At 46.4% G+C, this 70,272-nt stretch overlaps 4 protein-coding genes across 5 annotated transcripts in view; 2 read left to right on the top strand and 2 right to left on the bottom strand.

Moving 5' to 3' along the window:
* Positions 1 to 350: 350 nt before the first annotated feature.
* On the top strand, positions 351 to 17,307 carry CHURC1 (churchill domain containing 1). Its single transcript, XM_039242107.1, has 4 exons — positions 351 to 544; positions 6,723 to 6,858; positions 8,903 to 8,973; positions 14,811 to 17,307. Exons 1-4 carry the CDS (start codon positions 506 to 508, stop codon positions 14,901 to 14,903), a joined length of 339 nt encoding a protein of 112 aa, XP_039098038.1. The 5' UTR covers positions 351 to 505; the 3' UTR covers positions 14,904 to 17,307.
* Positions 17,308 to 20,707: 3,400 nt separating this feature from the next.
* GPX2 (glutathione peroxidase 2) lies at positions 20,708 to 24,268 on the bottom strand. The gene is made up of 2 exons (XM_039242106.1): positions 23,972 to 24,268; positions 20,708 to 21,393 (listed from the first exon to the last, which is right to left on the bottom strand). Exons 1-2 carry the CDS (start codon positions 24,191 to 24,193, stop codon positions 21,043 to 21,045), a joined length of 573 nt encoding a protein of 190 aa, XP_039098037.1. The 5' UTR covers positions 24,194 to 24,268; the 3' UTR covers positions 20,708 to 21,042.
* Positions 24,269 to 27,035: 2,767 nt separating this feature from the next.
* RAB15 (RAB15, member RAS oncogene family) lies at positions 27,036 to 50,597 on the bottom strand. 2 transcript variants are annotated; one of them, XM_039242104.1, is made up of 7 exons: positions 50,413 to 50,597; positions 33,439 to 33,499; positions 32,615 to 32,675; positions 32,036 to 32,113; positions 31,254 to 31,343; positions 29,977 to 30,042; positions 27,036 to 29,793 (listed from the first exon to the last, which is right to left on the bottom strand). In XM_039242104.1, the coding sequence occupies exons 1-7, from the start codon at positions 50,534 to 50,536 to the stop codon at positions 29,635 to 29,637; spliced, it is 639 nt and encodes a 212-aa protein (XP_039098035.1). In that variant the 5' UTR covers positions 50,537 to 50,597; the 3' UTR covers positions 27,036 to 29,634. The 2 variants fall into 2 exon arrangements, with proteins under 2 accessions (XP_039098035.1, XP_039098036.1); XM_039242105.1 differs by lacking the exon at positions 32,036 to 32,113.
* A 10,248-nt stretch (positions 50,598 to 60,845) lies between these two features.
* Positions 60,846 to 70,272, top strand: part of FNTB (farnesyltransferase, CAAX box, beta) — a 66,920-nt gene continuing 57,493 nt past the window's right edge. Inside the window, exon 1 of the mRNA XM_039242103.1 lies at positions 60,846 to 61,125. Within this exon, the coding sequence (XP_039098034.1) occupies positions 60,982 to 61,125 (144 nt within the window). The 5' untranslated portion in view covers positions 60,846 to 60,981. The remainder of the gene's footprint in view (positions 61,126 to 70,272) is intronic.

Here is a 70,272-nt window from a genome sequence, read left to right on the forward strand (position 1 = left end):
TTAGGAGAGTCTCTGCAGAGCTCTAAGTGCCTCTTGGCCAACACTTCGGATGCTGCTTATTCACCTGCTAAGAGCTGATTTATCACTCTCACTGGTAATAGAAAGGTGGTTAAATTACTATAATTTCAGCTTTATGTATGGGGTGAGCCGAGGCAGCGAGAAACAATTCCTTTTCGTGTGTACTGTGACTTGCCTTTCTCTCAGCCTAGGCTCAGGAAAGCGCCTGGATGAGAACTTCCCCTTCCGGGTTCCCGCCACAGGGTCCGTGGGCCCGCCCCTTTCTCCGAAGGTTTCCGAAGTCCCTCTCCCGGCCGGCCGTTGTTGCCTGGGAGACCAGGCTCTGCCCTCACAACAGTGGCTAAGGGGCGGAGACTTCGAGTAGATTCCCGAAAGCAAATACTCCAGGGTCGCGTATTTGGGGCGCATGCGGCAACCTTCCCTTTGCTCTCGCGAGGCTTCGTCTTCCCGGAAGCACTAGAGGACGGTCCTTGTGAACGGCGTCGGGATGTGTGGGGGCTGTGTGGAGAAGGAGTATCCCGACCGGGTGAGCGAGTGGGCGCCGGGAACTTCTCGCCCCCTTGAGCGGTGGCCAGCCCCTGAGGCTCCTCATGCCCCCGGCCGGCCTTCGCTGAGAGGCCGAGCGCGGGACGACCCAGCCGCTGTGCCCGTTCCGGTGACCCGGTAGCTGTATTTAGGCACTTGACGGCGGGGGCGGCCGGTGGCCGTCCATTCTGCCAGCCGATCCACGCCCTGACGGCTGACATCAGCCGTCACCCCACTTCTCTTAAGCTCCAGGGTACAACAAAGGAAACCCCACATCACCAGCAATCCAGTCGATGACAAAGGGACATCCTCCCCCCACCCCTGGTGTCATCCGACAGCTTGATTTGGTGAAATTCACTTTTCTTACTGAAATCTAGCGCTGGAAGGGACCTCTGAGGTCATCTGTCATAACACAGTTTTGCATATGAAACTAATGCCCAGAGAGCGGAAATCAAGTTCACATTCTGTTAACCTGAGAGCCAAGGCCAGAAATCAGATTTCCTGGGAGTTTGTAAAAATATCTGTTCTTTCAATCTCTGGAAGCCGAAGTTTATTTACTCTCATTTATTCAAGGTATACTTGAACATTTATGTGTGTAGCTAGACCAGAAGGGGATACCGAAGATGAAATAAAAGGCAGCTTCATTGCCTTCTGAGAGCTTACAGCTTAGAGTATGTGATTTAACAACAACAACAAAAAGTAGTACAGTTCATAAGTGATATTCAAGTTTAGAGCAATAGCCCTGTTCTCCCAAAAGAAAGGTGGACCTCATTTGGAACTTGGAGGCTAGTTGTGACTAGAGTAGAAAAAGCCTCTGGTAGAAAAGGAAGAGCCAGAGGCTTGTGGAATATAAGAACAGGGATTCTTGTAATGGTTGGGCGGTAGAAAATATATAGCTGCTTCTGCCTCTTAGTATTTTGAGTAATACTTAGGCTTTGGAGTGGGATGTATAACATGAACACTCATGGTACAACCTCCTGGGAGAAAGGTTGTATCAAAGTTAAAGATGTGCATACTGAATGACCCAGCAATTCTCATTCTAGAGAAATAAATGCATGTTCATATGTTCTTGGAAACTTGTATAAGAATATTCATAAGACTGACTTTCTCTTGGGTCATGATCTCGCGGTTCGTGGGTTCGAGCCCCGCGTTGGGCTCTGTGCTGACTGCCAGCTCAGAGCCTGGAGCCTGTTTCAGTCTGTGACTCCCTCTCTCTCTGACCCTCCCCTGCTCACGCTGTCTCTCTCTCTCTCCTAGAAGTTAAAAAAAAAAAAAAAAAAGAATGTTCATAAGAGCATCATTTGTAGTAGTAGACCGGAAAAAGTGTGATACGGTCATAGAACCATGAATGAATAATGAAAGTGAATTAATTAGAGCAGTGATTCTCAACTAGGTGTGATTTTGCCTCCCAGGGGACATTTGGTACTATCTGTAGACATTTTTAGTTGTCACAACTGGGGATACTACTGACATCTACTAGCTCGAGGCATTATGCTATCTCATATACTTTTCTGTGTTGTGTTCTATTTCATACTTTTAAAAGAAATTTTTATGAATCCAGTAATAAACACTGCACTTTTCAGGGACCATGTGAAGGAGGTGTTTGTAGTGAAGAGTATGAAAGAGCTTAGGTTGGATTCCTAAGAGTTGAGCTAATCAAAAGGCTTAAAAATTGTATTAAGAAGGTTGGGTTTTACACTTCAGGCGTTGAGCACCTATCGAAAAAAGTGAATAGGGAAATACTTCTGAAACCTGTTATTTAGGGAAATGAATCTACGGCTGTATGTTGAGGTAATGGGATGAGAAATGTAAAAGGGAGAGCCCTACAGAGTATTTGGGGAGTCATGAAAACACTAGGATAGGCATGAGATAATGAAATAATCATTTCAAAGAAAGAACTGATAGGACTCAGCCAATTTAATGAAAGGAAGACCTACAGATGATCATAAATTTTCAATCTAGGGAAATGGGGAGTATCCTTACAGAAATTGGTGGCATGTGGGAGAGAGAACCAAACTTGGGGGGCACGTGGTCAGATTGTTTTTATCATGTTTCATCCAAGATTGAGAATGTAACATTCAAGGAATCAAGTGAAAATATAAGATTGCAGTTTAGGTGTGGGATTCAAACAGATGAGCTAGCCAACTAAAAGTGTCAAAATAGAGATGATTTGTTTTGGGGCGCCTGGGTGACTCAGTCGGTTGAGCGTCCAACTTTGGCTCAGGTCTTGATCTCACAGTTTGTGAGTTTGAGCCCTGTGTTGGGTGCCGACTGCTCAGAGCCTGGAGCCTGCTTTGGATTCTGTGTCTCCTTCTGCTTCTCCCCTGTTTGCACTCTCTCTCTCTCAAAAATAAGAATAAAAGAAATGATTTGTTTTCTTAGGAAAAGACTGGAGAATCAAGGATTGAGCTTCAGGGAATAAATTAATTTCGAAAGTAAAAATAAAGTATAAGAAGAAGAGTAAAGGATTGAGGTGATTGGAAAACCAGTAAGGTGCCTTTCATAAGCACTTTTTTGTGACTTTTCTGTTCTAAAATAATTAAAGGTCTGTCATGAGGAAGAATTAAACTTTTTGGAATTTCAGGAAGCAGATTTAGAAAGAATTAGTGGGTGGATGTTATTGGGTTGTAGGCTTTGAATCAGAATAAAGAACTTTCTAACAGATTTTCATTTCTATTTTAAAGGTTTTTATTATTTATTTTTGAGAGACAGAGCATGAGTTGGGAGAGGGGCAGAGAGAGAAAGAGACACAGAATCCAAAGTAGGCTCCAGGCTCTGAGCAAGCTGTCAGCACAGAGCCTGACGCGGGGCTTGAACCCACGAACCGTGAGATCATGACCTGAGCTGAAGTAGGATGCTCAACTGACTGAGCCATCCAGACACCCTTCTAACAGATTTTCAAAAATGGAACGTGCAACCCTTAGAAGAATTGAACTCTCTTCTGTTGTTCAGGAGAGCCTAACTTGACCATTTGAAATCTCAAAGGTCCTTCCAACTCTGAGGGTTATCGAATTCATGAGATATTTCTGAAGGCAGTAAGAGAAGTCTCTGAGCTTAGCAAAGGAAAGGACAGTAAGATAGTGGTAGCAAGAATAGTCTATGCATGGCAGAGAAAAATAACGGATTAGCATGTTGAGAAGCTCTAAGTTCAGAATGAGTAAGCAATAAATATTTAATTATTTTTAAGTTTATTTATTTAGTTTGAGAGAATCCAAGAAGGCTTTGCACTGTCAGAGGGGAGTGCAACACAGGTCTTGATCTCAAGAACCCTGAGGTCATGACCTGAGCTGAAATCAAGAGTTAGACGCTTAACCGACTGAGCCATCCAGGCGCCCCTAAATATTTATTTATTTGGGTTTCATGAGTTTTTCTGGAGACTTGTAGATATTTTTCAGAATAAGAAATACTAGACTTAAAAGACAAATACAAATAGTGAAAGAAAAACTTTGATAAATTAGACTTCATAAAAATCAAAACTGTTCTTCAAAAGACATTATTTAAAAAACAGCACATCAGTAACAGGGAGAAAATATTTGTAATATCAATCTGAGAAGATTTGTATAAAGAACGCTTATGGGGTGCCTGGGTGGCTAAGTTGATTATCTGCCTCTTGATTTCAGCTCAAGTCATGAGATGAAGCCTTATGTTGGGCTCCACACTCACAGCACAGAGCCTGCTTGGGATTTTCTCCCTCTTTTTCTCTGCCCCATCCCTGCTTGTACTGTCTCTCACAATAAGTAAACTTAAAAAAAAAACAAAACTTATAACTCAATAACTGTTATAACTAAATAAAGATAAACAACCTAACTTTTAAAAAATGGGCAAGACTTAAATAGACACTCCACAAAAGAAGGTACGTGGGTAGGCACCATGAAAAGACGCTTAACTTTGTTAGTCATGAGGGAAATGCCAATTAGAAACTGCTATGAGGGGTGCCTTGGTGGCTCAGTTGGTTAAGCGTCCAACTTCAGCTCAGATCATGATTTCATGGTTTGTGAACTCAAGCCCCGCATCGGGCTCTGTGCTGACAGCTAGCTCAGAGTCTGAAGCCTGCTTCGGATTCTGTGTCTCCCTCTCTCTCTGACCCTCCCCTGCTCATGCTGTCTCTCTCTCTCCCTCAAAAATAAATAAAACATTAAAAAAAAACTGCTATGATATACTTCTTTACATGATTAGGATGGCTAAAATAAGAAATACATGGTACCTACGGTTGGTGAGGATATGAAGCAACTGGAACTTACACAGTTCTAGTGAGAATGGAAAATGGGAAACTGGAAAACTAACTGGCAGTTCTAAAATTTGTATGGACCATAATTTTACCATATGACTCAGCAGTTCTACTTCTAGATGTTTACTCAAGAGAAAGGCATATGTCTTCACAAGACTTGAATCTTTGTAGCTGCTTTATTCATAATAGCCCCAAACTGAAAAGGACCTAAAAGTCTATCAACAGATGAATCCATGCAATAGGTTTGGCAATAGAAAGCAATAAACTACCGGTACATACAACAACATACGTGATTAACATGGACTTTACGTGTAACAAAAGAAACTAGATGCAGAAGAGTATACTGCATGATTCTATTTATATAAAATTTCATAACAAGCAAAACTAATATCTAGAGATAGAAATCAGATCAAGGGGTACCTGAAATAGGGGTTGGAGATAGATTGCAAAACATTAAGGAACTTCTGGGAAAATAAAAGTTTTTATATCTTGATTTGGATAGTGATTATATTTATAGATTTATATATCTATATATATTGGTATATAAGTCATTCACCTATACCCTTACAATGTGTGGATTTTATTGTATATAAATTACACTTCAGTGAAGTTTATTTTTAAAAAAAACAAAGCAGCTGTTTTTTATAGCTGGAAATTTATATTTTAACCTCAAGGCCTTTTTTTCCACCTTTAGTAATTAAGTTGATGTGCCTATGATTTAGTATTTCCCAACTATGTAGTTAGATTGATTTCCTCACTTCCCCGCACCCCTGCCCCAACAGAGTAAATATCTTCCTTAGTACATAGCTTCAAGGAGCCACTCAGAAGGGAAAGGTTATGTGGTGCTGGGAATCCAGGAAGGCTTCACTGTGGCAACCCTTCAAGTTTGTCTTCCTGAGAGTTCATAAGCTTCTCAAAGGTGGAAAGATAAGACTCATTCTCTAATCCTTCCCTGTGCTTTGCACAGTATCGGGCACATAGCTGCATTGGAGAAATATTGATTTGATGGGTTTTTAGTCACATCAAGTGTTAAAAATACCCGATTGGTCAGAAATGAGGTTGAATTAGATTATTTATATAATGATTTTCTGAACAATTACTGGTAAGCCTTTAGCAAAGAACTCCCTTGAGCCAGGAGTGTAAGTTGTTAAGTTTCTTAGTGATGAAGCAAAACCCGGTCTCTCTTGAATGCCATAGTGTCAGGCTGATGAATTGCAGAGTTTATCTCCTCTGCATGAACCACACATGTCCTTAAGGATTGGCATCTACAGAGCTGAAGGTTTATTCTTGTTTGCTTATTTTGTGTTATTTTTTTTTTTTTCTCGAAGAGAGAGAGCGTGAGCAGGGGAGGGTCAGAGAGAGAGGGAGTCACAGACTGAAACAGGCTCCAGGCTCTGAGCAGGCAGTCAGCACAGAGCCCGACGCGGAGCTGGAACCCACGAACCACAAGACCATGACCTAAGTGAAAGTCGGACGCTTAACCGACTAAGCCACCCAGGCGCCCCTATTTTGTGTTATTTTTAAGGCATCAGAAAATGTTACTTCAACAATCAATTGAGCACCACATTGTATAAGATCACTTTTTATTAAATTTTAATTCTAGTTTTAGTATATGCCTCATTTAAATATTATTGGCAATTGGATTTTTCTAATTTTTCTTTTTCATATATTATTAAAGCTTCACTGTTTCTAAATATCCATTTGCATTTAGTCCTCTCAGATACAGTTGCTGTCCTCAGAGACTTAACAGCTTTCACACTGCTTCAGTTGTATTTGCCATAAATAGCCCTTCTAGAGGAAAGCTAGTAATTTGAAAAATTACTTGGTACAGACTTCAAGCAAGTAAATTCTGGCCATGTTTTTTTGCCTTTAGAAATTTTTAGTCTATTAATTATTTTCACCAAGGGTTTTGAAATAGAAGAAAATTAAATTCCTATTTTTAACATTTTAGGGTAACATCTGCCTGGAGAATGGATCTTTCTTGCTGAACTTTACAGGCTGTGCAGTGTGCAATAAGCGGGATTTTATGCTGATCACAAACAAATCTTTGAAAGAGGAAGATGGAGAAGAAATAGTTACCTATGATCGTAAGTAGATTTTTTATTTACATGCAAGTCTGATAGCAAATACTGGCTTTTAAAAGCTGGTGTGTTGTGCCTGTTGATATATTTTATATTATGAGGCCTATTTCAATATTGTATTGCAAGACAGAGTTGCTAGTTAGGTTTTTAAGAGGAAAATACAGATGATGGTAGCATCATCAGATACTCTGCATGAGTGATTTTTGGAGATAAATGAAGCTTCTGACTCAGGTACCATTTTTTGGTTTGTTTTTAAAGCCTTTATGCCTTCTGAAATAAGATAATAGAGACTTGTTTTAACCTTAGGGTCATTCGTGTGGGTTTTCTTTCTTTCTTTCTTTCTTTTTTTTTTTACCGTAGTCTAATTCAGTGATGTCCTCCAACAGCTACTAAAGTGTTTGGGGCTGTTTGCTGCTGTACTAAATGACCCTGGGAGGTAATGGGTTTTTTTTGTCTTGTTTCTTTCTCATGGCTTTTTTTGTCCCCTGTCTCATTGTCATTGTGTTGTTTCTTTTGCTGTGCTACCTTCATATGCTGCTCCTCATCCCCAGTACTCCAGTACTGAGAAACCAAATAAAGAAGCCATGTATAATGAAAGTGAATCAATTCTGAGGTTGGCACTAAGAATTTCTTTGAGTAAATTAAGTGCATATACATTTTAGGGCCCATTTAATTTAGTAAATGAAGCCCATATACATTTTAGGGTATCGGGACAAGAATTTAAACTGTTTACATCCCTGTTTTGCTTCTCTACTGGTCTTTGGTATGTGCTGAATATATGAGAAATAAATGTGCAAATAATGATATTTTGAAAGGAGGTTATGAAAAGACACTAAGCCCTTAGAATTGAGTCAGACTATCAAAAGTATTCTAAAGTAGAAAGATCTTTTTCTTTCTTTTACACATAACCCTTTAAACTCTATTTTGTTCCAGGTAGTAGGACATAGTGGGTAAGAGCAAGAGCCCTGCAACCAGAATGCATGGATTTGAATTCTCTTGCCAACACTTCCTAGCTCAGTAGTCTTGCTAATAGCTACTTAACCATGGTGTCCCTTTGTTTCCTTATCCTTAAAAAGGTGATAACAGGGGACGCCTGGTTATCAGGGGCTCAGTCGGTTAAGCATCCGACTTCGGCTCAGGTCATGATCTCATGGTTTGTGAGTTCAGGCTCCATGTCGGGCTCTCTGCTGACAGCTCAGAGCCTGGGGCCTGCTTTGGATTCTGTGTCGTCTTCTCTCTCTCTCCCCCTCCCCCACTCATGTGTGCTCTCTTTCTCTCGCTCTCAAAAAATGAATAAACATGAAAAAAAATTTTTTTATTATTTATTTATTTATTTATTATTATTATTTTTTAATGTTTTATTTATTTCTAGGAGAGAGAGAGAGAGAGACAGCACGAGCAGGGGAGGGTCAGAGAGAGAGAGGGAGTCACAGACTGAAACAGGCTCCAGGCTCTGAGCTGGCAGTCAGCACAGAGCCCGACGCGGGGCTCGAACCCACGAACCGCGAGATCACGACCCAAGCGAAAGTCGGACGCTTAACCGACTAAGCCACCCAGGCGCCCCAAAAAAAATTTTTTTAAAGGTGATAACAAGTATCTACCTCTTTGGGTTTTGAGAAGATTAAGTAAACAGATAAAAAGTATTTAGGACAGTATCTGGCACACAGTAAACACTCAATAAATCATAGTTATTATTATTATCATCGTGTTTTTTGTACAGTCTTTTGTTGCCATTAAATTCACTTTGTAATGTCTAGCATTGGCTTTTTTATTTATGATTGGTTTTAGTAGCACGGTTTTTATAAGTTCTGAGAATGGGAATTAACATATGCCTGTTAAGTCTCTGAGTTGAAGCCCTTCTTTTGTAGTATTGCCAGGTGACAGATTTTAGATTTCTTATCAGGGCAAATATTATAATCGGTTTCCTGCTGCTGTGTTAAATTTATCACTTAAGATTCTTTCAAAGCAATACTATGCAGAGAATAGAAATTTTACTGACTTAGGACATCTTACAAGACTTAATTATTTAAGTGTCTCTCTGTTTTGGCAGATCTGTGTAAGAATTGTCATCACGTAGTAGCCAGGCATGAGTACACATTCAGTATCATGGATGAATTTCAGGTAAATGTATAAATGTAGTGTGTTACTGTGGGGGAGGGGGTGATAAAAGTACTTTTGTAAATTAGTTTTAATACATGAAGGACTCGCAAATATTAAAGCAGACCGTCACCCTCTTCTACTTGTGTATGTTACAAGAGAAACTTTAGATATGTGTTTCTGTGTTCGAACCTGTCTTCGCAAGAGTCAAATCCAAATGCATGCCTTACAAATGATATCTCAGGCCTGTCAGTTTTGTTTATAAAAACAGCACATTGTGGCTTCTTCTGAGGTTCCTATTGTGCTGGGTTTTTTCTATCCAGTTATGTAATTGCATAATTGTTGGCTTTATAAGTGTTAGCCTGCCCACTGCCACTGTACTTGCTGAGCATGGAAATTCTGATAAGGAGGTTACCTTTGTCTTCCCCAGTAGGCATGTAGAGTTGAACAACTCTATAGTCTCAATTGTGGTAAGACATTGTAATATTATTCATTGTAAAATAATAGGATGGATAGCTCAAGGTTGTAGGATAGAAGCTGGGCCCCTGTAAGGGTAAAGAATAAGTATTTATAATAAAGATGAGGCCTTGTACAATTGTGAAAGCACATGAAGAGTTGTACAGAAGGTTCCTGAATGCCTGAATTGCTAAAGGTTCACAGATCAGAGAGAGGGTCAGGAAGAAAAGCTAGACACTGGGGCAGAACCGAGGGTAAACTGGAAACCAGAAGGACACTGTGGAACCTGTATCTGTCCTGTACTGCCTCCATTTTCAAGCCTTCAGATTGAGTTACTTATTTAAAGTGAACTACATATTCATCCATCAGATATAATTATCAGGTTAGAGCTTTTAACTGGCAAGGGAATTTTAAGTGCTTCAAATTTGGTAGTATTTTAATTAAAAAAAATAATAATCTTCCATAATAGAATCTTAGAGTATAACTACTCTCATTCATTCTTTTTTTTTTTTTTTTTTTAAATTCACTTATTCACCTGTCAGAATCTGTTCTGTTATGTTTGGTTAATCTATACAACATCTTGACCACATCTCCTCAGCATCCAAAAATTATGTCTCAAAAAATATTTATATGGTATATTTAACTTAGGACAAAATCAAGATCTCAGTGAATGCACAGTGGCCAAATAGGGGAAGGAGCATATTGTGGATTTAAAGGAGCAGCTCTGTCCTTTCATGGGAGGAAAAGGGGGCTCTCGAAGTTCCTGTGGGCATTTTAGAGCCCTAAATGGATATGAAGATTGCCCTGATTGAGACATTGTCTATCATAGCTAGACTTCGCTCTAGCTGATTTTCCTTTATGACTGAACACAGCCACTGTCAAAGCTGCCCCAGAAATTACTCTGGGGTAGGAAGAAGAAGATAAAGGAAGATGGCTTGTATTCACAATGCCTAGACAGTGTGAAATTCTCTTGGGAAAAAACCCAACTCAGACTAGGCTATGTCCTCTTCTCTCTCAACATCTGCTTCCTTCCACCTGTATTCTGTGCCCTACAGTCAGAGTAGTCTTCTGAAAGCTATGCTTTAGACCACCTCTTTGGCCTTCCCATAGCTCATTTTAGCTGCAGTGTAATATCTAAGCTCCTCGTCTCCTCATTTCAAGGTTCTCATGGGGCTGGCCCACACTCCCTTCTCTTATTTCCCCTGGTCTCTGGCTTATCACACACAGCGTTGTCCCAATTCAGACTCTTCCTTCTATCCCATTAGAGAGGAAGATTCTTATTCCCTCCTCTCTAAGGCTACCCTTTCCACATTTCTTCATCAGTCTCCTCTTTGTCCAGCATCTTCTTTGTCTCCCTGGGATTTAAAACATTTCTTACATTAAATGTACTTGATTCTTCACTTATTAAAAATAAATTTAAAATGTTTTCATTTCCCACAGCTACGTCTTTGACTCATCCTGTCATCATCTCTTTCCTTGCTTTTGCTTCTTTACTTGAGTAGGTCTTTACCCTGTTTTCCTAATTTCCCTGTGCTCCTCATAACCACCTACACATGGATTTTTATGTTCACTTCACTAAAACCATTCTCTCGGAGGCCTCCTATCACGTAGCCAAATCCCGTGACTGCCTCTTAGCGCTCTTAACATCTCCTGTGGGTCTGGTTTTGTCAGCTATTGTTTTTGAAGGATTTCTTCCCTTGAGGCCCATGGTGCCAGACTTTTTTCTTTCTTTTGAAATCATTTTGAGTCCCCTTTTGCTTTTTCCCTAGTTTCCTTTCCTGTTGTTCCCTGATTTTCCTCTGAATTTCAGTGTCTGATCTGGAACCTTCTCTTTACTTTTTCAAATAGTGAGCACACGTACACTCAGTCTCACTTGAAACCTATTCAGCTGTCTCCCAAATGTCTGTCTGTAACCCTAACACCCTGCCTGCCCTCCTTTCTTCCTTTGTTTCTCTTGCCTTTTTTGACCCTGCTGCCACGCCTCATGTCAAGGACCATCTGAAACCTAAGTTACTGCAGCAGCTCCCAAACTGTAGTTCTACACACTGACCTCAAGTTAATATATTTTTTTAACGTTTTATTTATTTCTGAGAGAGAGGGAGACAGCGTGAGCAGGGGAGGGTCAGAGAGAGAGGGAGATACAGAATCTGAAACGGGCTCCAGGCTCTGAGCTGGCTGTCAGCACAGAGCCTGACTCGGGGCTTGAACCCACGAACCGTGAAGTCATGGCCTGAGCCGAAGTCGGATGCTTAACCGACTGAGCCACCCAAGTGCCCCAAGTTAATCTTGCTTAAACATATCATCGTGTCACTCCCGCTGCTCCATACGGGAAATGTGTGCTCTTTCCCTGTCACTGTCCTTATTCATGCTTTTTCCTTGATTTGACTCAGTCCTTTCTCTACCATCAAATCAACTAAATCTTACCTCTTTCAAGCAGAACTTAAATTCTGTCTCCTCGTTGTTCATGATAGTCTAGCCCATACTGCTTTCTCCCTTTCCTTGTACAGCGGGTGCTGACTCATGTGAGTAGTCACTTGGGAGCTTCCTTCTCAGCCTGATGGGCACAAGAACTCTTTGTTCTCAGCTTCAGTAACCTACTTCCTTGTCCCCACCCTACTCCATCCCCCATTTTACCCCAGCGGTAGTTCAGGTTCAAGGTGGGATTCCTACCATTGGTAATGTTTTTTATTTGTTTTGTTTTGTTTTAAGTGTTTTATGAGCAAAAGTAGGCAGAATAGTGTTTTAACTTCCACTATCCAGCTTCAGTTTGTTTTGTTTGTACCTTACCATTCCTACATGTCCCTACAAGATTATTTTGAAATAATATATTTTATATATGTATATTATATATACATATATAATGTATCACTACTTGTGTAAATATTTCAGCACATATCTCTAAAAGGTAAGTAAGGATTCTGTTTTTAAAATAACCACAATATCATTGTGAAAGTGATTTCTGATGGCACAAGTAGCAGAGGAAAGTAGAGACAGAAGTACAGCGTTTAAAACAGAAACTACATTGTAAATGATTACAGGTATCTTTTATTATTTCACCCTCAAAGCGACTAAAAGGATGAGTTGTTTGTCTTAGGAAATGAAAGGGGATCCCCGAGACTGCCTTCTGTTTCTCTTTGGACCAGGGGAGGGGAGGACTTGGGGTCAGAAATAATAGGTACTAATGGAAGAAAAGGGCCATGGGACTCTCAGAATAAAACAAAGAATCTGATCTCACCTGAGGGTGATTCCCCACAATCCACCCTTCCTTCCAATTCTGTACCTCTGTACTTTGCCCAGATGGAGCCTTTGAGGCTCTCCATGAATGACTGGGAGGAATCCTTACTCCCCCAACTTGGCCAGTTTTGGTAAAAGGTGTCCCGACCCTGGCAGCACAGGGGGATGTGTTCCTGGCATTCCAAGTCAGAATTCTAGATGTATTTTCCCACAGAAGCACTGCTCTGTATGGTTAGATTCTGTAGTCTTGTGCAATGTGAATTTAAAAGACTCCTTGGAATTTCCTGGGAACCTAACTGCTATGTACAACATTACTTCTATGGGAAACTGCTTTTGAATTCCAAATAATTGACCTACCAGTGAAATTTGGATTCCAGACTACCTATAAATTAAAGATTACAGATGTTATCAGTATTACTTATTTAATAATCTTTCCAGATTATACCACCTGTTTGGTTTTTCCTTGCTCCCAAGGTAGATTATAAATTTTGGAAGCTGAGACCTTGTCCTTGTTTTCTCTCATGCCTAATTGCAAAGCATTTAGGCACTAAATAAAAACCTGTCGATGGATAGATTGGTTGAAAACTCAGATCTGTGTCTAGCTTCACCCATTTTCCCATTTTGACTTTATTATTGTTTTCTTCATTTCCAGTGAGAGGTTGACATCCTCCTAGTAATGTCTGGCAGGTGAAAGCAGAAGTATTTGAAAGCAGTAAAAGACCTTGTAGCGTGTGGATTTTTATTTCATTTTTTAATTTATGAGACTTGTATTTGTTCTCTAAGCCCTGGCCTCTATGTGTTGAGTAGACCTTAAAATTAAGTGTGGTCTTTAAGAAACAATCTTTCCATTGCCACAACTAAGCTCCCCTGCTGAACTCACTGGTAGGAATGGAGATACAGTTGTCTGGGTCTGAGTGTCTGAACCACCGTCATTGTTTATCTCTTTGACCCTCTAGTGACTGTCTAGACCCATGAAACACACACTGCTTTGACTGGTCAATTCCCAGACAGCTAACAATCTCAGTTTGAAGTGTGGAAATACGAATAGATTGAGCATTAATGTCTGTTTTCTTAAAGAAGATATAGACGTTTTTAAGCAAAAGTTTGAAAGGAAAAATGTTTGTATGGTTTATTCTAGAAAGAGATAGCTATAAAAACAGGAATTTGCCCTACGTGTTTTGCCTAAAACAAAATCCCTTCTGTCACCAGCCTGGATATTTCAAAAAATTTTAATCCAAGTGTAGTTAACATACAGTGTTACATTAGTTTCAGGTGTACGATATAGTGATTCAGCACTTCTGTACATCACCCACTGCTCATCACTCCTGCACTCCTTAATCCCTATTACCTATTTTACTCATCCCCCACCCCTCCCCTCTGGTGACCATCAGTTTATAGTTAAGAGTCTGTTTCTTGGTTTCTTTCTCTGTGTTTTTTCATTTGTTCCTTGTTTAGTTTCTTAAATTCCACATGTGAGTGAAATCATATAGTATTTGTCTTTCTGTGACTGACTCATTTCACTTGGCATTATACTCTCTAGCTCCATCCATGTTATTGCAATTGGCAAGATTTCATCCTTTTTTATCAGCCTGGACATTTGTTAAGCCCAAGAAACATAAACTTCTTAGATCAAATTCCAGACAGCTATCTAAATACGAGGCATGACATACTAGTGGATGTAACATAATTGTTTATTTTCTTAAAGTTGATAAAAATAGATTTTTCAGTTTGGGACCTCTCTTTCTTTCTTTCATTTTAAAAATCATTTTTGTTGCTTAGGAGTCTTAGCTAATTTAGAATGGAACAAATCTGAAAACAGGGATTTGTCTTTAGGGACCCACACTCAAATTGCTTCACTCCTACTTTAAAAAGCAGCACTAATAACCAAGCCCAATACGTGTTTTAAATCCAGGAAATAGCCATGCATTTCCAAGGTGACATTCTTGTATATATAGTAAATAGAGCCCTAGCTTGTATTCGGTTTATGTAAACAAAAGACTTCAGGACACCCAGAATAAGTCTAAGACATCCACAGTGGGTGTGGAAGAAACCGATATGATGTGCAGAAGGAATATCCACTCCAATGTGGAGAGAATAGCTTGACCAGAGTAAGTTATGGAGTGTCTTTCTCCCTGTTCCTCGAGGTAATTATGCACTTTATCTTGTTCTAGGAGTATACCATGCTGTGTCTGTTATGTGGCAAAGCTGAAGATACTATCAGTATTCTCCCTGATGACCCTCGACAAATGACTCTGTTATTCTAAGGATCCCTGCAGTTCTGTAGTAACTATGTTGTGTTGGTTTATAATACAGCAGTGGTTTGCCTTACTTAGTTTATAATGGAAATTATTTGCATTTTTTTTTCTGCTTAGACTTAACTACCCTTTGAAATAAAAAGTAATTTAGGGGATTATGCTGAGCTCCTCTGCTAAAGTTTGCAGTTCGCATCAGAATGAAGCCAGAATGAAGAATCTCTGTTAGAAGTTATGTGGCCGGAAGATACAACTAGAATGGAAGCATTCCTAATGTCCACATCTTCGTTCCAATAAAAGGAACCAGGGCTCCTTGGAAAAATGATTGATTCTAGGACTGGGGCAGTGAATATACAAGACGAGGTTGGAGCCATTTTGTGCCACAAAGAAAGTGCTCAAAAAACCCCCTCACAAAACACAATGATTGGGAGCATGTCAAAGGGACAAAAGAGCCAACTCAAGGAGCTCCCTGTGACCAAAGTTGGAACAGTTGGAGCAACAAAATAAAGTAGTATTGAGTTATAACCCAAACTATAAACATCTACGAGTCCTTACTGATATAAATAAATGATTGAATAAGTAAATACATAAATTGGAAGAACAGGCAAATCGCCCATGCAGAAGAATTTCGAATAATGTATATAGATATCCTCCACCCCTTAAGTGTGGGTTATGCATAGCAACTCCCTACTGTAGAGGAGAATAAGTTAGAGTAGAGTAGACTAGAGCATGCAAACGAAGAAAAGTAACTTTACAGTGGAAAAACCTGACAAACACTAGCTCAGCCAAGTGACCAAGACTAACATCCTCAGTGATCATCCTATGATAATAGCACGTACCTTGATATGATGTGATGGGAGGGCACTTTGCCTATGTGGTCTTCTTCCCCAAAACCCATAACTCCAGTCTATTCATGGAAAAAACATCAGAGATATACCACTTGAGAGCCAGTCTACAAAATACCTGGCCTGTACTCCTCAAAATTGTGAAGGCCATTAAAGACAAATCTGGGAAACTCTCACTAAAGAGACATGACAACTAAATGTAATGAGGTATCCTGGATGGGATCCTGGGACAGAAGAAGGGTATTTGGTTGAAACTAGCAAAATCTGAATGAAGTGTAGACTTTAATTAACATAAGTAAATAGAATGATTTCAGCTGCTCCAAAGAGATCTTAGAATATCTCACCTTGTGTAATTGAAAGAACACTGGCTTGGGTGATGTAAACCCTGAAATTTAGGCCTCTCTGCCATTTGGTAACAGTATAACCATTAAGCAAAGTGTTACTCTGGTCTTTATTGTCCCATTTGTATTAGACTGGACTAATAAAAATTGATGTTTTTCTTCCTTCACAGTATTGTTAGAAGATCAAATGACTAAAGAATATAAAATGCTTTGGAAAGCATATAAAGTACTAGACGCAATGAGATGGCTTTGGTTGGTTCTTCTCATTCTGAGACCAGAACTTAAAGAGTCAGTCATTAGAAACAAAATAGTTTCCTCTTCATATCCAAGAAATTTGGAAATTCTCATCTAAAGCTTTGCTAAAGTGAAATGAGCAAGATGAGCAAGGTGTTCATTATTGATGAACTAAAGTGAGCATGGTGTTCATTGCTGAGACCAGAGAAGTTTTGTTGTATAACATGAATGCTAATGCTGAGGTTTATTGAGCACTTACTATGTGCCAGAGCCTTTTTTAAACACTTAATTCATCCTCATTAACAATTCCATAATGTAGGTCCCAATTTTAAAATTTTAAAATTGCTGTCCCAATTTTAGAGCCAAAGAAACTAGAGCACAAAGAAGTTAAAGGAGCTTAAGGTCACACAGCTAGTACAGTGACTCCGTCTCAACACTACTGTTCAGTACACATGAAGTATAATGGTCTGGCAAGGTTAGGAAGAAGTTGAGACTGTCAGTGACAGTACTCTGAGGAATCTAGGCACATCAGAGCACGATTTGTTATTCAGAAAAGTTAAGTCATCTGCTCCTTAGGGATCAGTTGTGTTATTCCTGGAAAATGCTTTCCACTTTTCTGCAAATCTATATCTGACCTGCTGAGGAAATCGTTTGGTGAAATGGATCCAGAAAGCAGAGAAAATGCTTCATTACTTTAAATAGCAGCACTAAGCCCATTATAGCCTCCGAATTGTTCCTTCTTGGAGTTTGCTAATGCCTCCAACTTAGTCATTTGGGGTTCAAGGGTACAGTTTTATAAGCCCCTACTGATACCCTTGTCTATTACAGACTGTATAATTATCTATGTGTTTTGGACTATATATTACAAAATTTTAAACATAAGAACCTATCCACATACGTCATTATTGAACCAACTTTGTGCTGTGTTTTGTGAAACTTTCTTTATCTTCTAGAATTATTCTATAGGTCTAATCAAATAAAGACCTCTTCAACCTAGTTCTACTGAATCATTATTTTTCTGTTCAAATAAGGGGGAGCCAGGCAAAAACAACAGACTTCTTTACTTTCCTTCCTGAGATACAAGAAAGAAAAGAAGTCATCTATAGATGTAATTGGGAGAGTGGGCTTGTCCTGGTCCCTCATTCTTGGTCTACTTGTTCCATGATGTGTAGATCTGGAGTCTGCCTACTTAGGCTCTTGGAGTTCAAAGCTCAGCATGTTTGTTTTGTTGTTTTAGCTGGCTGAATCTTTCTTCAATGGTCTTGGGTTCTCACAATACTGATGAATTGATATATGATGTATTCTGGGCACAACCAGATATAGTTCATTACTTATAAGTAATTACTAAGAGAGATATGTTTACTGTTTTTTATAAAGGTATCAAGAATTCTTTCCATTTCATTCTTTTTTGTGAACAAGATTAAGTTACTTCACTGAATTTGAGACTCTCAATTTTAGGTTGTGTGTCTCTTGACTGTAAGATAGTCTCTATTGTGAGATACAGTATGGTTGGAAACCGAGAGACCTGGGTCTAAAATAACTGCCACCTGCTCATGTTGGGACACTAGGCAAGTCACTGAGTGTACATCAGTTCTTCGATGGAAAAATAGAAATAATCATGCTTTCTCCAGAGAGTTTTAAATCAAATGATATAGTATAAGTGAAAATGATGAAAATGATTTTAAGTTGTGCAATGCTGTGTACAGGCAACCGTCAGTGGTCTTTATGAAAGAACTTTGATATGGAGGGAAACACTATCATGTTGTGATTAAGAGTACAGGCTTTAGGGGCACCTGGGTGTCTCAGTCAGATGAGTGTCTGACTTCCATTCCGGTTATGATCTCACGGCTTATCAGTTTGAACCCTACGTCAGGTTCAGCTGTCTGTGCTGACAGCTCAGAGCTTGCTTGGGATTCTGTGTTTCCCTCTCTCTCTGCCCCTCCCCCACTCACACTCTGTTTCTGTCTCTCTCTCTCTGTCTCTCTCTGTCTCTCTCAAAAATAGAGTACAGGCTTTATAGTCAGACTGACCTGAGTTTAACATTCAAATCTACTTGGAGCCCTTTGTCCTTGGCAGGTGTCTTGCTCAATTACCTTCTCTTTAAATAGAGACACAAATTCTTCAAAGGGCCAGTATGGGAATTAAGTAACCTAAGATATATAAAGTACTCAGTGCAGTGTGTGAATGTAGTCAATATTCAATAAATGATGGTTTGGAGGACAGTTGTAATGGTGATTGTGAGAAATCAGATTTGAAATCACCATTAGAATTTGGCTTAGTGTTTCTTAAACCAAGGAGATACAGCTGTGGGAACTTAGTCATAGAAATAATAAATTTTAGTCTTTGTCCCTTGGTTCCCCAAAATCATTTAGTCCAAGCTTTATTTTTGTTTGAGCCCTCAGAGAAGTGATTGTCTCTATCCTTGCTCTAAAACGAGTGGCATTATCTCAGCTTTTCTGGGAACGCTTGTTTATGAGACACCTCCGTCCTTCCTGAGTGCCTCTAGGGAGATTTGATTAAAAGATTGAAAGTGGGTGATTATATTAAGCTTTGCCATGTCTGTTTATGACCATTAGCTGATACTGCTGAGGATGTAATAGGAGACAAACAAGATGAGAAATAAAGGAAACAATTTCTCACTTCTTTTCATTTTAACAACAGCACAACTAAAGATTTAGTAAAAATGAAATGTCCTTGTAAAACAAGTTTCCCCAGCCTGGCCTTCCCTGTTCCCTCCTGAGCCAAACTGGTCAGGTCCCCTTCTGAAGCAGAGAGCATTTCCCCTGCCCAAATGAGCCCTTTCCCTAGCATTATGGCCCTTAGTTACTCTCTCTGCAAAATCACTTCTGTAATTCCTAATCCTTTGGGAATCTTTAGATAATTCCTTCAACTTGAGCCCCAAAGGAAAGACCCAACACTTCGTACTGGCATATGAGGCCCTAAATTGCCTGTGGCATAGTGCCAACATCCAGGATAGCTGCTCTGTTACTAGACATAGCAATAGCCTATAGCACTATCGAGATGATGGACAAATCCTACGAGCCTCCGATATATATTCTGTATTTCTTCAGGGAAGTGATGTATCCCTGCAGTTATTCCTCTAAAATCAGTGCCTCATCCTGCCCTCAAAAAACCCCAGACGCCAGCTGTTGGCTTTAAGAACAGGAATCTTGACAGGCTTGGCGTTTCCAAGAGTCATTTTAAGGGTAGCCTTAATTTAGCAGAAGGCCCTGCAAAAGCATGCCGGGGGATTCCCACTGTAATGGTCAGGTTACCCCTTTTGAAATAAAGCACCACAGATGACGTAGCTTTAACTGAAGGTCACACAGGGAGGATCCTTAACCTCTATTCCACATTTACTTCTCAGATGATGCAGGTGCTTAGAAAATACTTAAGGGAACCTCACGGAGAAGGGATTTCCCCCTCAGCATTGGGGTTTTTAAGCAGTGTGTCCAGTTTGGAGAACTGTCCCTTCAGGGCTTCTGTGAAAAAAGCAAAATGTTCCATCTAGCGGTCAAAGAAGGAAAGGTAAAGTGAGAAGTTTCCAGGAAGAGGTTTGTGAGGCAAAATGACAGGGCAGTGGCCTTTCAGCAGGCATCTCTTCTAGAACATGATAGGACCTACCCCTGGAGGTGTTGGTGCCTTTTGAGTACGCCTGTACTAGCTGAGGAATCTGGGGCACCATCCTTACAAAGCCGTTTGGCAGAACCCTGTTCTCACAGAGAATGGCTCTCATGTTGGCAGGTTATGAACAGTCGGCCTAAAGGGAGGCCCTCTTCCATCTCACCCTCATGGGATTAAAAATGAAATCATTCATGTCTAAACTGGTTTGTCTTATGCCTGAATTTGTGAACATGTGCATTTGGGAAAGACAAGGGTGGCATGTGTGACTGAACTTTAAAAAGGAGCGAAGCATCAAAAATAAATGTTACTCAGCAAGGCAAGGAGAAGGGTAGGTACTCTTTGCGTTCCCAGTACCTGCACCCTCCATATCCTTGCTATCAGTTACAGTTCACCAAATTAATGTCCCAGCAACACCTCAAAGTGCAGGTCGTGCTTAGTTGGCCCAGTACCTATAGCGATAGTGACATCTTCCTGACTGGAGTCCTCTAACGGACCTCCCAGTGCTCCCTACTGAAGGGCCCTCTGACTTTTCCTTTCCTTTACCTCATCACCACCCTTTGCCCAGTTCTGGAGGGGCTGTAAAGTAATAATACAACTCAGATTTCGTTCAACTCCACCTGCCACTGCGGACCCTGACTAGACAGTTATTAGGGTGTCCCCCTGATGAGAGCATCCCTCCATCAAGCCTTTGTGTGCTGCCGGCTCTCTGGCCCACCTGTGGTTTTGCACCATCCCTCTACCCTCTGTCCGGGAAGAAGACACAGAAAGCCTGGCCATTTCCACACCTGCCCTTTATTGGACTCATCTAGCAGGCTGGCTCTGGGCCCTTCACACTCCTCAGACACCACCCATACAGTTTAGGAAGATGCCGTCATTCTGTGAAGGCCCAGAGCCCCCCAAGTCTTGAGCTCCAAGTAGAATCACCAACCAGAAGGTTGGGGGGAGGGAAGGGAGACAGGCAGACTGGAAAGGCAAGGCTCTTCAATGAAAGGGGCTGATCCCAAGGGAAAGCTTTGGTCCAGCAGCATCTCCTGAGGACATACCGAATCCTAAGGAAAGAGACCTAAGGGCTGGATGGAGGAGGTCTTTGTGCTGAGAAGCTTGTGTCTATATGGCAACTTTGAGGAGGCGCTTGATGTCAGGCTCAATGTTGATGGTAGGGAAGGTGCGACTGTAACGGCGGAAGGGCTCCCCTTCCGGCCCAATAAGGAACTTCTCAAAGTTCCAGGCCACATCTGAGCGGCGTACCGGGCTCCAAATGATGAACTTGGGATCAGTCATGAGGGAAAATGGGTCATCATACGGGTAGGGGAGCTTGTCCTTCAGGTAGGCGAAGACAGGATGTTCGTTCTGACCATTCACCTCACACTTTTGGACAAGGGTAAAGGTGGGCTGGAATCCACCCCCAGGGCGCACATACTTGAGACTGTTCAGGATCTCCTCATTCTGACAGTTCTCCTGGGGGAGGAAAAAGACAAAGAGCATGGAAGAGGGAAGGGGGAAATGAAGGATCCACAAAAAATCTTTCACCCTCCTATACACCCTTCCCAGGATTATTCTATGTAGCTTCCCCCCCCCCCCCCCCCCCCCCCCGTTGTTTCTCTTTCCTTCTTTTCTGGCTTCGTCCTACTCTTGACTTGGAGTTTTCCCACTCACAGCTGTTGTTGGATGGTTGGCTAGGCCATTCCTGAAAGTTTCTGCGGTTCCTAGCTTGGCTGTTCTTAAAGTGAATGATTTAGCACTTTGAACTATTCTTTCTCTAAACTACCCTGAACAGTTTATAGGGTATCTGTGTGAAACTTCAGGGAACCTTGAGTTCAGGGCAGTAGAAAGACAGGGAAAGAAGGCTCAAGTCCCATCACCTAGAACTCTCCCTTCCACTACCTACACACACGCACTCACACACGTCCTGCCGCCACCTCCCTTTCACCCTGCCCTGATTTTGCCTCCTTGCTTCCAGTTATATACGAGTGTTACAGCCTCTGCCTCCATCCTGCTCATTTCCTTAAGCTAAAGGGTGAAATTGAGGCCTAGAGGAATGGGATTTATAGCTTCTTGCTTTCATCTTGCCTTGTCCTAGATCTGAAGTGTAAGTAGGAGGAAGCTTTGGTGAAAATGCCACCCAAGGAAATCTGGCTTTCAGGTGCCATGAAGGTGAAGTGAGTTAGAGATAACAGTGAATGTACTCTAAATGGAATTGCTCAGTGACCAACGGGGATGAGTTAAATAGGATAGAGTGTTTAGGGTTCTGGAATGGGCCAGGGGAAGGAAAGTTAAGGAAAGAAGTGCTTGAGGGCTAAAGGCTGTGAATGTGTAGTTAGCATTCCTTTTGCTTCTAGACTGCTATCCCAAGACTCCCGCCCCCCACGCTCGCTCACTGTACTTGGCTGTGAATGCTTTAGCTCTGAACCTGCTACCCATCTTCCCCTCCCTGTTGCCCTCCCTGTCCTATTCCCACTGGGCATTCCCTCCCCTGACAACTCCAAAGGCCCATAGAAACCCTTGTTTTCCACCCCTCCCCCTGGGTCTGGAGTAGATATCTCCCTGTGGGAGAAAGTTCTTGCCTCTGACCTACTAGAACCAATCAGTACAGCGAGTTCCAGGCCATCTTGACATCTTGAGCCCAGAGGTGATCTCTATTAGACTTTTTATCTCTTAATGCAAATGGCCGACTGGCTACCGGGCAGGTTATGGATCCCCTCCAGCCACCAGCTAGCCTCAAGCGATGGTGTAAAGGGTGGAGGCACCTCTTAGGCCAAAGAGATACTCCTACAGAGGTTTTGCCCTTTCTCCTGCCCTGGCCAAGGCTAGAAACAGAGACCGGAAAGGGACAGTGAAAGCCATGATGGTTCGACCTCAGGTTTGTCACTAGCCAAAGATATTTCAGCCTTCCTGCTTGTATCTCTGCTAATCTCTTCCTTGCCTTCATGCTGCTGTGAATTGAACTAAGGGGGTTATAATTAGAGGGTTCACTTGAGGACATTCTGCCCGCTTGTGCTGTTAAAATAAGAAATGAAAATAGAAGAGAACTTGAGGTGTGTGGGCTGAAGGTCTATAACTTGACCCAGTAATCAGGGACAGAGAATCGATCCCAAATGGGACACACACACACACACACACACACACACACACACACACACATCAGAGCCAGAGAGGTGCATGTGATGCTGAGAGGAAACACATGCATGTTGTAAAACCTTAGCTTTCCACCAAAGTCACTTTCCATTAGGCCGATTTAAAACACAATCCTTCCAGGGCACCTGGGTGGCTCAGTCGGTTAAGCACCAGACTTCAGCTCAGGTCATGATCTCACGGGTTTGTGGGTTCAAGCCCCACGTCGGGCTCTGTGCTGATAGCTCAGAGCCTGGAGCCCGTTTCAGATTCTGTGTCTCCATCTCTCTCTGCCTCTCCCCTGCTCACACTCTGTCTCTCAAAAATAAATAAATGTAAAAAATTTTTTAAAATCCTTTCATCTAAATAATAGATTGCTTACACCCGCATATTACTTTGCATTTTTCAAGTTATTTTTGTGTATCTTATCCTCTGAACCTCACAATCATTCTGTGAGATAAATGGTATTATCCCCCACTTACAGATGAGGAAACTAAAACAGAAAAATCGAGTGACTCTTCATAGGGCACAGAGCCACTAAACAGCAAAACCATGTCTAGCTGGAACTAAGATCCCCTGGGTCAGTTCAGTCCTACTTTGATTGTTGATCTATGTCCTCCACTCATCCATTCAGCAGATATTTGATGAACGCCCTCTCTACAGTGGAGAGAAAAAACAGACCTGGTACCAGCCCTCATGGAAAGATAATGGAAAGACAATAAACAACAAAACCTCACCTCGGTGTTTAAGCATAGTTAGAACCACATATGCTTCCCCTTGGTCTTCACATGTACCTAAAGACCTAGATTAACAAAACATACCTACGATTCCAGACACTCCAACACACGGTCATCCTCCCCCTCCCCTTAGCCTACCAAAGCTTCAGCATCCCAACTCTTTGGGTTCAATACGAGGGACCCCTCACCTGATGTCCAAATTGGTTGCAAGGGAAGCCAAGAACCACCAGGCGCCTGGGAAAGCGGCATTGCAGCTCGTTGAGCTGGGTGAAGTCCCGAGTGGTTGTGCCTCAGAGTGAGGCCACATTCTCAATCAGCACTGCCCTGCCTCGGAACGTATTGAAATCTACCTTCTCTCCATCCAGGCTGATAGCGCTGAGGTCGTAGAAGGACTTGGCTATGTAAGCCATGGTGAAGGTGCAGACTGAGACCTGCAGAATGGCGTGAGCCCACTTAAGGGTCTATTAAAGGGGTGGGGAGGAAGGAGGAGCCTGGCAAGACAGGAAGAATTTCACAGTGGGGCTTTGAGCATCCCCACGATGACTTAGCAAAAACGGTCACCCACCTGTAAGTGCTGTTTCAACAGGGAGGTTGCTCCTCCTATTTACAGACTCTGAACAAAGCCACCTACCTGCCCCACCCTGCTGGCAACCTGGGAAGGGCCAATTTGATATCTATGTGCAAACATGAATAATTCACTACTTGCAGGAAACTAGAGCCCCAAAGGTCAAATGGGGAGGAAAAAAGGGAGGGAGGGATGCAGGATTGACTCTGACCTGCCCCAGCAAGTTGTTCTCACTTGGCACAGACATTTATTGTCTGCAGAGGGCCAGGCTCTGAACTGTGCGACTGAGAGGTCAGGGTCTGCCTAGATCTGAAAGATGAGGAAGAGAATTGGGGTACATGTCCCCTTAACTCAGACTACAACTGGAATCTATATATTACTGTGCATGTGTTTTTCTTTGGCTGTTGCCTTCCACAAGCACAAAATCAAAGGGACCCTTAGGAGGACAGAAAATCCCTTAGGATTTTCTAGAAATAATGGCTTTCAGTGGCTCAGCTTGCACCAGGCAGAAGAGATGAAGTTTGTTTTGGAAAGTCTTTCAGTGAGTGGTGTTACTTGTGCCGGAGACCACCTCTGCCCTAGACGCCCTGGATGGCACCGCCCCCTATACTATGCCTTCCACTCTGCTTCCACAGGGTCATGCGGCTGCCATCAGTCATGGTCAAGGTAATGGTGAGGAGTCACAAAGCAGGTGAGTAGCTCCGAGGGCACGAGCTGCACCTGCCTTTTCTCAGACAAAGACTCAGTCCCAAAGACTTTTCACAGAAGGCTTGTGCTTGTCATTTACCCCCAGAAGGAAGTGTGCAGAGAGCCAAATCTTCCATGGTTCTAGACTGAGTCGGGCCACCTATGATGTTTTCAGCCCCAGACATGCAATGTACTGAAGGACACGTGAGGGCCTAAGGGAAGACCTAGTGCTTCACTTCATTCTTCCAAGCACCCACCAGCTCAACGAATTTGTGGGGTTTTTTTTGTTTTTGTTTTTGTTTTTTAAATGTCTGGATTTCTCCATCAGTGAAACTGGCAATTAAGCTTTACTGGGCTTTGGGATTTTAGAGTGTTATTTCCATAACAATGCAAATGTTTACTAGAGAGTATTTTCACAGGTACTCGTCCACTGGGAAATGTCTTCTGGAACAAATAAGCAGGGCTTGGGAGCAGCTGGTATTGAGAATCTAACTTGCTGAGAAGATGGAGGAACTACTCACCAGGGAGTGTCCAACTTTTCTGTCTTTTGTGGCCTGTTCCATGGCTGTTTAGAGTACATGGGAACTCATGCCTCCACAGGCTGCCCCCTGAAAACAAGCCTCCATCACTTGAGTGGGGATGGAATCTTTGGCCCTAAAAGGAGGCAGGAAATGAAGTGTGAAGTGTGTCCCCTCCATGAGACTGGGTAGAGTTCCTAGAAACAGCCAATAAATGTTCCTACCAGGCCATGGAGTCAAAAGAACTTGGCCTTGACAGTGGGCTGAACTTCAACGTGAACTTGCCAGACTTATCTGCATGCCTGGAGCTTTCCCAGGATTCTCTGGGCATCTGGACATCTCTTATTGGCCGCCCTTCTGGGGCCTCTGTCCAGGAAGACCACGGAGGTTCCTGAGCTGAGTAGGGGCTCCCTCTTCCTTAGGGACATGCCATTCTTTTTCTGCAAGTACAACTTAGGACCCTTTGTCATGCAGGCTCTCACCTTTCATGATTGAAAAAAAACTGATGAGGCTCTCCTAAAATACTTTGTCTCCAACTTTACCTCAAACTGGCTCACTTTCTAGAAGCTTATGACTTTGGACATGCACTAACAAGTGTGTGATTCCCATGGCTTTCCACAGTAGTCGTTCTGGAAACTGCACTGGCTTAGCAGGCAAAAAGTCTAGGCAGGTGGTTCCTAACTCTGGCTACAAGTGAGAATTGCTTATCAGAATTTTTCAACGTAGAGATACTAAAGCTTTTCCCTCCAGAGATTTCAATTCTGATGCTTCTAGCCATGACTCTGCCACTGTTAAATGAGGCCCTTAGGCACCTGTTTCCTTATCAGCTGAATTTAGATAATCACTCTCCTTATCTCCCACAGAGATGATTGTTAGGATGGAAGAGATCAAGTATTGTAAGTTTTCTATACACTGTAAAGTGCAAGTAAAGATCTTAGGCTACCACTGCCCTGCCTTGCTGGACTCCTTCTTCATTGTATCCCGACTCCCATTTTCTAACTCTGCCATCAATTTCATGCCCCAAAGTATAGTATTTGGTACCCCCAGGTCCCGAAGATCACAGTCTGACTTGCTTTTCCTTGGAGTATCCAATCACAGGGCTAAGACAAACTTCTGAAAGATTACTTAATCCCTCCTCATGCCTTCAGGAAGACTTGTTCCTGTTCATCCTAGACAGAGAAACTTCTTGACTTTAAAGACTCCTTCAGACATAGATATTCAGCATCCTCCCAGTGACTCAATCCTATTTCCACACTATAAGCCCACTGGAGAGCACTGGGGGCTCTGCCTGGGCTCCCCTGCAGGCGGCATTGGGAAAGGTACAATAAGGAAGATGACGGGTTGCTGCTTCTGTCGTCATTTTAGTGCTGTTGCTTTACAGGGTTCTGGAGCCTCTTCTACCAGCACTGCCTCCCCCTCTTCCCCTTATCTGCCGAGGTCAAGCAAAAACTACTCCCAGGGACTTATACAGGCAGCCATACCTCTGGTTTGAAATATTCTTTATTTTGTAAACATCTGTGTTTAAAATAGATGAACCCTGCTCACAATTCATATATTGGATCTGAGACACAGTACACAAAGTTCACCCGTCACAGGGAGATGGTGGGGGCTCGGGAGCAGGTGGGATGCCTGGGGCTGGGCTGAATCTCAAGACAGCAGGTGCAGAGGTGGTAAGTAAACAGGCAGGAGTGCCTGCTCAAAAGTCTGGGCCTAATGCCAGATCCCAGGCCACCTCCTGGACTGGAGAAGTTTAGGGGTGAGATGCTGACTCCAATACCTCATGAGCATAGCTGCACCCTGAAAGTTCAACCCTCTGGCTCCCATACCTCTCCCCAGCTGTGATCCTTGGGGATGGGGCTAATCAGTTCATAGAATCTCCACTCTACGCTTTCCCTTCCAGAGCCCCTAGGGTACAGTAAAAATATAGTCCCTCTGTCCCAAGGGACAGAGAAAGGCAATGGTGCTCTGCCTGATCCTCGGGGAAAGCCACAATACTGGACCACAGGTTGGGGCCAGTGCCCAAAGCAACTGCTCCTTCCCGAAGTCCCTGGTGGAGGGCATGCAGAGGCTTGGCGTTACCATCTCCCCACCCCCAGTGTGATGCTGTGTCTGACACCTGAGGAATCAGTCCTCAAAGAAGCATCCCAGCCACAGTCATGACTTCATCCTAAAGTCTGCTACCTAAATTTCTCCTTAGCTAATAATTTATAACTCTTCCTGCCCTCCTTTTCCTTCCACTACAGTTAACCTATCCCTGTTCCTACATCCTGAGCTATCCTCTCCTACTCTGATAAGAGTCAAAAGGAAAGGTTTGATTTCTTCCCCACCTCTTTTTTTTTTTTTTTTTTTTTGAGGAATAAGGAAGTAGGGCTCTTAGTCCTTCACATGTGTGTGCCCTGGACTTTGGTCCTTAGTTGATGAATGATCAGTGTTGTCTTAGCTCCAGCCCTAGCCATGTGATGCCACTAATATATGTAGCTTAAGAGTGAGCCTCCGACCTTGGGAAGGTGGGGAGGAACCCTACTAGGGCTGCTACGGCTTGTTCCTTCTTTAAAGCGTCTCCTTCAAGCCACTCTTGGGCCATGTGGGGTTAAAGGAACTTCTTCCTGAATGAAGAGCTCTGGAGGAGGGAGTCCACTTCCCTCCTCCTGTAGCCACAGTGCCGTTGGCTCCTGTTCCAGGAGCTAGAGGGGCAAGATGAGCACTTTGTCTGGAAGGCTGACGAGAACAGCACCAAGCATTTCCACCCAGGGCCTTCTTTCTCTCTCCCCATGAAGTCACAGCTCTTCTCCCACAGACTTTGAGTCTCGGCAGAACCTTGAGAGCTGAAGGCTGGGTTCAGTGGTTATGTCCCCTCTCACTTGCCAGGGGGTTGTGGGGAAAGGCCCTTCTTACACAGAAAGGGAAGCCGGGGCCCAGGGAGCCCTGCTGCTGCCATCTTCCCCTCTGGTGTGCACAATGCCGTCTCTGGCCTCCTCCCCTCACTTTCACCTGATATAGAGGGGCTAGTCCTTCATTCCCAGACATTCCTCTTTCTGGGGGTGTGTGGTTTGCTTGTCAACATCGCTGGCCCCCGGGCTTTCCTTGCCCCTGCAGTGCCCTGAGGCCTTGGTGCACGTCTTTAAATTCAGGAGCCCAGGTGGGGAGAAATTGTGTACAAGCTGCATGGGAGGTAGAGAATGGAGGTGACTTTTTATCCTTGCCTCCCCTCAACATTTTTTTTCTTGTCTGAAGCACCTGCTTCTGAGCTCACTTTCCCCAAGAGGCAGGTGGGCAGGCAGCCAAGCAAGGCCCAAGCTGGGGGCGGGGGGGGGGGGGGGGGGGGGGGGGGGGGGGGCAGGCAGGGAAAGGTGGGACAGCCCCAGTCCTGAGGACCCCCAGGTTGGTGTCTCCTTCCTGCCTCGATGTGCCACTTTCCCAGACCACTGGTGAGGCAGCCCCATGGCACGAGAAGGGACGGTGGGGAGGGGAAGATTGGAAGAAGTACCCTGTAGGCTTTGGCCCCTTCGCAAAGCAGGGTGGGGGGTCCTCCCAGAAGAGTATGGAACATCCCCATGAGCCTGAGTCCATTCCCTTGGACAGGGTTAGGGAGAAAGGAAAGAGAGAAGCTGCACCAGCAGCCACACAGCAGGACGTGGAGGCAAAGAGGCGTGAGGGGCTTAGATCCAAAACACACTGGAGGGGAAGGGGACAAGGAGGGGAAGTGGGAGGAAGGGAGAAAAAGCACAGGAGGCAAGATGCACTGAGAAAGAAGGAGCCTTAAAGTGGCCTCACTCCAGACTGGGCTGCTGTCTGGGGAGCTCGGGGTGGTGAGACGGTGCCCATAGCATACTGGGGGCTCGTAGCAGGCCTGTGGCAGGGAAACAGGCTGAAGGGAGCCACTCCAGGCTGGAGGGGCTGGGGGCAGAGGCTGCTCAAAGATGACAGTGGGGCTGCTCTCAGGGCCAGGCAGGGGAGTAGCAGCTACTAGTATTCCACAGGGTCACCCGAGTGAGAGGAGAAGCAGGGCAGAGCCCGGACTCCCTGTCTGCCACAGGCCTCCTGAGGGGAGGGGGACCGGCGGGTGCTCCACGCAGGACCCTCAGCACCAGCAGGCTTTTGAAGAGTTCGCTGGGCCCTCAGGTTTGCCCTCATCCTCCTCCAGCTCGGCCAAGGCCAACTCATTGCTGGCACGTGTCCGGAGACCATCCAGCTCCTTCCTGTGGGCCTGCAGCACCAGCTCTGTCAACCGCGTGAAAGACTGGGAAACCAAGGGTCACACGTTAGTCGGGCTCCTCCTCCCCTTCCCCAGGCAGCCCTGTAACTGCCCCAGGGGTGGGGTCTCATCTAACCCGGCTCCCATCAGCTGCCTCCTCTCGCCTCCCCCCTCTGCTGGGTTCGGCCAAAGAGGCAGGGCAGCTGGGCTTCAGAGCAGAGCGCTCACCTCTTTAATGTTGAGGTTGGTGCAGGCACTTGTTTCATAGAAGTCCATGCCATACTCTTTAGCCAGCTGCAAGAAAAGAACATTCCTGAAAGGGAGTCGGTAGGGGAAGGGAGGTGCCCATGGCGCCCGGCACCTACTTCTACCATCGCCCTCACAGCCCAAGCTGTGTTGTGACAATTTCTCGCAGTAGGTCACTTCTCAGACCAAGCGGGAGCTCCTTCTAGGACACAGGCTAGCAGAGAATGGAGAGGCCCCGCACTCCCCACCCACCTCCATGCCGACACACCCCTACCCCCCCCCCACCCCCAACGCGGACACAGCTCACACATCAGGGGAAAAACACATCAAAATCTTGGGCAAGATGTCAAATTAATAAAAAAATAAACAAAACCCAGGCTTTGGGATCAAACAGACCCAGACTTGGACACCAGTGCTGCCACTCAGCAGCTGTACAACTGTGGACACATTACTCTAAGCCCAGCTCTGCCATCTGTTAAAGGGGAAAAGGGTGTCTTTCAACCAAAGTCATGGAATGCCTAAAAGGGGTCATGCATCTCAAAACACTTGCTCCGTGCCGGCCACACATACAGTACTGGACAAATACCGTTCTAGGAGGGCTTATTCTAGGAGGGTTTGCTTCTTTCAGATTTTTCAATGACCATGCATTATTGTTGCATACCAAAAGATCCATTTTATTTTAAGCGTTACGGACTAAAAGAGTGAGAGAAAAGCTCTGGAGGCCCTCGGAGTGGGTAGAGGACACTCGTCTCCGTGGTATCCATCCTTCTGTGCTCTGGGAGGGTGGTCTCCCTTGGCATCACCTTCCTACCCTCTCTGCCCCATGGCTTCTCTGACTGTGGGCCCTTCATTCCCTCATTTTCCTTCCTACCCCCTTCTGATACAATAAGGAGAGGGTGAGACGCCTGTCAATGGTAGCCATGCCTGGGTGCTGCCGGAGAAGCCAGCGACCCGAAGCCCTTCCTCGCGGTGAACACTGGGATGACATCTTTAGCAGAAGGTAATCCTGCTCTGGGGCACTTAGAGGTGGAGTCTTTGTTTTTGGATGGTCTTTGTTTCAGGGTGGACGCCAAAATCAGCCCTGAAGGGCAGAAAGCAAATTCTCAAGGATGGCAACTCCCCTAGTGCCTTAGGGAACCGTGGAAAGTGCCAGGGGGCCTGGTGACAGGGACAGAATCTTGGGTCCCAGCCCTCGGGACTGGCCCTGGAAGGCAACAGAAGACCCAAGGGATGGGGTTCGGCCAGCCCACTCCACTTACCTGTTGCCCTTGCTCTCTTCCCACCTGCCGCTTCTGCTCTTCATCAGCCTTATTCCCTATGAGGATCTTCTGGACACCTTCTGGTGCATACTAGGGACAAAGGACAAGCAGAGCTGCCAGTGAGTGCTGCCTTTCCCTCTTATCTCCCCACCATACATTCTCTTGGCTTCTATACCAGCACCAAGCTTAAGAGCTCTAGGGACAGAGCAGGCTGACTGGGTGCAGGTATGAGGCCCCCCCAAGCACCATGGCTGACCCCAGGGGTCCCAGAGGGCTGTCATGGGGACAGCTTAGAGTAGGAGGCACTCTGACTACTACTGCTGCTTCCTCGAGTGGGACAACTGGTGTCTGAACTGGCAAACTGCACTGGAGTCCAGCCCCTCATTCTGCAGATGGAGAACTGGGGACTCAGAGAGTTCAAATGGCCTGCCTGAGGCTCCAGAGCCAGGACTAGAACCCCATTCTCACGATCACTGCTGCTGGTCCTGAGATTTCAGGAAGGAAGCCGGTCACAGGGTAGGCTTTGGCCTAACTCACTTCCAAGGAAGAACCAGCTACGGAGGCCTGGCTGGGCACAGAGCATGGATGGCACGGCAGCTTGGGCTTCTTCCCCATGTCTTACTCACCCAGAGGTCTTCGTCCAGGGCTGTGGAAGGCAAGGTTTTCTGGGAGTGTTTGCTCACCAACCCCAAAAGCCTCGGCCCTTCCCATCTGGCCCTCGCTCTGCCTTCCCCTCTGAGGTGCCCCTCCCCCACCCCGAACGATGAGGCAGCATCTCCTACCTCATCCACATCACTGACCCACTTCATGATGTGCTGGTAAGAGCGCTCGCTGCTAATGTCGTAGACTAAAAATATCCCCTGAGAGAGAGAGAAGGAGAGAGAGATGGGGGAGGTAGATGCACACTGAGACCGTGCATAGTCATGGGGCCAGAAGCAGGTGTGGCACCTTAAATGCTGGGTCCCACTTTCCCTTCTCCCTGCTTAGGATACTGAGGACCCCTTAGCACCCAGAAATTTCTCCTTCTCTCTCATGCCCCCAAAGCGATTGCACCCTAGGCCTATCCTGGAACTCTCTGAGGTAGGAAGGCACCAAATGTTCTGACTGGGGCCTTTGGCCCAGGGTGGAAGGTGGAAGCTGGGGATGAGGATGGGGGACTTGCCTGTAGTGTGTGGTCAGAGAATAAGTGATCAATGAATGAATGATCAGTGAATAACCACAAGACTGCCTGAAGCTGCTCTCTTCAGCAGGCAATCTGAGGGCCCTATTTGGGGAGTCGGTGGCATAAATATCTCAAACACCCAGAGCGGGGAGTGTGGAGGGCAGCGTCCCACCTCCAAACCCTGAAAATGGTGGCTTACCTGGGCCCGTCGATAGTACTGCTTTGTGATGGTCTGATATCTCTCCTGCCCTGCTGTGTCCCTGCAGTAGAAAGCCGGTCCATCAGAGGAGCAGGGACCAATGGAACCAGAGAGGAAGGGATGAACAGGAGCTGGGAGACCCTGTGCCCTTGCAGGAAAAACTGGGGAGCGTAGGTCTCCAAGGGGGTCTGAGCATACCTGACTCTGCAGGAGAGAGGCCTGATTATCTGGTGCCGACAGGGCGTATGGGGCCTTGTCAGCTATAGCTACGCCAGGAGCCCCAAACATAAATGGGCCTTGGACAACCCTGGAATTTGGCCATTGTGTTCAGATGGGGTGGACGCTGTACCTCCAGTTCTTGTGCATGTACAATTCTCAGAGTTAGCTCCTCCAAAGGCTGGCAAAGGCCGGGCTTGCGGGAGCGTCAGACCAGAGAGCCACAGCAGCCCCCTGTGGCTACTGGTGGGAACTGCACCGTGCTGGATGGAGCTCTCTCCCCAGGGTCCCAGGTAACCCTCCCTCCTGCCACACTGCGGTGGCCCAAGGGTAAGCCTTTTCCTAAGACAAAGCCACACTGGTTACTTTACCAATTCCTTCGAATTCCTGCCTTTTGGTGACTTGTGGCCAAGCTCATAAAGTTTCTTAAGAAAAAGATTAAGGCTCCTAGGAGCAGGAGATGGGCTTTGAGACATCTGCTTCTCTCCATAGAAGAGGTGGCCAGTTAGCCCAGATGCAACCTCGGGATTTCTACACACGGGATTTCTACACACGGCAGTGGAAGCCTGGGTCTCTCCTCTCACACCCCCTCCTCCTACCCGACTCACCAAATCTGTATCCGCACTTTGATGCCATCTACCTCTATGGTCTTCATCTTAAAATCCACGCCTGGGGAAAGGAAGAGAGCAGGAAGTTAGGAAGGGTACTGCCCAGACCTGAATGGTAAAGGCCCAGGGCACTCACACTGCAAGGGATTTCCTGTGGCTTAATTTGGCAGAAAGATGGCATGAGTGAGGAGGACTTCTTGAACCAATTGACCCTGAGAAAGCATCCAGGGCTTTGAAGGGGGCTTCCCTTCCTCCTTGACCTGAGAGTTGACATGGGTAAAGGGCCGAGGCGGTACAGGAGGAAGCAGAGTGAGTATGGGGGAATCCATGCCATCACTGTCTCGCTCAGCCCCCAAATGTGTCTCGCTCTCCTCAGCATGAAGTCTTCCTATTTCTCCTTCTGGAGAGAACTGCGGGTATTTATTTATCCCCCCTGGAAGGGAGATAACTTTGTTATTTTTTTTCTCTCTGCCTAATTTTTTTTAATGTTTTATTTATTTCTAGGAGAGAGAGAGGGAGAGAGAGAGAGAGAGCGTGAGCAGGGGAGGGTCAGAGAGAGGGAGTCACAGACTCTGAAACAGGCTCCAGGCTCTGAGCTGGCAATCAGCACAGAGCCCGACACGGGGCTAAAACCCACGAACCGAGAGATCATGACCTAAGCAAAAGTCGGAAGCATAACCAACTAAGCCACCCAGGCGCCCCTCTCTGCCTAATTTTTAAAAAATTTTTATTTTTGAGAGAGAGAGAGAGAGAGAGAGAGAGAGAGAATGCATGGGGGAGGGGCAGAGAGAGAGAGGCAGACATAGAATCCAAAGCAGGATCAGGCTTTGAGCTGTCAGCACAGAGCTCTATGCGGGGCTTGAACCCACGAGCCGCGAGATCATGACCTGAGCTGAAGTCGGATGCCTAACCTACTGAGCCACCCAGGCGCCCCTCTCTGCCTTATTAATAACCAGGAGGGAGTGTGGTGCTGTCACAAATGTGGGCGGGGGCACACAGACCCTGGAGAGAGAGGACTGTGTACGCAGCCCTCAGCACCTAGCAGAGTCCCCAAGAAGGCCCGGTGGATCTGGTGGAGGAGGCACTGTTGTTTACTTCTTTATTTAGAAGGAACATGGGCTTTGAAGTCAGGCCTGAGCTGGAATCCTGACTCTGGCCATTTAACTCATAGCTATCACTTTGGGTACCTTTCCTCTCTGAGCCTCCATTTCCTCATCAGTAAAATGGGGACATTACCAATCATTTCAGAAGGTGGCTGAGAAGACCAGATGAGATACAGTGCCTGGCACCTGGGAGATAGTCAATTGACTGCAGTTCATCATAACCTGATACAGTCCTGGTCCATAGTGGGTGCTTGTAAATGACCACCAGTGACCAGGAGAAGAGGCAGTGGCACGCCATGTAGCTGGGGAGAGGGAAGGGAACACAAACAGGGACCTCGGGCTCATCTGCCCAAGGGCTCCAGGGGCTAAGCTGCCACAAGACACAGGAAACATAAGGCGTTTGGCAAACCAGCCCAAGGCAGAAACATTCGGAGAAACTTGCAGGAGTCAGCAGCACCGGCAGCACACAGGCTTGAATCTGAGAGACGACAGAGATAAGGGAGACATTTTTATCATGATGCCTCTTCCCAGCCCTAACTGTGCCCGGGCACTGTGCCCAGTGATTCAAGAGCTGTATCTAGTAGGTTAATTAAGCTTAAGTCTTTGTGTACTCTCTGGAGACAGGTCGGGAATGAGCATCATTAACCAGTTTTCTTGTGGAGAACACGGTAAAGGCACGGTTCCAGATGGACGTTAGTCACCAAACACACAGCCCCTAAGACCCCAAAGGTCCCAGAGTCTCCAACACCACCGCTATTCACCCTCGGCATGAGTTCTTTACCAATAGGAACTCTTCTCCCCTCCTCCAGCCTGTTCCCAGGCTTCCATAAACACAGGCAGATTAAACTCAGGCCCTTCCCTCTCACCATCGAGGCCAATCATCATTGAATTAGAGGGGAGGAAAAGATTCAGAATGGACAGCCCAAACTAAATCAAGTTGGTTAGACGTGAATCATTTTCCACCTGCCCAAGCTGATTCATTATCTATTGAGCTGTATTTTTCCAAATGGGCAATGTCTGGCGGCCATTCTTCCAAGTGTGCGGAGAAAGCGAGAGTGGAGGGCACCTGGCCTTGGTGGGGGCGGGGGGGGGGGGAAGGGTGGCGGCAGGGGCATGCTCACACCTCCCCAGACAGTTGTCAAGAATTTGCTTCTTGCCATCCCTGGCAAGGAAGGGAATCAGGAAATTCTTGTTCTTTCATGGTGTAGCGCCGGCTTCGCAGGAGAACCAGCAATTTTGTTCATTTTATAATCAAACCAGCTCACGCTAGCCCAGCGAACCTGGCCAAGGACAGTGCCTTGTGCAAAGTGGTCACAAGGTAGCAGGGAGGGAGAGAGAAGGGAACTTACTATGTGCCCTGCACAGTGCTAGGTGCAAGAGTGGTAAAAAAAAGAAAAAAAGACATATGGTCTCTGACCTTACAGAGCTTAATGGAAAGGAAACAAAGGCCCAAAGAGGGAAGATAAATAGCCCAAGGTCAGCACAGCAGGTGGTAGAGACTGGAACACAAGCCTGTTTGATGCCAGAGCCCTGGCCACCCCCAGCACTGCTTCTCAGGGGAACGAGAGTTGTGTACTAACTAGATACAGAGGACTTAACTATACTGTACTGGTTTCTCTGTAGGTCCTTGAACAGGGCGCAGCAGGGGAAGAGCTCCCAGCTCTAGGGGACACTGTGTGAGAATGTGAGGTGTTGGAAGAGGCAGCACTGACGAGAAGATGCAGCTGCCCTGGGAGTGAGCCCTGGGCTTGGATTCCTTCTCCTTCTTCTCTCACTTCTTAGCGGGGTGGCCAGGGACCAAGGCTGAGGAGAGCTGGGGGCCCACAGCATCCCTACCCCCAACCTCTCACAACCTAGGTCCTCCTGCCCACCAAGATTTGTGGAGCTCAGAGAAGTGAAATGCTTCCATTTTGGCTATTCATGTGCACTAAGGAAGAAACAGGAAATTAGTGCTTTTGAGGTATCTTCCTCACCACCACCACCCCTTTTTTTTAATTTAAAGATGAACTGCTCAGTGATCTTCTAGTGGAATCTATTCTTTCTACTCTCTCTGGTCCCATAGCCTGGACCTCCCACTGTGTCCACCCACCAATCATCCCCTGGCCTGCCAATCTGGCCCTCTGTGTGGCTGTTGGTTTTCTCTGCCACTGAGCACTGCAGGGGAGTCAAGACGCTGGCCTTGTTTAGTCACTCACAGACCCCTGCTTTCCCACCTTAGTGGGGCCCTCATAGCTGCTCAGCACACTTTATACAGAGGTGTGTTTACCCATCACTTTCCTGGCAGCCACTGTCCCTTTGCTGAAGGCTTCATTCCCCTCCTCCTCCCCCCTTCCCCTGCCCCCTTAGTGCCATGCACTCCACAGAACTTCTTCTCAACTCTCCAGGGGCAAGATGAATGCTGCCAGATGAAGCCATTCCTGAGGCCTACCTCATTTCTTCGGAGTGGGCCCCTGTTCTCTCTGCCTTCCTTGGGGGAAAGAGTCCTCTGTCCTTCCCAAGCCTCTCCTCTCAGCTCCTCATCACCTGCTCTGGGTGCTCATCCTAACAGTTTAGCCCCTCTTTGCTGCTCTCCACACTCTATGTGGAGCAGAAATACTCTCCATCCACCTCCATCCCCTGTGTGTTCTCATTCCGGGTCCTCTAGGGTAGATGTCTCACACTCTAAGGTGCACGCAGATCACGTGGGGATTGTGTTAAAATGCAGACTCTGATTCAGTAGCTGTGAGGTGAGGCCTGAGATGCTGGATTAAACTTCCAAGTGAGGCCCATGCTATCAGTCCATGGATCACACTTTGGAAAGCTGGCTTCTAGACAGTAGTTCTCAAAGTGTGGTCCCCAGGCCTGCAGCATCAGCATCAGCTGGGACTTGTTAGAAAATACAAACTCTTGAGTTCCACCTTGGATCTATGGAATCAGAAACTCTATGGGTGGGGCCCCTGAATCTGTAGTTCAACAAGCTCTCCAGTTTGAGATTTGGACTGGACTCACGCTGAAGTTTGAGGTTTGGACTAATCCTTTGCACCTGAAGGGTCAGGTGAGGCAGCACGGGTGGCCTCCCATTCTCCAGGTGTGCTTTGCAGGTGCTCTGCCTTAGAATCACCTGCGGTGATTTTTTTTTTTTTTTTTTTTTTTTTTAATGCTGCTACCTTCACTTGCCTAGACCCGCTGAGGGAGACTCAGAGAGCAAGGCCCAGGAACATATATTTTTAACAGGGCAATGGGTGATTTTTAGAGGAAAGTTTGAGTTACGATATAGTGAAAGAGCTATCCACCAGTGTTGAAATCAGAAAGACCTGGGTCTGAATCCTGATTGTGGCACTGGCTGTGTGACTTTGGGCAACTCTCCGCTTCTCTGAGCTTTACTTTTCTTATATGTAGAATGAGAATACCACTGGCCTCCTAAGGGCTGTAGTGGGATACAAATTAGGCAGTGGGTGTGAAGCGCGTGTGCATAGTAGGTGGTCGGGCACATAGTAAGAGTTCGTTCTCTCATCCCTCTGCTGAATAACAGCTTCCTGGAGAGCATCCAGGAAAACAAACCCAGAGAACCTCTGATGTACAAATGGTTACATGGTCTAGTCCCTTGCTACCCCACTGCCCTTGCTAATCCAGGGACCAGCAGCATCAACAGCATCAGGGAGCGTGTTAGAAATGGACGCTGCAGGTCCACCCAGACCTACTAACTGTTAGGCACACTGAAGTTTGAGAATCACTGTCTAGCCCATCTCTAGGCAGAGCCACACCCAAGGCTCCTAATGACACTTCTAGCACACCCATTTGCTAGGGAATCCAGAGCCCTCAGTTCTCGAGCAAGCCCTGAGAGGCAGGTAAGAGCGGTGATTACTACCGTAGGCACAGAGTGGCCACATGACATCTTCATGCTCCCACACCCTGTGGCTGGGCCAGAACCAGAAAACTGGCCTCCTGACACCCACCCACTGCTCTCTTGACCCACGGCTACAGACACCTTGGCACACCCCATATCTGTTCTATTGTGAGGCATCTGGAAGTGAGGCCCTGGGCACTTGTGGAGCAGGCCCGCCATAACCTATTTTCAGGGGACCCCTTGCTCCTTGAGACAGCTGAGGACTGCACTAAGCCCAGACGCGTCAGCCTGCACAGTGCCACACCGCTGTCCCTACAGGAGAGCCAGCCTCTTTTCCCAGGCCTAGGGAACACTGTGCTGTGAAGAAACAAGTACATCGCCTCCATGCAGCTCCAGCAGACATCCTTGGGGACGCTGGAAGCCCCGGACGGGAAAGTCAGGGAGATGGGGGCCCTCTGCCAACCAAGTGCCTAAAGCACGAGGCGCAGCTCATCCTTCTCTCTCAGCACCTCAGAGGTGCCAGTCATGGCAGCTGCCACACCCAGCGTCCCTTTCTGGCCGGAACTGCCCAGCCCCAAGCCTCTGCTCAGGGACGCAGGGCTGGGTGCAGTGTCCTCTCCGTGGATAAGCAGCTCCTAGATGGACCAGAGGGGGGTATCTCACCAAAGGAGGCCTTGTGGTGACCCCCAACAGTGACAAGGGAATCTGGCTAAGCCAATCAAACCAGCTCCCTCCAGATGGTGCAGACAGGATTGGTCGGTCGGTAACTAGAGGAACATGAGGCAGATGTGCAGAGAAGCAAGAGATGCCTCGAGACGGAACGCATTGGCCAGAGTGGGGGCAGGGGTGCTGGGTCCTGGTACAGACTCTGCCTTCCAGCCCACTCACATCCCCCTTTCTTAGGGGAGCCCGAAGATTCACAGCCTGTGGCTGTCCCCTGCCCCCAAGGCAGGCAGGCAAGGTGTTTCAACAATGGGGCTGCGAGGAAAATTCCCCCCAATTCCCTGCTCGTTGCTGCTTTTTTGTCTTCCAGCCCTAGCCAGACGTAACGTACCTAAGGGGAAGGGAGTATATTTTGCATTTGACAATACATTTTTTGTTTTTAAAATCTCTGCCTCCACTCCAGCAGAGTGCCGGGCGTAAGGTGGCAATTCCATTAGTGGCATCCCCCTGTCCCAGGGAGCATGAGGATGGGTGTCTGTGGCTCGAGAGCAGGGACGTGTGTCCTGCCATGTACCCGCGCCACAGACATCGGCAAGGAAAGTTCCTCAGCTAAGCGACTGCTGCCTAGGACTGTGGACAGTGCTGCCCTCGCTACATCGGTGGCCTCTGGCTCCTGCTGTGTCCCTGTCTGTACAGCCTCTGCTTCCCCGGCAGCAACTCTCAGAGACTGTCAGGCCACAACCAGAGCCCTGGAGCGCAGTGACGGGGCCACTGGCAGAGAACAGAAGGAGGGGCAAGGCTGGCCTCTGGGTCCTGAGAGCTGGGGCAGGACAGAGGGACAGGACAGGGGAGACGGTTCCCCGGGGGTGGTAAACTGTTAGACTGAGGGGGTGAGCTTACTGCCCCTCAGTCTAGAAGTGAAGTGCTGTGAAGACTGTGGAAGGAAGGAACAGGGCACATTCAGGGGAAAGAACACCCTTTCCCATCACCACCTGTCTCCAAAGAGAGCCCTGGGAAGCAAGGAGGAAGGGAGGAACAGGGGCGTGGTCGGTTGGAATACGACGGTGTGGTCAGTTTGGCTCCCATCCTGCCTTTCCCACTCATTACCTGTGTGTTCTCAGACAAGTTTTTTTTTTTTAAATTTTTTTAATGTTTATTTTATTTTTGAGACAGAGAGAGACAGAGCACGAGTGGGGGAGGGTCGGAGAGAGAGGGAGACACAGAATCTGAAACAGGCTCCAGGCTCTGAGCCGTCAGCACAGAGCCCGACACGGGGCTCGAACCCACGGACTGAGAGATCATGACCTGAGCCGAAGTCGGCCGCTTAACAACTGAGCCACCCAGGAGCCCCTCAGATAAGCTTCTTAACCTCTCTGCTGTTCTTCACTGCAAAATGGGAATGACAGCCCCTCGTGTCAGAGAGTTTGTGATTATTGTGGGGGAAGGTGTAGAGCCAGTAACACAGGGCCTGACACTTAGAGTTTTATGAAATGCTAGCTGAAGAGGCTGTCCATTCCCTTGGGAATGAGGACAGCAGGGAGCCCAGGGGCACAGTGTGGGGAACAGAAGGAGCTCGGGGAAGTAGGGGGGGCTCATGTTGGGAGAGGAAGGAGAGTGGGGCAGGAGGTGGGACGGGGGCAGCTCTAAGCCACAGTGTTCCAATGAAAAGAAAATGCCACCTGCCACAGAGCTCCCCCAAGTCTGCCTACCACCTAAATTCTGGCAAAGTCAGATGTGCCTATTGGCAGGCAGGCACCTCATGGGTTAACATCAGGTGCCAGCCTACCTGCCTGCCAAGTGCCACATGTTTCAAGTGGAAATAAGGTGCTTCTGGATGCCAAATGTTATCACTGTGATCAACCACAGCCCCAAGGACCAGCAGCGTGACTTGAGCCTTTTCATCAGCAATGAGACGCCACAACAGGAACAACTTAATACACCTGAAACCCAAGGCAGACACCCAATCCCTGCAGCCAGGGTGGCTCCAGTTACCAAGGCCAAGGCCCGGGAAGGCCTACAGCCCCTCCTTGGCAGGAAACCAGCATGTGCTGGACACGTGGAGCTCACGGGGGTTGTGGCAGAAGGTCACCTCCAAAGAGGTCACCCTGAATTGCCTCAATAGAAGCTTTAGGGAAAGGCAGACCCTGTGTGTGTGGGGGTGGGGGGTGGGGAGCACCTGACTTTGCCATCCCCAACAAGGCATCAGAATAATCCCCATTTCAAAATCCCCTTCTCTCAGCAAGAGAGAAGACGGGTAACACCAGGGGCAAATGATGCCATCTTCCCCCTGAATGACAAGTGAGGGGACAAACGGGAAGAATGATACAGAAGGTGACCTAAGAGACAAATCTCAAAGAGTCTCTTGGCACACAAATGTCACACCAGGTGGGTGAGGGGAGCGGGGTAGAGCATCTTTGCCCCAAACCTGCCACTTGCTGCGTTCTCCTTCCTTCCGTCTGGGGACACAGCCTCGCTGTCTGCTGGACCACACACCGCCACCTGACCTCCTCTTCCCCAACGGCAGATTGACTGTGCCTCATGCTGGCCTCATCCTGGGGAGAAGGTGCACCAGGCTCTCTGGGCAAAGGCATTACTCAGCATTCACACTGTCTTGCTCTGGCAGGGATGGGAAGCCGAAATAAAAGAGGCGACCCTGGTCTTTGGCAGACAGAATCCTGATCCTCTAACTCCAAGGCCACGTTTTAACCTCCAGGACACTGAGTCAGTGGCTCTGATTCAGATACCACCTGCAAAAAAGACTGCAGATTTTAGAATGATACTCTCTCCCTCCTTTCTTCTTAAGGACACAAACAAATGCGTGCATGCGTGCGCGCGCGTGCACATACACACACACTCCTTCAATGTGATCAGAGGTGATACAGGGACCAGAACAACTCTAAAGGCTACCACCTTCACATCAAATCTTGAAGGGCCAGTCTTTGGAAACCCAGGGCCCAGAACCCCAAGGGCTGTTATCATGTAGAAGTGTTTCCCGGTGAAACACAGGGTCCCATGAGACTGGGAGGAATGCATGTTCCCAGTACCTGAGCCCTAGGAGCTCCCTAGTCCAGAGCCCCCAGCAGTGAGATGGTCGTGGAAGGTCACTCCAGCAGCCATCTGACACCCCCAGTGACTGAGCGACGGGCAATACTGACCTCAGTCTAAGACCCCGATCCCTCGTCTCTGCATTCACCAAGGAGGACCCCGCTCACACTTCCTTATTCCCTGCTATGTCTGAGTTTCCCCTAGGACGCATCTGTGCAGAAAAGCTAGGCGCTGCTGGAAACTGCTCACCCCTCGCAGAAGCCTCCCCCTCTACTCTCAGTCCCAAACCCACGTGCAGCATAGTGAGTTTCTCATTGTCTAGGAGTCCTGAGACACCAACACTACTGGCAGCTTCCCTCTGGAAGAGCAAAAGTCCTCCAGGAAAACGCATGCGTGCATTCATTTATGCATTCACACAAACAAACTGTTATTGAATGCCTACTATGTGCCGGGAACTAGGTACTAGAAGACGGAGCAGTGAATTATACAGAAAGATCCTTGTCTTCAGAGAGCTTCTATTCTACAGAGGAAGGGCAGATAATAAGGAAAACAACTAACACATAATTTCAGAGTGATGTTAGGAGGCAGGAGCAGAATAAGGGAGTAGAGAGTGAGGAGATCCACATGCAAGCTGCTTTCAATTGGCTGGTCGGTGAAGACCTTTTTTTTAAAAAAAAATTTTTTTTAATGTTTATTTTTTGAGAGGAAGAGAAAAAGACAGTGTCAGTGGGGGAAGGGCAGAGAGAAAGGGAGACACAGAATTCCAAACAGGATCCAGGCTCCAAGCTATCAACACAGAGCCCGACGCGGGGCTCAAACTCACAGACTGTGAGATCATGACCTGAGCCGAAGTCGGATGCTTAACTGACTGAGCCACCCAGGCGCCCCTCAGTGAGGACCTTTTAAAGCAGGTGACATTTGACCTGAGACCTGGGTGACAAGAAGGTACTAGCACAGCAGAGACCTGAGGGACCAGGGCCCCAGGCATGAGCAACAGCAAATAACCCTCAGGCAGGAACACCCTTCAGTCAAAATGGAAGTTCCTCAGAAGGGAAAAGGCAGAGGGACCCGCATGATTCTTTCCCTTGTTATAAAGGGGGAAACACAGCAAGGCCTTTCCCTGCTCTGGGATCTCATGGGGACCCAGCCTCACATGTACACCTCAAATGTACATAAAAACTTGTTTGGAGGCTCTAACCTGAAGAATGTACCAAGAAACTTCTCAAACACTAGCAAGGCCAACTTGGGAACTCCTCACCCCCCACCCCCACTTTATGATGAGATCTCTATACTGAATTGCTCATGTGTATAAAGTACACTGCTCCCGTGCACACAATAGGTACACTAAGCAGGCGCTCGAGACACACCAGTTCCCTTCCCCTTGCCCTTTCCACTGCCACATGCATAAGCCTACATAGGGCCTCAGTGACATGAGCCGTGTGCTCCAGCCAGCCCTGTCCTGCTCTCCTCTGGCAGACCCCTGACCTGGGCCTTGCCTCCCAGAGCTGCTGAATGGTTGGTGGGCACCGCTGCCATGCTACTGACCACTCACCTCTCCACCCTCCTCCTGAGCCTCTTCCTAGACAGGGCCATGTTGACAGGCAACAGAAGGTTCCCAGAGGAAAAAACTGGAGCTGGGAGCAAACATCCGATAGGGGCCAAGGCCTCCAGATGTGTCTGCCTTCACACAGAGCCAACAAAGGAAACTCCTAGCAAGGATCTAGTAGAACCGAACTTGGTACAATCATGGCCTGGCTGCCACCAGCTGGCTCAGCCAGGCGGAAGAGTAGAAGCCCCACATCATGAGGTGTTTTCCACAGCACCTCCTCCCCGACCCCCTGCCCCTGGGGAACCCTACTTAGTCTTCAAGGAGCCACTCAGATGTCACTTCTCTGAAGCCTTTACCAACCAACCCAAGAGGAATTTATCACCTCTCTGTGACATTGCTTTTGCATACTATTCTGCTTGTCTGGATGCCTGACTTCACAACTGTCTGTACTCTGAGCTCCCAGAGGGCAAAGCAGCATCTTATTCATTTCATATTCTCATTGCCTGGCAGAAAGCAGATACAAGAATACATATTAGTCAACAAAACTGAATCAAGGAGAGAAAAAAAAAAGAATGTGTGGGTGAGTGAGTGAATGAATGAGTGAATGAATGACGTTCAGTACATTCCAGGAGATAAGATTGGTGAGAACAAATTTTAATCAGGGAAGAGCAATCAGAGAATGACCCATAGTTTGAAGCCAACTGTCAGCCTTCTCTATAGATTACAAGGCCGCAGTCACAGAGTTCTCAGGAGATCTATTATCAAAATAGTAATACGAGGGCAACACTCAGATCTCACCCTCCAAGGTCCCCAAGCCAGATGCCTCAATCCTCGTCCCTGACAGGTCCCCAGAGGGTCACGACTAGGAGGCAGACTTGGCCAACAGCAGGGGCAGGAACATGGCTCCATCCCGGAGCCCACGGTGAGTGGGGGAGACACACGTCTGGCTCACTGGAGAGACGTTCTCCTTGGTGGCCTGTGCAAGGGTCTTCTCAGATGAGCAAACTGCAGAAGAGGTGGTTCAAGTCTGGGGCGCCTACACTCAAGATGTGGGCCATCACTTTTCTCAGGGCCTCAGTTTCTCCTGTTGTGAAACCAGGCTGATGATTAATCCTCTCCTCCTCAGTGGGAGGAATTAAATATCCAGGAAGCTCTGTACCCACCACCCCCCTCCTCCGACAAAGCACACTGCCCAGGCAGGAGAGCCAACCAAGGAGAGGTCAGAGGCCTGTGCAGAAAATTGGCAGTTTTACAGGGAAACAGGCACAAATATTAGATTACAGAAGAAGGCACTCTGAGAAGAACTGGCAATCAGGGTAGAAGGGTAATGGCCAAATATCGACTTTCATGCTACACAGCTCATCACCAAGCTGTCTGGGAGCGGGAGAGGATGGTAGGAGAACAGGAGCAGGGGAGGGGGCCGGAACCAGGGACCTCAAAGCTGGGGGTGGTTCTGCAGAGCCGGCAAGGTGGCACAGGTATGCAGAGCAGCTGAAACGAAAGCCTCTGAGGGTTCCTGGAGCTGTTCTCACGGATCACATCCCTGGGGAACGGGAGAGGGTGTGGAATGGGGGCCTGAGGCTTAGGGTGATACCCAAGCCTCGAGGCAGAGCCCCTCTCCAGTCCTTTCAGGTCACCTGTCTCCTGACCTCCCCCCCTCCCCCCTCCCTCTTCCTTCTCAGAGTCTGGAGCTGCTGGGGCAGGGGTGGGGGGTGGGGGGCTGGCACAGAAACCGCGATGAAACCCAGAGCCTACTCCTGTGACCTCAGGGAAGTGAGCCAGTGCCCTGTCCCCTGTGTGTTCACTGCTGTCAGCTCCTCACAGGCACCTCTCACGGTGCATGTCCATCAACAGTGCCCAAACCACTGAATGCGTGAATGGCAAAGACGATGGCCTCAAAGCGCATTGCTGGCAGCATATTAATCTCGAAACTTTCTTTATGAGCTAGGAATAACAAATGATAAGAATAATAATGGCAATAATCAAATAATTGCGTCAGCCACCATTTTATGGAAGGCTCTGCCAAGTGCTTTAAATCCATTAGCCTCTGTAATCTTCACAATGACCTTTAGGAAAGATTCTGTTACTCTCTTCGATTCACAGACGTGGAGACTAAGGAAAGAGATGTTAAGTAAGTGTCTGAAGGCGGCAGGAGCTAGTAAGGCCATGGGGACTCTCGTGCACGTCAGTGCTCTTTCTGTTCTGCCCATGGCTGCTCTCCCCTGCCTGCCCTTCCTGCAGTGAGGCACACAGACGCACCTGGTCCTGTGTCCGTACAGGTCCAGGCTCCTCGTGGTGCGGGCACGCCCGAGTGCCCAGGCAATTGTGCCCTGGTAGGTTCCATGCCCCCCGTGATCCATGCCTTCCCTAGCCCTCTCCCTCCCTGTCACACAGGCTGCCCAAGCCAGTTCCAACAGAACTTCCAGAGAAAGAGATTCTGCAGCAGTAAAGCCAGCCTGAGGAATGAGCCCTGAGGCCATAGCGGTGGTTCAACCAGTCAAACTAGAAAATCACTGGACAGCCTCCTTGGCACCCAGATGGCCTTTAAAACAAAAAGGTCCAGAGACCATGTGCCACGTCCACTACGGGAAGACCAAGGGTGGGAGGGAGAAAACCAAACTGAAGACTGCCCCTTCAGCTTGATTGTGGCTTACATGTCACTCCCCGCCACCATGCAGAAAGGAAATCAAAGGCCCCACCGCACGTAGATGTCATGCAGGATAAGGGAGGCAGCACCGATCCCATGAGGCCCTTTCAGAAGTTTCCAGGTTGACTGGTTCAAATGACTCTCCTCTCCTGGAGGGAGAGGAGGGCAGGAGACAGGGTGCAGTTTGGTGTGGGTGCTACAGGAGGGGAGTGTGGCAGAGAGGAGCTGGGAGGGTCCCTCATGCCCACCAGCGCCCCTGACTGGTCTCCCTGCCACAGGTCTGAGCTCTCTCTCTCCCAGCCAGTATCCCAAGTGGCATTTCCACCATGTTATTCCCTGGCTCGGACACCTGCTCTGCCACTGCCAAGGCCCAAGGCCCACCTCCTCAGCCAGGCCCTCAGTGCTCTCTGCTCTCATTCATCCATTAATTCAACATTTATAAAGCTCCAGCCTGGCCCTATACTAGGATGATGAAAATAAAGAGTAATAAGATTTGGTTTCACCTTCAAGGCACTTAAAGTACGGTCTCGGAGACAGAGAGAGAAACAGAGGAATGTTCTCACTCTTCCCCTTAAAACTCCCTTCTGTTCCAGTCAGACTGCCCAGAATCCCATGAACACCCACTGAATTCCCACCGTTGTCGTCTCTACTCCATCTGCTCCTTCCTCTCCAGGAACTGAAAAGCAGCCCACGCTGCAAGGGCTGGCCTCAGCCTCCCCTCCTTCTAGAGCCTCCCTTGCAGCTTCTAGTCAAGCAGGGCCTCCTCGTCTGGCCTCCTCTGGCATTCTGTCACAGCAGTAGCACTCACCATCCCCTCACCAACCACTGCTTGTCTCCTGCACCCTCGCATTGATATTTAGCTGCTGATAATGCCTGCAAGGCCTTGGTTAACAGTAACAATGATCATAATTGATTCTTGACATTTGATGAGCACTTCACCAAGTGCTTCCAGATCTCATTGTGGCCACACCTCTTTCTGCCTGTGTTCTGGCTCCCCAACTAGGTTACAGGCTTCTGTGGGCAGGAAAAGGTGGATGGAATCGGTCTCTAAAATGCCTGGCACAGTGCTTTGTAGTGAATCCTTAATTAATTAGTTTAACAGGTGAGGACACAGTAAAGGACATTAAGGCATCAGCTGCACACCGGTACACGACCCCCATCCGGTGGGCACAGCTGCACGGGGAAAGGCTTGCTCCTGGCACGCATCCAGCTCAAGGCCACCTGCTGACTAGAAAGAAGAAGGGCAGTCAGTGCCTCGTCCTCCCCAGGAGGTTTCTTCACTGCTCCCTGGTGGGGGCCTTCTCTGGAATGTCACAGGCTCTTACAGTAAATGGCATAAAGAGTGAATCACAAAAGTGCCAGCCTAGGTGATATCAACATGATCCAAGAATCTGAACTCTGTCTTGGCAATAATTGGTGAAATGCCTCGTTTTCCCCATTCACAAAAGTAGCTCCGGGAAAGGTGCCTAGATCAACGTCCGGCACGGTATAAGAATGTGTCTCAGACAAGGAGCAGCTTGAGAGAAGTGATGACGTGGATTCTGCAGCCTGGAGTCTTCAGCACTGATCCCAGCTGCAGGACACACACATTTTTTCTGAATGGATAAATTAACGAATGTGACTTGGGAGCACCCATTTTCTTGGCTCCTTGATTTGCCTCCTGGCTGCCCTTTCCAGCTCCGTGGGAAACTTTCTATTAGCACTGAAGGGAAAGCTTTTCTTGACCATCCAACTCTGTCCCTAAGTCTTAGTTAATGCTGAAAAACATACCCAAGACAAATCACAAGTGCCTGAGTTAGCTTAAAAAAGAAGGCTCTGAAGAAGCCCAGTGGGCAGATTTTAAAAGGCTGGTGTGAAGAAAGACAAGTTTCTTCCTTTTCCATGGAATCCAAACTCCTAAACGGTCCTCTGCATCGTGGCACAAGGCGGACCCAGCCATCAGAAGCAGAGGACATGCTCAGGTTTTAGGTCCATACACCAAGGACCTTGAGGAAATGGCATGGGGAGTGTGTAACAGAGAGACTCCCACTCAGTTTGCTGATTCACCTCTGCCTCCAAAGTGGTGGGCCCTCAGGGGACTCAGAGGAAGTCCCTGTGACCTGTGAGGGGAAACTGCACATTTGTCTATTAGCCAGAAGGAGGTGTCTGAGAGGAGACGAGGTGGAAGAGACATAAGATTAACAATTTGGGAGCGAGGGACTTAAGGAAAGCATAAGCCTCAGAAGGGCCACCTTCTGAAACATCGGTTCCCTCATTTGTCTGTGGGAAAGTGGGACCCGTCTCCTAGAGGAGGCTGGCGTCCCTAACAACACTGAGAAGGAGCCCAAGAGCTTCTGAATGAGGTGGATGAATAAAGTGCTCCAGGGTAAAATAGGCCACTGCTAGAAGAAATGTGGCCAGGACACCAGGGTGCAAACTACTGCTCATCAGACAAAATCCGGGGACCACCCCCCAGCAGCCCACAGCCCTCTGTAATAGCTCAGCAGCTCCTGGCACCAAGCCCATCTAAAAAAATAGCCACGGAAAGTTTCCTTAAGTGCTAATCTGCTGCCCTTTGTCCACAAACCTGCAACCTGTCCCCATATCCCATCTGGTTCCTCAGCCCCTACCTTGCTCACTCCTAGGCCTTTTCTCAATGCCTCTTCTGCCCTGAGCCTCCCCTAGAGGCATGCAGCCTTCCCTTGGCTTCTAGTACCCTGCCCATCCCTCTGAGATATCTCTCATCCAAGCTGTGGCCCAGCCCAAGCTCCAGAATTCCTAGGAGCCTGCCTCACAGCTCCCCTGAGAAAGAAAGATGTTATCTGTTCCCTTACCCTAGGTCCCTTGAAGATGGCGAAGAGAGGATGAGACCCTGCGAGCTCAAGGACAGTAACAGTAATACCTAGCATCACCTGTGTCGAGCTTGTGCTAAGTGCTTTTACAAACATGATCTCATTCAATCCTTGCAACACCTCAGGAGGTAGGTACTGTTATTACTCCCATTCTACACACGAGAAGCACCAAGCTCAGAAGTTTAAGTGATATTCAAGGTCATACCGTCCCAAAGTGAGCTCTCCAGGTCCATGTGACAACAAAGACTGCCTCCTAACCACGAGGCTTTGTTCCTTCTGGCTCTACCTGCTCCCTCTTCTCTCTTGGCAAGGAGCATGCGATGGGAGGGAGGGTGGAAGCCTCAAGTGAGAGCTGGGTGCTGGAGTCCTTTCCCAGGAAGGGGGAGAAGGCTGTTGTATGTGGTGGGATTCCCTCAACTCAGACTTCCTAAAGGAGGAGGCCCCTCAACGTCCAAGGGGGAGAAACTCCCTCAGAGGGGAGGCCACTCCCTCCCTCCCAGAACAGTCTCTCTGGGAAGCCACCAGCTCTTGTCCCTCTAAGCATAGGCTCCCACACTGCCAGATCAAAGAGATGTACTGGAAGGTGGGTCCTGGACAGCCATGTGAGCCTCAGGTGTGGACCAGTAGTCCTGACATTCTTCACCCTCTTCGGCCTCCTTCAAAACAAATCTTCAGCCAACCGTTTTTCTGGAGCTGGCTACTAAGCGCCCCTTTCTCACACGCCAACACGCTCACCGAATCTACGCCTTCCTCCAGGTGTCCCACCTTGTGGCTTACCTTCACAGCTGTGCTCTGGAAACTCAATCCCTTTGGCCCCTCCCTGCCTCCTGTCTTCCCCTCCCGGCTCCACACTGGGTCGACCCTGAACTGAGGGTACCCAGTGACTCAGTGACGCGGCTCTGCACCCTGAACCCCTCTTCCGGAGCACGGGCTTCACTTCCCCTCCCCCTCTCCACCTGCGGGTGTGGGCAAGTCATTTCAGTGGCTACGATTCTCGCTGCCCCAGCTCGGGGTCCCCAGGCCTACGCTCGCCCCGGTGGTCTCGGCTCCGATGGGAAGGCTCCCCAGCGCCAGGCTGGAGAACCTATCCCTAATCACGGACAACAGCAGGGACGCCCTCACCTCCAGGACCCGAGGCTCAAGTCCCAGGCGGTGGCCCTTCACCAGGATTTCTTCCCTGGTCCTGGCCTCCCGCGCCAACGCCTCTAGCAGGGGCGGCGGCCAGTTCTCCCGGGCTGGGGCAGGGGGCCGCCTGGGGCAGCGGTGCCGGTGGGGACGGTGCCCCCCCCCCTCCGGCCACCGCCCCTTACCGATGGTGGAGATGTGCGAGGAGTGGAACTCGTTGTCGGTGAAGCGGCACAGCAGGCAGGTCTTGCCCACCCCGGAGTCCCCGATCAGCAGCAGCCGGAACAGCACATCGTACTGCTTCGCCATGGCTGGGGCGGGCGCGGGCCGGGGGCTGCCGGCGGGCGGCGGGCTCAGCCCCGCTCGGCCGCTGCCATCGCGGCGCGCGCCCGCCCGGGGACAGCCGCGGGCGGCAAGGAGGAAGCCGGGCCGGCCTCCGCGCCGGCCTCGCGCGCTCGTTCGGGGCCGGGGAGCGCTGCGCGGCGGGAGCGCGGGTGGGAGGAGAGAGCGACGGCGGCCCCCGCCCGCCCCTTCCCCTGCGCCGCCGCCGCCGCCCGCGTCCCGCGAGAGGGGGCGGGGAGCGCGCGCGGTGCCCGGCGACCCCGCGGCTGGGGCGGGCTGGGGCGGGCGGGCGCGCTCCCCGGCCCGAGGGTGCGCGGCCCGGGCTGGAGCCCAGCTCCCTCCCACCCACTGGGTGCTGGATCCACCACCCGTGGGAAACAGTGCGGATGCTCTGAATGCGGGAGTTGGGGTGAGCACCCACCCAGCCCACCTCTACCAAACTCGGCTTTTGAGTCTCAGCACTTCTCCCCAAATCCCATCCCGAACCTGGCCTCGCTCACCGCGCCCCGCCCCAGTACCCCAACTCCTTCCCGGGTCGGGGGAGGGGGCCCAGAGTTGGTCCTCTCCTGGGCTCACCCCAGGTCTGAAGACCTCGATCAGGGTCTGCATTCAAACACCCATCTATTCTTGAAGTCACCGTCTCCAGGAACACTCGACAGAGTGTTGCTAGAATTCTGTGTCTGCCATCTGGCTTCCCTGTAACCTTGTGTGATTGTGTCCGCCCTCCCCCAACCCCTTATCCCAGTTTTAATTTAAATGGGGAAAATTTCTGCTGACCTTCACTAGGAAAAGATCGATGATCATAAAAACATTTCCGAATGCACAACCCTTCGTGCAGGCAAAATTATCTGTTTTGGGTCTAAGCTGCTTAGGGTAAGGTGCTCAGGACCCCAATCCATTATTTCAGACCACTAAATATTTTTGCTAGTGTATACCAAAGGCACCAAAGAATGAATGGGCTTCTTCCAAGGCCGATTTACTACCACTGAATGTGTTAGTGCCAGAGAGAGGCAAATACATGTTTTCTGGAGTCTAGAAAATTGTGTATTCCTAAGAAAGGGTATTAGGGGTGAATAAGCTCAGACCATTAGATCTTTAAAAAACGATGAAAGGTGTGTGTCTGAGTATTGGATAGAGAATGTAATTTTCAGTAATAGGTCAAGGAAAGCTATCTTCTTCACTTCAAGAGTTGTATTTCAGGCAATGTGTCTAAATTTATAATATAGAGGAAAAACTCCTGAATCTGATACCTACTTTGATGACACTAAAAGAAAATAGACCCTGTGAATTCCATTAAGATTTCCAGGTGTATTTCTCTTCAGTGGGTTTACATTGGGTTTCAGGTGCATGCTGGGGCTCTGGAGTTGGGCTCACTCGGTTCCGGCCGTAGATCCTCCACTCAGGCTGTGCAACCCTGAACATGTTCTAGTATCCTTCTACCCCTCAGTTTCCTCATCTGTAAACTAGGGATATCTTCACAGGATTGTTAGAAAGATGAAATAACGTGTGGGCAGGAGTTAGCTCAGCACTTGACAGTACTCAATAAATGCTGAGGGACAAAAACCACCCCATAATGTTTTCCTTATGCATACACAGGTGGTAAGTGTATGCCACAGATGGTCAGGGATGTTTTCCTGCTGTGATTTTCATCCACAACACCACACACAGTGTGATCAGGGGGGCTCGGCCTGATCCCCTTTGGGGACTTGGACCTGCCTTCCCACTGATTGGGATCATAATGGTAGATACTCTCCATAGGCCTGCTAGTGGGACCATTAGTGGCTCTCTGCTTGCTTCTGTCCACGGAACAGGAAAGAAGATGCAACCTGAGGTAAGTTCCTAGTCCAAGATGAAACTTCACTTTGAAGAAAATGGCTTTCCTTAGGCAAGATGGGAATGAGGTTTCCTGAATGAATCCAGGGAAATAAATACTCATACTCATAAAAAAATTTTTTTGAGGATATTTCATTATGCCTGGCTGACCTCAAATTCAGTAGCTTACACTGCTTAAAAAAAGAAAATAAAAGAAAAAAGGAATCGTCTAGAAGTCCAAGCTAGACATCTGGTTTGTCCATTCACATCCTGGCTCAGCTACTTTCAAAAATACATCTCTCTCTCTCTTTCTTTGTGTGTGTGGGGGGGGCGGGGGGGTGTCACACACACTTTGTGAGATTGAAGGGCTGATATTTTAGGACAAAGTTAGCAAAAGAACCATATAAACTAGTGAAGCAACAGTTTGCTTTAACCACGGACTTTATAAATGAAATACCTGATTCCACCCCCTTACCTCAGCACTCGGTAGGACGTTCGGGCATCCTCCCCAGCTGAGGTCAAGTTGGACTGGAACAGATTTCGTAGAGCTGGGAGACATCTGAGGAATGGTTGCTGATGACTCTCCCACAGGAAGCCCTCAAGAATCACTCTCTCAGTTATGTTATACTCATTCTTTTACCAAAGAGACAAGTGCCTGCCCCTGCTTCCTGCCACCCCCAACCCAATCACACTGAGCATGCTCCATGTTTAAACAGCCAGCAGGGCACCACTGAGGGATCTGCCATAGCAACGGCTGAATAACTGGAGAGATGCGCCAGTAGGCAGCCCACTGCTGAGGCCAACACACCTGGACCTTGGGGCTCCCGGTTAGCACAACCCTGTGCGTCTTCCAGACTCACACCCGTGTTTCCAACTTTGGGTGATGTAAGTGATGTGATCACCTTGTAGGAAGATTTCTGCCTTATCTCAGGATTTGAAGAAACAGGGAAGCTCCCTCCCCCGCCCCCCATCATCTCAGTATTGTCCTCTGTTCATTCACACTTGTTCCTTTTTTTTTTTTTTTAAGATTGTATTTTTAAGCAATCTCTACTCCCAACAAGGGACTTGAACTTACAACCCCAAGATCAAGAGTCTCAGCTCTATTGACTGAGCCAGCCGGGTGCCACCATCCTTTTGCCTTTCTATCTCTGATAAATAGAGAAAGGGGGGAAGAGACTCAAGCAATAAAAGAAGAGGGGAGAAGGTAAGTTGTCATACTGGGGTTGGGGACCAAAGGAAAGAAACCGGATGCTAATTTAAGCTAACACAAAGTGTCCCACAGTACCACTTGAGGTTGTCCTTGCTGTCCTGGCCACCACTTTCAAGCCTGTATTAGTCAGCTTGGACTGCCATCATGAAGTACCACAGACCGGGTAGCTTAAACAATAGAAGTTTATTTTCTCACAGTTCTCAAGGCTAGAAGCCCAAGGTCAAGGTGGTGGCAGGTTTGGCTTCTTCTAAGGCCTCTCCTTCCACCTGGCCATCTTCATGTTCATATGTTCTATGCCCTTCTGTGTCCTACTCTCCTCTTCTTACAAAGACACCAATCACATTGGATTAGTGCCCAAACACAGGACGTCATTCTACCTTGATTACCTCTTTAAAGCTCCTAACTTCGGAAATAGTCACATTCTAACATACAAAATAGGGAGACACAATTCAGCCCATGACAAAGAATAAATCCACGAGCCTCATCAGGTATTTCCTGTGCACAGAGTTTTCAGGAGTGATTTCATTTTCTCAGAACAGGACATGAAAGTTGTGTTTCCTGTGGCTTCCTAATAGGCATGTCAATGTGGAGGATTTCTTTATGGGGAACCTTCAGAAAAGTCTTCCCTTTATGAGACTAGAATTGAGAGATACAACTAAAATCACCAACCAGGCAATGTACGTCACATCAGACTTTTCCTGTCAAAGTTATGTTTGGGGAGGACAAGATATAACTTGCAGTTGGGAGTCTATGTAGGAATGAGTCATTATATGTATCAGTTAAGGGTACTGTAACAGACAAACCCTTAAATCTCAGGTGCTCACATAAGACTTCCCTCTTATGCAGTCTGTTGGGCAGCAAGGAAGCCGGAGCGGGGGTGGCTGTGTTCCACAGTCATCTCAGCACCCAGGGTGGCAGAGGTCTGCTATCTTCAATACAGATCCCCACTGTGGGACCCAATTTAAAAACAACATATTACTTTTTATAAGATCTGCCATGCAGGAGGGATTGAGGAAAGTGCTCACCAACAAGGACTGGGAAATACCATAGTCCAAGGCCATCACATTTCAAGATTACAGGTTTTCTTTTTCTAACTGTACACCTAAGACCCCCTCTGAGACTGCCTTGTACCCAGCAGGCAGGGAGGGGTTCTGTGACACTCCATAGGGAAGACAAAACCTTGGGACACTTGACAGGGGAGGGGAGAGTTGACCTTGTACTCATAAATTAGCAAACTTAAAAAAGGCTATTTGAAAGGAGTAGTGATAATACACATTTGAAAGAGGTCACATCTACTTTCATCCAGAAAGTAACTTTGAATCTATAAAGGCATTATGGTCATTTGTCCCGTGGAATAAAACTATGAAGGTCTCTTTGTTAAATAAGATTTTGAACTTTGATAACACCTGGCATGAAGTTCTTTTGAATATGGAGAGCTGCCCTAGGTTCTGACATCCTGCTGGGGGAGAGGGGAAGAGAGGAAATTGACGGTCAAGTAGAAAGTTTTAAAGGGCAAGGCCTGGATGTGATGGATATTGCTCTTGCCTACGTTCCACTGGCCAGAACTCAGTCACAAAGCCCTGTCTAAATGCAAGGGGGACTGCTGGGCAGTCAGTGCTCAGCTGTGACTACCTGTTCTGGAAGGGGAGTGGAACTCTGGTGGACAGTCAACATTTCTGCCACGTAGAAAGGTTCCTAGTGGCTCCCAACCCCACCTGGGTATTAAAAAATGCATGTGCCTGGGCTCCAGCCCCAGGGATTCTGACTCAGTGGGCCTGGACTAGTGTCTGTAAGGATCTATTTTCAGAGGCACAGCCTGGGTTGAGAGTCACCTGTATGCTCTGGAGTGTATACCTCTGACATTATCTCTCAACAGTGTTTCAAATCATTTCTCAGGCTTCTCATTGTGAACGATGCTCTTTAAATGGCTTCAATTTTGTATCTGCTGGTAAAATAGTTTTTGCCATGATCAAACAGGACTAAGAGTCAATACTTTCCTACAGGTTTTCAGTAATAGAGTATATGTAATGATTAATCATATATAATTTGATATAATTTTATATCAAATGTATAACACAATAAAAAATTGTGTATAACACAATATGTATTATATTACATATAATAGGTATATGTAATTGATGATTTGTTGATTTCTGAGAAGTGCAGCTCTTCGTTCCCTGTGCCATAAAATCATTGTACTCAGAAAGCTATTCTTTTATGAATGATTTGAAGCTTTTCCTATTTCCTTTTGTGTGCTACAGGAAATAAGAATAAAAAACAGAGTTTCACAATTTCCAAATTCTAATGTAGTCATTTAAAAATTATTACCAGAGGGGTGCCTGGTTGGCTCAGTCAGTTAAGTGTCCAACTCTTGATTTCTGTTCAGGTCATGATCTTTTAGTTCATGATTTTGAGCCTCTCAACAGGCTCTGTGATGACAGTGCAGAGCCTGCTTGGGATTCTTTCTCTCTCCCTTTCTCTTTGCCCCTCCCCTGCTGGTGCTTTTTCTCTCTCTCTCTTAAAATAAATAAACAAAAAAATTATTACCAGAGAATATTTATTCTATTGGAAGTATTACTAAATACAAATATTACATATTAACGTGCTATCCTTATTAAATAGATTATAACTACTCCTGGGGCACCTGCTGACTCAGTCAGGAGAGCATGTGACTCTTGATTTTAGGGTCATGAGTTTGAGCCCCACGTGGATGTAGAGATTATAAATGAATAAAAAAAAAATCTTTAAAATTAACTGTTCCTTTCCTATTCTCCCAATGCAGTTTGTATATATATTGTCTTATTTTGTTTATACACTTAAATATTTTATATTTATTTAAATATATTTATTTTCTATTTATACAGTGTCTATTTTTATTAACTAGTGAGCTCCTGAAAGATAAGGCTAGTATTATGTTCACTGTCATTATCTTCTACAGTATGTTACAGAAATGAGTATTCAAATGTTTATTACAATGACTGGAAATCACTCAAATCATTTAACTTACTCAACACCTGTTATGTGCCAGAGAAAAAGCAATGAACAATACAAAAACCTCTGCCCTGAGAGCTTATAATTCTGGAAAATATAATAAATACATTAAATACAAGGTCTGTCAGCTGGTGATAAAGTGCTGTTGAGAAAAATAAAGACAGTATTAGTGCAGGATGATGGCATTTCAATTTATATGAGGAGGTCAGGAAAGGCCTTAAGTTAAAGGAATTTGAGTTAAGCTAAAGAATTTGAGAATCTGAGTAAAGACTATAAGATGTGGGCGGACAAGCATCGTCTATACCTGGGGGCAGAGCATCGCAGGGAGGGGATATGAGCATAAGCACTCTGAGGCATATGCCTGGAGTGTACACAGAAAGGCAAGGCGACAGAGTGAGCAAGTGGGAGAGTACAAGGAGAAAAGGCTAGCTAACTGGGGCCTTCTAGGCCCTGGTTAAGGACCTTGATGTTGACTCTGAGTGACATGAGAAGAAGGCTTTGAGCAAAAGCGTAACTTTGCTTATATTGAAAAGGTTCAGTCTGGCTTTTGAGTTTGTACTTGACTGCATGGGGGGGCAAGAGCAGAAATACAGAAAATGGGGAGTTAAGAGAAGGGTGTAAGAATCCACATAACAGTAACCTGGCTTGGACCGGCACACCAGCAATGGAATCAGTAAGCAGTGGTCAGATTCTGGATATATCTCCAACAAGATTTATGGGGAGTGAGAGAAAGAGAGGCATCAAGGATGGACTCCAAGCAGAGGGATGGAGTTAGCATAGCTGAGATGGGGAAGACTGAGTGCATAGGTTTGGAAGGGAAGGCCAGCAGTTCTGTTGCAGACATACTATTTGAGATCCTTGTGAGATATGTAAGTGAAAATGTAAACAGGACATTAGATATGAACTCAGACTTCAGGAGAGAGATCCAGGCTGGAGATATAAATGAGGCAGTTTTCAACCCAATGGTGGTATTTAAAACATTGAGACTAATCAGGCTCACAGGAGATGAATGTAGACAGAGCCCTGGGGTGCTCCAAAGTTAAGGTCATAGGAAGATGAAGAAGTAGTAAAGGCTAGTGCTAGACATTACAAGAAAGAAAATATTTCAATGGGAAGGGAATGCTAATAACAAATATTGCTAGGAAGTCAAACAGGAAGGCAGATAAGAACTGAGAACTAGCCCTTGGATTTAGCAACATGGAGTTTAACTGGGACTTGACAAGAGCTGTTGGGGAAGCCCCATGGGAATGAGTTCAAGAGGTACTTGGAGGAGAGGAACTGGAGACAGTGACAGGGAGGAAATGAGTAATAGGAAGGTAGCTGAAGGAGAGTGGAATCAAGTGGGTTAAAAATGTCTCTCCCTCCCTCCCCCCCCCCCCCAAAATGGAGAAGTAAACCTGTTTGAGGGTGATGGACATAATCAAGTACAGGGAGAAGTGCTGGAATGACATCCTGGGGTAGAGGTGCACATAAGGGGAGGTGGTGGGGCTGGCCCTATGTGAGAAAGAGCTGGGCAGTCATTCTGTCCAGGGAAAACAGGAGGGCCAGGGAGGACAGAATAAGAGGCCACAGATGCTGGTGGAGGAGTAAATGTGGGGACGAAATTAACAATCTAGCAGGATAACAGATCAGTTTTTTCCATTTTCTAGTCTTTCCAAGATGTGTATGATTACATACTTTCACAAGATATTAAAAGAAACAATTCATGCAGACATATGGGGTTCTGTGAGTAATGCAGTGAGAGCAGTTTTGAAGCCTACTGGAGCAGCTTACTCTAGGGTCAGGAGCGACCTCTAGTGGTTCATTTAGGTCATTATTTTTTTTCTTGCTCTTCAAAGTACAAAATAGTACTATCAACATTGTATATCATTTTTAAAGAAACTACTACAATTCACAGCTTAATTTAGAAATACAGCAGGCATTTGAGCAAAACAAACCCAAACCATCTGCAGTCCAAGCTGAAGTTGCTATTAATTATTATTTTCTCCTCTAAGTCTATTATTCTTTGCCATACTGCCAGTATTTATGTTCATTCTGCTTCTTGAACCAGCGGTTTGCTCAAACCTAGAGGAAGGATAACTGGTGGGCCACTGCTGATCTAAGGCTGAATAGTCGTCTCAGTGCTATCCAGAGTACAAACTCCTCATATTTTTCATTCTACATTTCATTTGATTTTCGGTTGTCATTGAGTTTCCTCTGCCTGGGATGTCCCCTCACCCTGCATACACTAATTCATTTCCTCATGTGAGGCTTTCCTGATCTTCCAGGCTACCGTAGTAAGTTTCTCCTGTTATACAGTCTCACAGTGGCCTGCGCTTCTTTTCCCCCTTATGCCATTTCCCCCAACTGGAATGAAATGGTCAATTTTGTAATGATTGTTTAATGCCTGTTTCTTCTGGTAAATCCTGAGCCCTGTAAGGGTTAAGACTGTGTCTGGCTTTTTCACCACTATCTCCTCAGCACTTAGCTCAGTGCCCAGCACATAATGGACACTCAGTAAATACTTACTGAATGAACAGACAGCATCTTGCAGGAGAGTCTTGCCATGTCCCTTTCAGATCCTCTTACAGAGGAGACTGCATTTCAGAAATGGATTTCTATTTCTTGCATACAATTTGCAATTGCTTTAGGTGCACCTGTAACAGGTAAAACAATGTGTTACAAAATTCCAGCTACCCTTTCAGTAGCTCAGTTTAAATTTCTAGTCTGCAAAGCAACTCTTTACAAAGGCTGAATCCTTAGATGTGACTCAGACCATATCAGACCATTTTCCCCCCAAACAGAACTAAAGGAAAGACAATTAGAGGCCAATAGAGAGGGAAGTATAGTGCAGCCATATCCTTGACCCTAGCCCACACAGTCTCTTATTCTCAGATTTAGAAACACCCTGCCACCTACAGGATTTAACTCAGCAACAGTACCACTGAAATGGGCATGGTGATAGTTTAACTGCCTAAGGCCTTTAGGCCATCCCAGCCTCATCTTTAGATGATTTCTGAGCACTTCTATTTAACACTAGAGGCAGATACGGGGGGAATATTTGGTTGTGAAATACCACACCGCAGTTCCTTGGGTCCAAGACATGTGACTTGAAACTGAGTGGGAACAGAGTAAAGTACTCTGAGCAGGAGGCTGTCTGAGTCTATCTGGAAAGTCTGTTAACATGGCACCTCAGCCCCTCTGCATCAAGTCTTGGTATTATAATTTTGATGCAGTCCTTCTGATGTGGGCCCTTAAAGAGATTCTCTTCTACTCCTTGTCCAAAATAGAATTTTCCTAAAATCACAACTTTTAACATTTTTATGGAGGTGTATATGATGATTAATCCCAGTCAATAAGAATTTTATTCTGAACACCGTCAGATTAAATGATCAGAATTAATAAACAGACACACGTATATTTGTGGCAATGTTCTCTCAAACTTGTTCCTTCCTCTAGTGCAGCTCATATGGTTCATGAGGATGGCTCCTTGTCATCTTTTGGGTCTCAGACCTCAGAGAGGCTTGGCCTGACCACCCAATCTAATTAGTCCCCTCCTACGTTCCTCTCTCCTAGACCCTGTTATTTTCTTTCATACCATTAACCACAAGTCTTCATACATTATGTTCACTCATTAATTCTACTTCACTAGACTGTAAGGTTCCCAAGGGCAGGGGCCTTGTTTTGTTCACTTTTGTATTCCTAGGGCCTGTCACAGTGTATTCCTTTGACATATAGTAGGTGCTCCTCAAAAACCTACTGAATATTTCTTTTGTCGTTTCACTTATATTTGTTCCTTCTACTGCACTTTACTTCCTGCTACCACATTGTAACTCCCCGGGGGATAGAAAACAACTGCAAGGCCTCTTCCCTCCATCACTGAGTAACGAGAAAGCAATTCTGTTGTTGAGAAGTCGCCTGCTTCTCCTGGGCGGCTGTCATGCACCCAAAGGTGTCCAGGATTCTGTCAGTGACTGAGTGTCTGAGTCAGGAGAGCTGTCAAATGTTTTTATGGTTACACTCACGGTTCTTGGGCACTAGAAACTGCGAACTACTGCCATTACAATTAAGTGGCAATTAGCACAATGTTGAAGTGTGCCTGCGTGCGTGGGTTAATTTGCGTAAGGAACCGAGGCGTCCTACACCGTCTGTCTTAAATGAAATCCAGATGGACAGACACGTCCTCCCTTCCTTGCGCGCCAGGAAGCTGAGTCTCCTGCAGCAGCAACTCTGCCCAATGGGGGGCGGCAGCATCCCAATAACTCGCTCCCTGAAGATGTGTAGGTGGGTGGAGAGAAATTCGCGTTCAAAGACTTTTTGACTCCATCCGCTCTCCGTAGCGCCTTAGCCCGCTGGAGTTTCAATGCGCGTTGTTGTTTGACGAAGGGAGTCCTATACACCGCCCGCTGCTCTCCTGATCATGGCTTCTCCGAGTTCCTTCACCTACTATTGCCCTCCATCTTCCTCACCTGTGTGGTCAGAGCCGCTGTACAGTCTGAGGCCCGAGCACGCGCGGGAGCGGTTGCAGGACGACTCGGTGGAAACAGTCACGTCCATAGAACAGGTGAGGTGGCCGGCTTGAGCGAGGCGCCCGCGCGGGGGCTTCTGGGAGCGAGAGTCCGGTCCGCAGGGCCGTCCGGGTGTGGAACTCACCGGGGAACTACTACTCCCACAGTGCACCGCGGCGCCTCCCCTCTGGGAAGCTCTGGCCGCTCTGGGCGCCCAGGCTTTGGCTTGGGAATGGAGCGTTTGTGGGGCCAGGTTGGGGAGGGGTTGTTCTCAGGGTTGGGTTTGGAGGAGATGACAGTACCTGAGTCCTCTCTGCTTAAGGAAGTGGAGAGAATAGTGTTCTGTACCTTGGTGGACTGAAGTAACCCGGGCGGGTCAGGCAGCTTGTTTCATTCGGCTGGGACACTGGGAGGTTCTAGGATGGATAGTGCACTTTCTCACCTTGCTCATAGTTTTGGGACCTTGAGGGGAAGAGAAGCGGCCAGATTGAGGTCATGCCATTCCATGATCTGTTTAATTTCTGACCCACAGGGCCAGATCCTGTAGGGCCTACCTCGTGGGTGGGCATGTTATTAGTCATTCAGTCATTTGAGCACCAGCAAAGTATTGGACACAATGTTAAACGCTGGAAATACAAAGAAATAAAACCGTCCCTGACAACGAGCAAGGCACAGCCTGGTTGAGGAAAACAGACAGGAAAACAATACTATTTGGAAAGCGCTAATGAAAATTATAAATTTTAGATGACTTATTCTTCATTCATTGAGGCCTCAAACCTATCACTTTGAAAAGTGTTTGAGGAAAGAGTAGTGAACTCTAGTTTTGTTTTCCTTTTCTTTCTGCAACTGGAATTGTTCCCAAGTCTTGTGGAAATGTTTGCCTGTCACTAGAAGTGGTTGAAATGTTTCTTTTTAGCACTAACAAATAAGCATCAGACTGCTTTCTAAAATAAGATCTCTTATGAAGATGTGTCTCCAGGCTTAACCTTGCAGGGACTTGTTTTGACTTTCATACCTGAATTTGGAATCCTGTATTTAGGCAAAATTCATAGTGATAGTTATCATATTGTATATTTATGACTATAAATATAATCATAAATTAAAAACAAAACAAGGACTTGAATACACAATTATACACATGATAGCAGAAAGAATATTATAACGGGAGATTTGTGCTACATGGATTTTAGCATGGAAAGGAAACAATTACCTTTTGAATCTACCCTCTTCCCCCCCACCCCCCCAGCTTAGTTAGCCCACCTATGTGTCTTTCTACAGAAACCTTTTGTAAAAAATTGCAAAGAAAACTCCCACCTTTGGAAAACCTATAGGATCGTTGCAGTGTTTCTAAGTGACTGGACTGTAGAGTTTATTCAGGTCAAGCTTTTTCCTTTGTATGTGACATAAGACTATTAGGTTACTTTTTATGTAATTAACTGAACTGACCCAGCACATAAGGATATAGATAGAATACTGGTGGAGAAATGGGAATCAGGAGCTGGTCTGTTAATTTGGAGACCAGAACAGAGACTTCCACGTTTAAGGGGTAAGTAAAAAACAGGAACAGTATCAGGAGTTTCACTAATCTGCTCTGTTTTTCCTGTACTACTTTTTTTTTTTTTCAGTGAAGTGCCTCTGCTTAGTTCCTGCCAAGAAACACTAGCACTTATATTTTAAATGTCTAGGCATAATAAGTGATGCAAAAATGGATGCAGCAAGGGTGGCTGGGTGGCTCAGTCAGTTGTGCATCTGACTTCAGCTCAGGTCATGATCTCACAGTTCATTAGTTCTAGCCCTGCATTGGGCTCTGTTCTGACAGCTCGGAGCCTGGAGCCTACTTTGAGTTCTGTGTGTATCTCTCTCTGCTCCTTCCCCACTCAGGCTCTGTGTCTCTGTCTCAAAAATGAGTAAATGTAAAAAACAAAAAAATGGAGGCAGCAAGATTCTGGGCTGTCAAAGGGTCAGCCAAGGCCTGGGCCAGGTGTGGACGCTAGGTTCTGATATGTTACATGATTATAATATGGTGTCTTTCAAATCTAGGCTCTACCGTGTGTTATATAATAGAGCATCTTACTTGTCTTCTCCATGTCATTCTTCCGGCTCACATTTTAAAAGTCTGGGATAAACAGTTCCAGAGAGTAGGAAGATGATATAGTATCTCATATTAATGGTTACCTCAGTGCCAACACTACTGATGATCAGTAGTATCCACTTACTGGGTCCCAGTTCTATGCTAAATGCTCTCCAAACATTGTGTCATTCAATTCTTTTCTATTTCACAGACAAGAAAACTGAGGCTTAGAGAAGTACTAGTTTGGTAAGTTAGTGATGATATATTTTCATAAGAAACTTGTTAGGAGGAGTTGTCTACAGAAGATACTACTGTTATCTTTCGGTTCCATCCATTTATTCATAGGGATTTACCGACAGGGTTCAATTTTGTGCCATTGCCAATAAGAACAAATGCTAGTCTCCTGTTTCCTCTCTGATTATCAGGAGACTTAATTATTTGTTCAACAACAATTTGATTATAGGAATTTAAACCTACAAACAGAGTAAAGACCTCTTAGCTATGGATTCTTCTGTACTGTTCATTCACATTTTTATTTGTTCAGCAACTACTTGAGTGTCTTCTTTGTGCCAAGAACTGTTCAAGGCATTGGACATAAGACAGTGAACAAAAGAGGCCAAGTTGATGCCTTTATGAAACTTTGTTCGAGGCGTCTGAGTGGCTCAGTTGGTTGGGTGGCCGACTTCGGCTCAGGTCATGATCTCGCAGTTTGTGGTTCGAGTCCCGCATCGGGCTCTGTGCTGACAGCTCAGAGCCTGGAGCTTGCTTCCGATTCTGTGTCTCCTCTCTCTACACCTCCCCTGCTCACATTCTGTCTCTCTGTCTCTCAAAAATAAGTAAAAGTTTAAAAAAATCTTAAAAAAAGAAACTTTGTTCTAGGCCAAGAAGGCAGTCAACAAAGTGTGGGGAAGATCGATCGATCGATCTATCTATCTATCTATCATCTATCTATCTAATTTATTTAGCAGTGCTGTGGAGAAGGCGAAAGCAGGATAAGAGAGATGGATTAGGGGTAGGAACAGGAAAGGTTTTATATAAGGAGGTAAGGGAAGGCCTCTGATGATGTGCCTGCCACTTGTACTGAGACCTGAAGCAAGTGAGGGAGCAAGCCGTGTGCATTCTGGGCGGAGAAAGCAGTAAGTATAAAGGACCTGAGGCTTCCCTAGTGCCAGGTGAGTGGAGAGCCACTGTGAGGAGAGAGGTTAGTAAACAGGAGAATAGGAGATGAGGTCAGATCATATAGGGCCTCACAGGCCATTAGAAGTATACTTTTGAATACCCTGATTGAGATGGGAAGCCATTTGGCTGGATAGTTTTCTGTTTACCTCCCCAGATCCACCCTATCCTTTTCCACCCTGTCTGCAGATGTGCCCCAGGAGGAGAACTTGCATAGACACGTTCCCTTGCCTTATGGCTTCTGGGTGTGTTTGGCCATGGGGAGTAGTGATAGGGGATGAGAGGGAGGGAAAGTGAGGTCAGCATATTTACTCCTTTCCTGCAGGATTGCGTGGTCTGCAGGGTCTCTAGGCTGGAGGCACTTACAGCTCTTATCAGGCACCTTCCAGTGGAGCTCTCTGGTGCCTCCTTCACTCCTTCTCGTCACACTTCCAGGTGTGGGAGGGGATTGAGTATCCCTGTGTTGCCGGGCCCAGAGTACTGGCCTCTCTTGTGGTTTCCCTACACCTATCCACACCTTTGCAACTAGTCCCTTTATAAACTTTCCTCAAATCACCCACTTTGGTTTTTTTTTTTTTTTTTTTTTAATTTATTTTTGAGAGAGAGACAGACAGACAGACAAGCGTGAGCAGGGGAGGGTTAGAGAGAAAGGGAGAAAACGAATCTGTAACCGGCTCCCGGCTCTGAGGCAGCCGGCAGCAAAGAGCCTGATGTGGGGCTCAAATCCATGAACTGTGAGATCATGACCTGAGCCAAAGTCAGACGCCCAACCAACTGAGCCACCCAGGCGCCCCTCCAATCACCCACTTTGAATGTGCCATCTGTTTCCTGCCAGGAGCCAGACTGATCTGTGATCTGAGAGTTTTGACTCAATCTGACCAGTATTTTAACAGGCCCATGTAGGTCACTGTTGAGAGGAGATTGTGAGGAGGTGGGGATAGGTGCCGGGAAACCAGTTAGGAAGCTATTGCTGTTCTCCAGGTGATGGGTGACGGCAGCTTAGCTCAGGGCTGTGGTTGTAGAGATAATGAGAAGTGGTCAAGTTCTGGGTATGTTTAAAGATTTCTACTTTGACAAGCTGTTTCGCTGGTGGGTTTGGTGGATGGGGAACCTTTTGCAACTCTAGAAAGCAAGATGTGTCTTCCCTTTTGTGTGTTATCCACAATTCCCCCCGTTGCAAATGCTCTGTGATTCAGGCCATAGGTTAATACTGGCACAGTCTCAGAGGTAGTAGGTTTGCCAAAAACAGCTGTTTACAGTAGGCACTGCTCCTGTTTTTCCTTTAGTCTGTCCTTGATCAGGGGCAAAAGCCTCCTCCACTTGAAATGGCATGAGGTCATTAGACAGCATTCAGTCAAGTAACAATGAACTGTGAAGGATATCTGGAAGGATTATTGGCCTTAGTTCCTGCCCTCAAAGTTATTTTCTCTTAGAGAGAAAAAGGACTGTACCTGAAGCAACCACAGAATAATTTACCAGAGCATAGAAGTTAAGTGCTGAGTTATGACTGCATTGCGCAAGGGTTTGGGGAGCGGAAGCCAGGGCTGAGGAGGGGGTCAGGACAGTTCCATGGACAGTGTGGGGTTGTAAAGGATGGAGTTGGGGGACAGCCATTCCTGTCAGAGGAGCTGTTAGGAGGGAAAACTCCACCAGGAATGGAGAGAGTGGGTTGGCTGTGGTAGGAAATTAGATCAGCTGGGTGGGTGAGGCCAATGGAAGTGGGGGTGGGTGATGGAGAGGGATGTAGAGACAGCCTGAGGAGCTGGCTTCGAGTGTTGAGCCTTGTGTCACTGCAGGTCCTGACGGCGGGAACATCGGGGGTCCAGGAATGAATCCTGGGCACCAACTATTGACTTGTTTCAAGTCATAATCTCTGAAAGATTATGAAATGGGGATGAAACAAGTCACTAAATGTGATCAAACTTACTAATTTTTTTGTGCCTCTGATAGAAGGGACTGGAGCCCTGCTTGGTTATGTGGTCAGTGGGCTAGCTGTGGTGAATCGGTTTTGCTTTATTGAAATTCAGCATGGACCATGTTGCTCAACTATAAGACAATTCCAAATATCAAATTTCCTTCATTTTTCCTATTAAAAAGGCCAAAAAAGTTTTTGTTCAACTTGAAAATATGTGTACTGAAAAAAATTTTTTTTAAATTTTTATTTGTGTTTTGAGAGAGAGAGAGAGACAGAGAGGCAGAGAGAGAGGGGGACACAGAATCGGAAGCAGGCTCCAGGCTCTGAGCTGTCAGCACAGAGCCTGACGCAGGGCTTGAACTCACGAACCCCAGGATCATGACCTGAGCTGAAGTTGGACACTTAACCGACTGAGCCACTCAGGCGCCCCAAAAATACATGTACTTTTAAGTATGTAGGTGAACAAATCAAATGCCTACTTGCAAAATTTACATTTTAAACTTAGGTACATGTACCTATTTAGAATCACATACTTTGTAAAATCACACTAGTTTAGAAATACTGTTTTTCCTCTTTATTTATAAAACATTTTTCTCCAAAATCTTCACATACATCTTTGGCCTTTAGTACTTTTATCTTGCTGGAGCCACATTTTGGATCAACCAGTATATTTTTCCAGACCACATTTTCAGCTTTTTGAGATAAATCCCTTTTGAATGTGAGTAAGAATATTTTTCCCAAGTTACAACTACCCAATTGTGTAACATTAGAATTCTTTTACAATGTATCCAGTTGGTGTATATATGTGATCACTACAACTTAACTACTATTTATTATTTTTTAAAAATGATCTTTAGAAGGGTTTACAGTCGGGGCTTAGCGTGAGTTCATATCCTCAGGAATAAGTTGCTAAATCTGTGCTTAATTTGTCATCTTTTCTTGATACCATCAGTTTACCTCTTATAAGCAGCCCAAACCAGAGCTTGATTGAGGTTGTTTTAGACCCATAGATCAACCCCAACTGGTATTTTGTATTTAAAATAAAGAGATTAAAAGGACTTCCTATAGGAAAAGGTACATTGTAAGGATTGGTTATAAAGAGATTTATTTTTCCTGAGGGTATTTTTATTTTTTAAGGGAAATCCTTTTCTTGTATTTTATCTACTAATGATTCTTTCACTCACTGTATCTTCAGCATTAGCATGAGTCTCAGGCAGCAAACCCGCTTTCTGGAAGGGTCCTCCTCTGGAAGAGAGGGAGAGTTGTAGGAAGAAGAGACTTGATAGTCCATGATATGGAAGCTGGTGTATCATTTTATGAGCTGTAGATAGAAGCTGCAGAAGAGAAAGTACCAGATGCATTAGTTGATTTTTACCACTTACCTGTGAATGGAAAGTATTCTGTGCTTCTGACTGGCCTTTTTCTGTCTGGCATTATTTTGGGGCTCCTGACAGTTACCAAGCCAAGTTCTTTAGGACTCAAAACATAATTATCTATTTATGGCTTCTGAGACCATAGGTCTTAGATATGAAATAAGCAGATGTACCAGAAGGTGAGCACTTAATTCTTTAGATTTTAAGGATCCCATTCTTTCTTTCTTTCTTTCTTTCTTTCTTTCTTTCTTTCTTTCTTTCTTTCTTTCTTTATATTATTTTTCTTTGACTTACGCCTTTACCTCATGTGCACATAACAGAAAGCAGCACTACTAACCAGAGAACTAGGGACTGAGGAAAACGTTGAACCAGCCAACTTCAAAGAAAGGGGGCGGAGGGCTGAATTCCAAACAAATGGAGAATTGCAGCTGCCACCAGTAGTTCCCTGCATGGAATCCGAAGACGGAACCGAGGGCTGGGGTTTAGAAGTTACTGCAGATTGGCTAATAGCAGCCCCTGTGCACACCACCAGTAATTTCCAAGCTGAATTAAGCCAGCAGACTCCATCAGAGGAGACTGTGGACTGGAACTAGGGAAAGGATTCTGACCTAGAATTGCAGATTGAACCCAGGACTAAGGACTAGGGTAGGTTGACCAGTAACCCTAGACTTGAAAGCCAATCAGATGAGGTGCTCCCCTGAGAGGATCTTGCCAGGGGCCCTCAGGAATGGCGAGAAAGACCATGAACCCAAAAGGGTTTGCAGGGCACCACACCTGTGCTTGTCATTGTCTCTACATGTCATCACAGAGTTTTCTTTGGATCTCAGTGCTGCCACCTAATCTGTTAAAAACCACAATTCAGCTGAATAAATTTGAATATCTAATTGACTTTATTAAACAATTCATTAATTGCACAGCATCCATTCTAGAAAGGAACTCCAAAGGGCTACAGAAAGGGAGAAGTTTTTAAAGGTAGAACAAGGAAGTCATACACAGAAAAAAAGTTTATTTTGGGTAGTCACCCTTTTCATGTCCATGTCCATGGAGAGGACCCATGTGACAAGTTACCTTATTGGCACTGACCAGAAAATTCTTGACTGGTTAAGATTACATGTCTGGGGGACGTTGAAAGTGCAGTTAGTTTAGGGATTAAGTCCCAGTTTGGTAATGTGGCCTAGCATAAGTGACTTTATTTGGGGTCTCTGGTTTTCTTTTTAACGCTGTTATTGATTTAACACTGTTAATTGATTCAGTTGTCTATTTCTAGATTTTGGATATTAGCTGCTATAAATGCTACATTCTTGTAGAAATCTTTTTATGAGCATATATTTTCATTTCTCTTGAGGAAAGACCTAAAAGTGGAATTGTTGCATCATGCGGTGGGTGTATGCTGAGTTTTATAAGAAACTGCTGGCCTTTTTCAGAGTGGTTGTACATTTTATACCCTCACCCACATTGTATAATAAGAGCGCTGGTTGTGCTACAACTTGCCAGCATTTGGTGGTATTGGTTTTTTCAACTTTAGTCACTCTGCCAGTGGGTGTGGGTGGTATTGTGTTCTTTTTGTTTGTTTTTATTTTTGTTTTTACAGAATGCTTATTTCTTTTGAGAGAGTGCATGCACAAGTGAGTGGGGGAGGGACAGAGAAAGCTGAGGTGGGGGGAGAGAGAGAGAGAGGGAAAGGGAGGGAAGGAGGGAGTCTCAAGCAGGCACTGCACTGTGAGTGCAGAGCCTGACAGAACCTGATGTAGAGCTCAGTTTCATGAAATTTTAAGATCAGTACCTGAGCCGAAATCGAGAGTCCGACGCTTAACCAACAGAGCCATCCAGGCACCCCAATAGGTAGTATTATTAGGAGAAAAATTACTTATGACACTTGTTAAAGGAAGTCTTTGTATTCAAGACTATTACTATGGTGACATTTGCAGTAAGGGGAGAAAGATTGGGCTCAACTCTGAATACAAGGGAAAGTGGGAATTTATAGTCCGGGAGCAAGGTGGAGGGATTTGGTGGATGGAAACTTACTAAGAGGACTCATGAGGAGAAAAGAGGGGTTCTGGCTAGCCCAAATGAACAGGATTCCTCCTAAAGGCAGGCCAGGGTATCAGACATCACTGGGGGACAGTGGAGGATGAGGAACCCAGTCAGATACTGAGGATGACCAGATATTAAGGATGGGCCATTCATGAGAGATGAATCAATGGGTTCTACTCCTGAAGTCAAGACCACACTGTCTGTTATCTAACTTGAGAATTAAGGAAAAAAAAAAAGAAGAATATTCTGGCTACGCCAATTTGGTAGGATTCTTGCTAAAATGGAGTAAGGTAAAGGTGGCCACAGAAGTACAAAAGTCGAGGCCTCTTGGGATATGGATGCAGCGTATGTGTGTCTGTAAATGTATTTATCTTTCAAAAATTTTAGGCCTAAAGTAGTCATGGTGAAATTTGGGTATTAAGTGTTTTGTTTTGTTTTGATTCTTAATATTTTCATCCAACATTTTATTATAAAAAATATTAAATATACAAAACAGTTGACAGGATCTGTTTACCCTCCACCTAATTGCTGTCTTTCATATAGACGACTAAAGGATTTATTTTTATTTTATTTTAAAGTTTATTTATTTATTTATTTTTGAGAGAGAGCAAGCAGGGGAGGGGCAGAGAGAGAG

Source organism: Hyaena hyaena, unplaced genomic scaffold (assembly GCF_003009895.1).
Source record: "Hyaena hyaena isolate Hyena2069 unplaced genomic scaffold, ASM300989v1 scaffold_208, whole genome shotgun sequence".
Classification (NCBI taxonomy): Eukaryota; Metazoa; Chordata; class Mammalia; order Carnivora; family Hyaenidae; genus Hyaena; species Hyaena hyaena.

What these genes read in the sequence shown, in the direction of transcription:
- CHURC1 (XM_039242107.1), top strand. Translation starts at nt 506, where the DNA reads ATGTGTGGGGGCTGTGTGGAGAAGGAGTATCCCGACCGG. An exon ending in AGAAATAGTTACCTATGATC is followed by an intron (nt 6,859 to 8,902) that starts GTAAGTAGATTT and finishes CTGTTTTGGCAG; the next exon opens with ATCTGTGTAAGAATTGTCAT. An exon ending in GTATCATGGATGAATTTCAG is followed by an intron (nt 8,974 to 14,810) that starts GTAAATGTATAA and finishes ATCTTGTTCTAG; the next exon opens with GAGTATACCATGCTGTGTCT.
- RAB15 (XM_039242104.1), bottom strand. Translation starts at nt 50,536, where the DNA reads ATGGCGAAGCAGTACGATGTGCTGTTCCGGCTGCTGCTGATCGGGGAC. An exon ending in AAAGTGCGGATACAGATTTG is followed by an intron (nt 32,676 to 33,438) that starts GTGAGTCGGGTA and finishes TTTCTACTGCAG; the next exon opens with GGACACAGCAGGGCAGGAGA. An exon ending in AGTACTATCGACGGGCCCAG is followed by an intron (nt 32,114 to 32,614) that starts GTAAGCCACCAT and finishes TCTCTCTCTCAG; the next exon opens with GGGATATTTTTAGTCTACGA.